The 72,089-nt window shown below is 33.3% G+C and overlaps 4 long non-coding RNA genes across 4 annotated transcripts; 2 read left to right on the top strand and 2 right to left on the bottom strand.

Annotated features, from left to right (window-relative positions):
* The first annotated feature begins 14,439 nt into the window (after positions 1–14,439).
* On the top strand, positions 14,440–15,067 carry LOC150038683 (uncharacterized). The gene is made up of 2 exons (XR_016527404.1): positions 14,440–14,662; positions 14,842–15,067. It is a non-coding gene; the product is annotated as an uncharacterized LOC150038683 (long non-coding RNA).
* Positions 15,068–33,459: 18,392 nt separating this feature from the next.
* On the bottom strand, positions 33,460–38,415 carry LOC150038682 (uncharacterized). Its single transcript, XR_016525180.1, has 3 exons — positions 35,005–38,415; positions 33,778–33,892; positions 33,460–33,692 (listed from the first exon to the last, which is right to left on the bottom strand). It is a non-coding gene; the product is annotated as an uncharacterized LOC150038682 (long non-coding RNA).
* A 20,686-nt stretch (positions 38,416–59,101) lies between these two features.
* Positions 59,102–61,256, bottom strand: LOC150038681 (uncharacterized). Its single transcript, XR_016528438.1, has 3 exons — positions 60,921–61,256; positions 60,142–60,321; positions 59,102–59,705 (listed from the first exon to the last, which is right to left on the bottom strand). It is a non-coding gene; the product is annotated as an uncharacterized LOC150038681 (long non-coding RNA).
* A 261-nt stretch (positions 61,257–61,517) lies between these two features.
* LOC150038680 (uncharacterized) lies at positions 61,518–65,446 on the top strand. Its single transcript, XR_016528437.1, has 3 exons — positions 61,518–63,727; positions 63,964–64,134; positions 64,823–65,446. It is a non-coding gene; the product is annotated as an uncharacterized LOC150038680 (long non-coding RNA).
* Positions 65,447–72,089: the final 6,643 nt, after the last annotated feature.

Here is a 72,089-nt window from a genome sequence, read left to right as displayed (position 1 = left end):
TATGCATAATCTATTCTTGTATGACTCTAAACATATGCGTTCATTCACATTGGGATTTGAACGATCTGCTTTAGCTTAAAGGTCCTCTGTAAAATAGAGTTCATTCAAGAACTACACCCCACTAGCTTTAGAACAAGTAAGAGATTGTTGAGGTTGATGCTTTAAATCTCGTGGGTTTCATAGTTAAATTTTGTACACGAATTATCTATTTAATAAAAGAAGATGTTATTTTTTGACATTTAATTTGTATTAACACAATCCAATAAACTAAGATCAAACGTAATTTTATGTAACTTAAACATGTATGTAGCTGACATACAAGTGGATTATATTTAAGTAATAACCTAAATAGTTGGTATTATATGGATAAGATTGGGTACCCTATCCTGGTGCCAATACGAATACGACCCACTTTGTAATTGGTACAATAGTTGTAAAGTGTTACAAATGATCTTATTCGTTTATGTGGAAATATGTGAGTGGGGCTATCCTATACAAAGAGTTCGTATAAGACCTTACCGCGAAATTATTCTCTCGTGTTATTACTTGAAGAGATTAACATTTCAATAGGATGATCATAGATGACTCGACCTTAATCCTGAGTAAGCTGTGAACACCTGTCTGTGAGGACGATCCTTTGATTTGTATGGGTGAGAGTGGCCAGATACATCGACTCAATAAGCCTACCATTTTGGATATTTGTTTGAGTAGGGAGCTGTGAACGTAGTTACAATAGATGGAATTCACTCATTCTCAACTTTAAGTTAAGTAGATGAATTGCTCCCTTAATAGCTAATTTTGGGTTTTGAACAATAAGGCCTCACCCTCTCACTTGCTTGAGAGTGATTAATATATAGTTTTACTATAAACTGATTGTTCATTAGAGGGATCAATAGTACTTAAGAAGTTAGATGTAACTACAGGAGTAAAATGGTAATTTGTTCTATCTATAGATATGACAGATTTGTGGAAGGTTGACTTACTGTTGATTGTTTATATCCATTGACACAAAAATACATCTACAGTGTGAAGAGTGCAACTATGAGTTTTTAGTGGAGTAACCTGCAGTTAATGAATGTTGATTAATTTAATTCAAAAGTTTAATTAATTAATATCGTATCATTGGAGCTTCTAATTTGTAGGTTCATAAGGTCTCCTTGTGAGCTCATTAAGGGTTAAAAATAAGTATCAATAGTTTTGGATTAATTTGAATTGTTCAAATTAAATAAGGGAATTAGTTGTACAAGATACAACTAATATAATGTACTTTAAATACATTATAATATAAAATTAATTCTTAAATGAGATTCAAAATTATTCTTTATTATAAAATAAATATAAATATTTTAATAAGATTAAAATATTATTTATATGAATATGATTCCTATAAAACTGTAAGTTATAATTAATATGGATGAGATTCATATTAAAATTATAGGTTATGTGAAAGAATGTGGTTTGAATATGATTCAAAGGTATTAAATATGTGATATTTAATAGTTTATTAATTAAATGTTAGTTACATTATTAATTCAATTTATATATATGTTAGTTGGTTTATATGAAAGAGTAGATGATATTCTGTGTGGAAAGGATTTTTTTTTTTTTTTTTTTTTTTTTTTTTTTTTTTTTTTTTTACAGAACATATGAACGAATAGAGAATGGAAACATAAACATTTGATTTAATTAAGCATGCAATTTCAGAAGAATTAAAGAGGAAGAAGAGATCAGAAGATCACTCATTTTTTAGAACTAAAACTCTTCACGTGTCTCTCAAAGTCATGAACTCTTCGAATTCCCTTCGAACTCACGAACAACCAAAAAGAACGTAGCACCAAATTTCCATATTCGGAATACAACCACACAGAAACCTCAATATTCTCGAAGGATAATGAATTGAAGAGAGTTTTTATGGGCTTCAAGACCAATTTGGAAGGGACGATGTTCTTGATTTGAGAGAGCAAAAATTCATTAAGAATTTTCTGTTTTTGTGTCCTTTTGAATGCAAGAGGATGGTTCATCTACCATCTCCCTTGCCCTTCCAATTCCACATTGTGAGCATAATGGGAGGAGTTATCCAAATAAGTCCCTCTTAATAATTATATTATTTAATTAATACTAATTTTTAAATTTATTTCATATATATATATATATATATATATATATATTAAAAAGCATATGTTATATGTAATATAACAAATAACCTATAATTTATATTATTTCACATATAATATAACCTATCGTTTAATATTCTTTGATTTAACCTATAGTATTTAACATTAATCAAATTCTTATTAATTTTAACCTATAGTTTTTATATTAATCACATTCATATTAATATTTGAACCATATTCAAATATTTATTTTCTCTTAAATAAAACTTTACATTATAATGTATCATCTACATTATTATATCTCATATAAATAATTTTATATTAATTATATCTTATATAATTAATTCTCTTTATTAATATGAAAAATTCAAATTAATTCAAATTAATTTTATTCTCATTAATCCCAATTGAGTTAATGAGGGGACCTTATGGACATATAGAGTGAAGCTCCAATGGTACTTGATTAACTAATTAAACTCTTTAACTAAATTAATTAACTTCCATGAACTACCAATCTCATCGCTAAAGACCGACAACTACACTATTCGCACTATAGATATATTTTTGTGTCCATTAAATATAACCAATCAACAGTGCATTAACCATTCACAAATTGGTTGTAAGTACAACTAGACCACAATTACAATTTTGCTCCTATAGTTATATCTAACTCCTTAAGTATCACTGATCCCTTTAATGAACAATAAGTTATAGTCCATCTATAATTAAACCCATCTCGGGCCAGGAGAGTGTGTGGTGCCACATTGTTCAAGCCCCAGAATCAGCCCTTAAGGGATTAACTCATCTACTTATCCTAAATATAAGGCAGTAGTGAATTCCTTCTTGTGTAGCTGCATTCCCAGCTCCCCAATCAAACGAATCCCCAAAATGATAGGCATATTGAGTGTGTCATCCTAGAGCAACCATCCATCTGGAGGGCTTGATCATAGGGGTCGGAATAATGCAAACTCCAGCAATGGATAAAATTTCTTAGGTTAACCTTCAACAGTTGTCTTTCCCTTCGATAGCCTATTGAAGCATATCTCTGGGATCCAAAAATGAGAGCGTCAGAATTACCAGATGAATTAAGTTAGTTAATGAATCATTGACTAAAATAACGGTAGCTAAAATCTATAGGAATAAGAGTTATTCTGGTGTTAGTGATTGGTTGAGATTGTCTCAATTCAAGGGAGGAGTAGTTTATCACCCTTCGGTCGTCGTTGCTTTAAACCTTTGAAGTATCGTTGCGAAAAACGAAAATCAATAGTTTAGTCAGGGTTCTATGATTACGTATGTTTTTGCTAAATTGTTTGGATTATTAAATAATGGGTTATGACAAATATAATTAATATGGTCAATTGATTGTTGTATGTTTCAACATGTCTTCCACAATCATATCTTTGCTTAAAAATGAGAAATTAACCGGTGAAAACTATGTAACGTGGAAATCTAACAAAAATATGGTGTTGGGGTTGATGTTCTAAAAGTCTCATATCCTGTAGTTTATAAACAGTATATACGAACACCTGTGATCTTTAATATATGATAATTACTTCACATCTTGTTGTTTTGCTCATTTACTTGTTTTAGTTGCTTTACCACAAACCAATAAACATAAAATCCCTGGTTATCTGTATGTGACTCAAGCATGTATGTGGTGTCATACAAGTGGATCAGTCTTGAGTGATAACCAAAATGGTCTATAATAGATGGATAAAGGAGGGAAACCTTATCCTGGTAATGCTACGAACGCGGCCATCTTTGTGGAATGGTCATAAGTGTTGTAACTTACCACAGATGATCTAATCCTGATCATTTGTGTTGGGGACATGCAAGCGGGGGCGTCCTATACAAAGAGTTTGTATAAGACTTGACAACGAAGTGTTAATGTCTCGTTATATAACACCGTTTATGACAGAAACTTCACTTCACCAGGATGACCATAGGTAACATGACCTCAATCCTGAGTGAGTTGGGAACTCCTACCATTGAGAGCGGTCCTTTGATTTGTTTGGGTGCCAGTGGCCAATTCGCCGATTCAAACCTACCATTTTGGGGATATGTTTGATTTGGGAGCTAGAAAATCAACTACACAAGATGAAATCCACTCATTCCCCGAGGCAGGGGTAAGTAGATAGATGGCTCCCTTAAGGGCTGGTTTTGAGACTTGAACGATGTGGCGCCACACACCTTCTCTTGGCCCGAGAGGTGTTCACACATAGTTGGACTATGTTGTATTGTTCATTAGAGGAATCAGTGGTACTTAAGGAGTGAGATGTAACTACAGGGCCAAAACGGTAAATTGGCCTAGCTGTACTTACGAGCATTTGTGAAGGGTCATCGTACTTATGATTGGTTATATCCAATGGACACAGAAATATATCTGTGGTAAGAAGAGTTCAGCTGTTGGTCTTTAGTGGAATCATTGACAGTTAACGGATGGTGAGTCTCGTGGCTAAAGAGTTTAGTCAGCTATTCACGTACCGTTGAAGCTTCGAGCCACAGGTCCATTAGGTCACCTGCGTAGCTTGGATAAAGCCGAGAACCAATGTTTAGGTTAATTTGAATTCAAATTGACAAGATGATGTAAAATTATATATGATATAATTGGACTGGTTAATTATATATGATATAATTGGCTAAATGTATGAGATACATTATTTTGGAGGAAATTAGATATAAATATGATTTATATCAAATATAGGAGAAATACTATAGTAGATATATGATATCAAACTATAGGATATAAATATAATATGATTATATTTATTAAATAAATTAATTGATTAATTATTTAATAATTAACCAATTTCACGTTTGAACGTGGGAATGTGGACAAGAGGGTTAAGGTAACCGGCGGGTTAAAAGTTGAAAATCGTTTTCAATTTAGATACACAATTCATTCGTGCAATTGAAATCCCGCGCCCAAAAGAAACCGTGAACAATTGATCGCCGAGAGCCTATACGATAGATTCTCAGTCGTCTAAACGATCGTCTAGTTCACGCGTTCCCAAAATGTTCGTGTACCAGTTTCCTAAACGATCGTCTAGTTTTTCCTAAACGATCGTGTAGTTTTACTATACGATAAGCGTCCCCGCTATACGATAGCAAAGTTCCTTCCGTGCGCGCTTGTCGTCTACATGATTTCCTCTCCTCCGTCTTCTACCAAACTCACCAGAGCCCACTCTCTGGGCTTTTGACGACGAGGATACCTGGGTCTCCTTGGTGGTGATGTTATCCCCGAATCCTTGTTTGTGTACGTTCGATTCGTGTAGTAACAGACGAGAGACTCGCCGGTGCTGGTAGATCGGTGGAGTTTTTCCGCTGCTGTGGGTTCACTCAATCGAAGAATGTCTTTCTCTGGTAATGAACCCCTTCTCTATGCTTTATCATATTCTGAGCATGTTGTTGTTGATTTTATTATGTATAACTATTGGTATAGAATGTATATCGTTCATATTCCGGTCATTGTTAAATCAGAGCGATCTAAACCCGCTCATGGAACTCTGATTTTGAGATCCTTCAATTGGTATCAGAGAGAAGTTTCTGATACTCCGATTTCATTTGTTGAAACAAAATAACATTTACATTCTTGGTGGGTGCATTTCTACGCTGTTTTAAATGTTAATACTATTGTGGATGTGCCGGATTAATGGATGTTTTCGGGATGTTTTGCCTTGGTCTATTAAATACCTTTTACATTTCCAGTTGTATGTAAAGGCCCCTGTGTTTTTGGGCATATATAATTGAAATCGAGTGTGTATTTAAATGTTTGAGTCTTGAGTCGTTCGTTGAAGTTCTGGGCAAAGGTTGCGGCTCTTCGAGGAAGAAGATGATCTAGGGTTGATCGCATCGTGCAGACAAGTTTCTATGCGATTGCTGTCCATCGCATCGTGAAGACGAAGGACTGAGCGATCGTGGTTGAACGTATCGGTTGAACGATGGCGTATACGATCAAGCGTTGGTCGTATCGGGAAGACGATCGGGCACGCGATCACTGAGTATTGTTTAAAGCACGTGCGAGCTAGACAATCATTTAAGTCAGCAAGCTTCATCGCTTAGTAACTGACTAAATGACCGCTTAGCATCAAGGTAAATCGTTTACCAAGATGCATGCTAGGTTAAACGATCAGACGCTCGCATATCGTTCAAAGCATTGTAGACGATCGTTTAAGTCAGCAAGCTTCATCACTTAGTAACTGACTAAACGATCACTTAGTAACTCAAGGTAAATCATTTACCCATCGTCGCGCTACACGATCGCATGGACGATCAGGCTTCACAAGCTCATTGTTGTCTACGCGATTGTTTGCTAAAGTTCCTATCGTCTAGTGTGCGCCGAACGATCGTCTACCTGCTAAAGATTGCTACACGATGGAGACCTTCTGGCAGTTCAAGACCCGATTCACCTGTGAACCGGTTTGCTCGATGACAAATGTAATAGATAGAGTTTTTCATTCCGAATCTTTTCGGTTTAAAGGCTCATCCTAGTCCATTAATTTGTTTGTTTAATACATGCGATGTATGTCTTATATGTCATATGGTATGCACATATAGTAAATCCCACCTTAGGTTATGCATGGATCATGCATTATCTCTTTATTGTAATTGTTATAATTTAGAGAAGCATGATTTTATTAAGTACTAGCATGCTCATACATCATATAATATAAGAGTTATATTTATGCATGCATAAAAAAGCATTAACATGCATCATCTTCATGTTTTAAAATGTTTAAAACTTGAATCACATAAACCTAAGATCATGGTTCTAATATGATTAGCAACCCTAAGGCTTTAATCTTTTGATCAGTTTAATAGGATTAAATTGGCTAATAAAAGGTTAAAGTGTAGCAAATCTATCTATAAGGAACCTTTTGTCTAAGGCGGGTTCTGTCTAGGCTGGGGTATTTAAGTTGACAGAAACGTAACACCCCTACCTGGGAACTTACCTGGAAAGGTGAATTAGATAGATTTGATGCATGCATGCAAGTTAAGGATAGTCCATTAAAGTGTTTAAATGCGACTACTTGAACTTGTTTATATTTCATAAACAAACGTTGTTTATGAGCAAACTTTAAAAAGACCACTTAGACTAAAATCAATAGCCGGATTGTCTACCGTGAGAAGAATGTTCATAGTAAGTGGGAAGTACTAGGGGCATAATTGGTTAGGTCAATATCAAGGTGGATGGAAAGAATGTTCATAATAAGTGGGAGCGGCAAGTGCGATAGCATATCCCTTAGTCTCCCTCGTTAGGTTGAATAAAGTTACTACGCATCACCTTGAGGCACCCTGGGAGTGTCCCCCTAAAGGGTGGCAGTTTTTGCACGTTTCTTTATTTGATCTCTTGTAAGAGGATAAGGTAACTTAGTTTCTTGTCCTAATCTGTCTTTTCCCTACAGTAAGTGCATTAGGGCGGGACTCTAGCACTGAAAACGAGGGGTTCCACTTACATGGAATAGTTAAATGTTAACGATTCTGGACCGAAAAATGGTGGCTGTTAGGTTCAGTTCCAAGAGTTGGTTCTACCTAATGGTTTAGAATGTCTCATCCTAATGAAGGAGCAATTGATCACCCCACCAGTGGCAGTTGTCCTGACTCACTAGGGTATCATTGCAAAATAGAAGTCTATAACTTAGGGTACTAGAAACTGTTTTGCAAAACTAATTGGTTTTAAAAGTGGTTTAGCAAAACTAATCAAGACTTGTTCGTATTTTCAGAAACTTTTTCAAACGACTACAGCCACATTATCTTCGTTAAGCGCCGAAAAATAAACTGGCGACAATTTTTCAACATGGAAACATATGATCATGACGATCCTAATCATCGAGGATCTCATGTTCGCTCTCACGGAGGCTTGTCCTTTCATTCCAGCTCCAACTACCGCTCAACATATTCGGGAGGCATACGAGCGATGGATAAGGGTGAATGAGAAGGCCCGAACCTATATCTTGGCAAGTCTTTCTGACGTCTTGGCCAAAAAGCAAGAGCCTGTAGTCTCAGCTCGTGAGATCATGGAGTCCCTGCGTGCAATGTTTGGACAACCGTCTAAACAACTTATGCATGAGGCTCTAAAACATATATTCAACTCCAAGATGCAAAATTCAACAGACAAGAGAATCGTCGGGTTCTGGTAGATCGGTGGAGTTTTTCCGCTGCTGTGGGTTCACTCAATCTAAGAACGACTTCCTCTGGTAATGAACCCCTTCTCTATGCTTTATCGTATTCTGAGCATGTTGTTGTTGATTTTATTATGCATAACTGTTAGTATATAATGTATATCGTTTATATTCCGGTCACTATGAAATCGGAGCGATCTAAACCCGCTCATGGAACTCTGATTTTGAGGTCTTTCATACGATTCTAGTTATTCATGATCTGCAGTTTGTCTTGACGGAGGAATGCCCTCCAGTCCCTGCTCAAAATGCATCCCAAGTGTTGAAGGATGCTTATGACCGTTGAATGAAGGCCAATGATAAAGCCCAAGTCTACATCTTGCCAAGTTTGTCTAACGTTCTTATCAAGAAGTATGAGACCATGATGTTTGCACGTCAGATCATGGAGTCCCTTCAGAAGATGTTGGATAACCATCCATTCAGATTCGACACGAGGTCCTTAAATACATTTACATTGTGCATATGAAAAAAAGCCAGTCAGTTAGAGAACATGTTCATGCCTAATGGTCCAGTTCAATTTCACCGACACAAATTATGCGATCATCAACATTTTATTCCAGCATCTCTTTCAAAGAGTTTTCTTCAATCTCGCAGCAATGCAGTTATAAACAAAATACAATACAATCTGACTACCCGTATAAACATGTTATAGACTTTTGAGTCTGGAAGATGAACATAACTCATCATAGACCGAACCATGTCTAACAAGGTTCTTTTTCTCCTTTCTGGTACACCATCCTGCAAAGGTGTACTAGGGGTCGAGAGTTCAGACGCAATCCCATGTTCTATAATATAGTTCTAGAATTGGAGGTCCATATACTCTCCACCACGATCAGATCATAATGTTCTTTTATCTTCTTACCTAATAAGTTTTCAATTTCGGCTTTATAGTTCTTGAACTTATCAAGGGCTTCAGACTTACATTGCATTAGGTAGAGATACCCGTATCTTGAATAATCATTTATGCAATAGATGAAATATTCATACCCACCCTGAGTTCTAACATTTATCGGACCACAGAGGTCTGAATGTACAAGCTCCAAGGCTTCCTTGGCTTTGTAAACTTTTACAGTAAAAGGTTGTTTGATCATCTTACCTTCAACGCATGATTCACACACTGGCAAGGAGTTTTCTTCTAAAATCTTCAGAAGTCCACTTTTCACCAACTTCTCAATCCTATTGAGATTGATGTGACCTAACCTTAGATGCCAAAGATGAGCGTTTTCCTTAGGAGAAACCTTTGGTCCTTTAACTGTTATTGTCATACAGAACATTTGAGTGTTAAACAAGGCTTTTATGACTAAGTACCTTAGTACATATAAGTTACTTTCCATTGAACCATAACCAATCTCCGTTCCATTCTTGAAAATAAACACTTTATTCTCAGAAGAAAAAAAAGGACGGTATACCCTTGTTCAATGAGATAAGAAACCGAGATTAAACTCCTCTTAATATGAGGAACTACGAAAACATTATCTAGTAACAAATAACATTTTTTGTGAACAAATAACTTCAGCCTACCTACTGCAACAGTTGAAACAACCTCACCAGTACCGACTCGTAGAGTCATCTCTCCCTGAGGCAACGTTTGCCAGGACTGAATCCTTGGTAAGAGGAACTGATATGATTGGTAGCACCTGAACCAAGGATCCAGGTAGAATCATCATTCCCTACCAAACATGTTTTCAAGACCAATAAATTAGATTTACTGTCTTTCCTCCTCTATTGAAGAGTAGTGGGATCAGTGTCAGAACAACTGACACTACTGGTTTCGTCATCCATCTCTTTATGCTCGACAAGTAAAAGCTAACGTTCAAACATATCTTGCAACGAGTCCATGATCTCGCGCGCAATGACCATGTGTTTAACCCTTTTAGCCAAAACATCAGGTATGTTAGCCAAAATTTGACGTGGGGCCAATGAATTAGCCTTCATCCACACCTCATATGCATTCCAAACACTTCACGGTGCATCAAGGGTCGGGACTTGTGGACATTCCTCAACCATGACAAATTCGAGGTCGTTTGCTACGAAATATATTTCACACAATTCTTTCCACTGTATATAATTGGTCATATTAAAAGCACTAAATGGAAATACAAACGAGTTGCTGAAAAGAAAAACACATTGACCTACATTAGGTTTTAAACAAATACCCATTGTAAAAAAAAACATCCAATAAGGTTTTACCAAATCTAATATGAACCCCGTGTGACATCTAGTTTTGTAATGACGCATCAAAGGTTTAGGACAAAAGCCGCCAAAGGGAGGTCAATTATCCCTCTTCTGAGTAACTTTTACCTTGGATAGTTAAATAACTTTTGAGGTATTTCGTTTCCGTCAGCTTAAGAACCCCAACCTAGATAGAACCTATCTTAGACAAAAGGTCCCTTATAGATAGATTTAAAACAAGTTTAATCTTTTATGCCAATCAATTTAATCCTATTAAACTGATTTTAAAAGATTAATCTAGGTTACTAAACTCTTTAGAACCATTTGAACTTAGGTCTATCTCAATCTAATTTTAAAACCCTTTTAAAAAACCTGAGTTCACCCTAAGTCTGCATGCATCTCTTTCTTATTGATTTTAGTTCTAATTTCCTTTATAACACTTATAAACGCAAACAACCAAAACCACAATACAAAGTTAAGACATGCAAGACATTCATAATGATTATAAACAACCTAAGTGTCATGTTCAATGAATTGCTCATTCATTGCTACTTCTTTTATATAACACTTATACAAAATCAGCAATGAAACAAGCATAATATGAGTCCATTTACCCTTAGAATATAACACTTATAATAAAAGGATGATGCATGATAATGCTCATTGCATGCTAAAAATAACTCTTATATTTCATGATGCATGCGCATGCTTTCATGTAATTTCTTCATACTAGATTATAACATTTATAATACATGATGCATGAACAATTGCACAATCTAAGGTGGGTTTTTAAACTATATGTCAAACACTTTGCCATATAAACACCATACATCACATGTATAAAAAAAAATGTTGATGAACCAGGTAAAATTGCCTCAAATCCACAAAAATAAAGTTAAGTATTACAAAAACAAGGAGTCTCTGGTTCAAATAAGCAAACCGGGATTTGAACCGCCCGGGCGAAGCAACGCGTCTCCAACTATCGTGCACCAACCTCTCCGCGATCGTATACGAAAGAACAAACAATTTGCTCTATCGTTTACCAACGCTCCCAGAGAAAAACGATCGTTTAGCAATGATGGTGTACCTTTCACTAAGCGATGAAGGTATGCGATTGTCTAGTGCGCTTCGCACAACGTTAGTCTTACACGATCGTCTAAATAACTACGATGCGGTAAAACACCATCGCCTAAACGATCACTTAGCGAGCGCCTTAGTATTGTATACTGTGCGATCGTGTAGGTAGTAACTAAGCGATGAAGCAAGCTAATTACACAATCGTCTAGCATGCACCTCTTACTAAACGATGAGCCTCAAATGCTCCCGCTACGATTGTCTTATCTCCAACATCTACGCGATCGGGCAACCAACGCTACGCGATAGAATAAACGATTTACCCGATCGTTTAGCATCGTTTAGTAAATACTACACGATTGTATAGAAAAATCTACATGATCGCTTAGATAAATCCCAACAATTGTTTACCTTAGGCTACACGATATGACCAACTCTTGGTCTTCTTCCTCGCTGAGAATCGCATCTCCATGTTTCGAAACTTCATCACGAACCACTCGACTAATTATGCCAAAAAAATACAGATTCCCTTACAAATTAACATTTTGTAATTGAAGAAATCTTTAAACAAAGCAAATTAAACCCGAAAATATCCATCAACGCCAACCACAAAAGCATTTAACAATTAAACATAAATGCAGAAAACCCACCACGATTGTAAAAGAAGTTCAATACAGAATTGAATTTTGGAATATCAGAACAACCTGGCTCTGATACCAGTTGAAGAAAATCGAACACAAGGATTTCCATGAGTAGTAGAAGGATCTTTCGAAATTTCAATCGTATATGAACTTTAAAATTACAATCACAAACGGAAACATGCGGTTATGCATAAAATAGAAATTACAGCATGATTTACTACAGATCAAGGAAAGAATCAACAAATCTTTACAGACTTATCTTCAAGTTCCTTGATCACGAATGCTCGATCACAGTAACACAGCAACACATAAACGTTCGTCCAACACGACCGCTACACTCCATTAAAGACCGACAGTTAAACTCTCCTTACTACAGATATATTATATGTCCATATTAACCAATCAACAGTACGACAACCCTTCATAGATCACTCGTAAGTACAGCTCGGCCAATAACCATGTGCCCCTGTAGTTACATCTAACTCTTTAAGTACCACTGAATCCTCTAATGAACATATGTCATAGTCCTACTATGACTGAGTCCTCTCTTCCAAAGAGAAGTTGTTGCCACTATGTTCAAGTCCTGAAATCAGCCCTTAAGGAAGCAATCTATCTACTTACCCCTTCTCTGGGGAATGAGTCAATTCCATCTTGTGTAAGTGAGTTCCCAGCTCCCAGATTAGACAAGTTCCCAAAAAGGTAGGCATGTTGAGTTGGCAATCTAGCCACTCTCACCCATACTAATCAAAGGATCGCGCTCAAAGGCAGGAGTTCCCAAAACACTCAGGATTGAGATTGTGTCACCTATAGTCATTTAGGTGAGATGTAAGTCTCCAGTATCAACGACGTTATATACTGAGTCTAGTCATCTCGTGGTCCGGTCTTATAAAAAATCTTTGTATAGGACACCCCCGCTCCCATGTCTCCACATGAATGGTCAAGATCTACCATTTGTAGTAGTTTACAACACTTGTAAACCTCTACAAAGCAGGTCGTATCCGTAGTGTCACTAGGATCAGGTATTCCACCTTAATCCTTATACTACAGACTTATCTATGTTATCACTTAAGGCATGATCCACTTGTATATCACATATACATACTTAAGTTTTCATATAATAACCATGGAGCTTTGTTTATTAGATATGAGTAAATGCCAAATAAAATAACTCTTATTTTATTCATTAACAATGTGTATAAATTACAAACTATGAGACTCCGGGAGAATTAGGACATCAATCCCAACATGCTCATAAGCGTCGTTCTTTGATTCGTATAGGGAAGAGTGGCTTAGTTGCCGACTCAATATGCCTACCATTTCTAAGACAATACCGAGTGAGGAGCTGGAAACCTAACTTCACAAGATGAATTCACTCATTCCCGACTTTAAGTTGTTCCCTTAAGTGTTGACTCAGGGACTTGAACACTGAGGCCTCATCCTCTCACTAGCTCGAGAGGGATTTAGTTTATGGTTAGACCATTAACAGATTGTTTATTAGAGGATTAGTGGTACTTAAGAAGCAAGAGGTATTTATAAGGGTAAAATGGTAATTTGACCTAACTATAATTACGAACAACTTGTGAAGGGTTGACTTACGTTAAATGGTTAATTCAATGGAAACATAAATATTCTACAGTTCATAAGAGCGTAGTCATGGATCTTTAACACTAAGTCCCATAGTGAATGAAGGTTAATTAATATAATTAAAGAGTTTAATTAACTAATCTCAAATCATTGGAGCTTATAACTATAGGTCCATAAGGTTTTTCTATTAGATCACAACAGATTAAACAAGAAAATTAAGTATTGAAAGAATTTAAAATGTTCAAATTGATTAAGGGAATTAATTGTATATGATACATTATAATATAAAGTTATTTTATAATTAGATTCAAAATTAAAACTTTATAATATGAGAGTATCAATATTTGAATAAAATTCAAATATCAAATTAATATGAATTGGATTCATATTAAAACTTTAGGTTATATTAGAATATGATTTATATATATATTAAATTAAATATATAATATTTAATAAATTAATTTAAATTAGATTTAATTAATTAATAAATTAAATTAGTAATATTTAATTAATAAATATATTATTAAATTTAATTAATTAATTAATTTATTATTAACTATTTATTAATTAAAAAATAAAATAACTCCCTCAGAGGAAAGTGGTAACTCCCCTCAAATTGCTATTCCTAAATGGAGAAACCTCTTTGTTTTTAAGAAGGTAATTACATTTATTTTTAGAGTTGTCTTTAGAAGAATTTCGACTCACCTTCTCTCTCGAAAAAACAAAATAGAGAAAAGTTCTCTGTATTTTCCCCTACCCTTTGCTTACACAAATGATCCCAATCCCCCTTGCTCCAAAAGAATAGCAGAGAAGACCATATTGGTGGTGTCTAAATCAAATTGGTTCGTGCTGCTGTGTTTTCAAGGTTGGGAAAAGTTTTGTAGAAGAGTTCTCTAAGGTATTTCAATTTGCACTCTTATCTTTTCATGTTAAACTTGCTTAAACCTATGTTATTTTTTGTTTTGTATAAAATTCTTGTAGCAAAATTGGGCAAAAACGATCACACGCTTCCGCAAAAAGAATTCAATTCCTTCCATAAATTTATTCTAATACTTAAACTTTTTACTTGTTACATAGATATACTTTCTGACTTAAGTATCAGAGACTGCGTGGCAAGCACCACACCAGGGATGAAGAGCTTTTCAACTTGCAGTACATGTTCTTTCTCAAATTACAAATTGGTTATTGTTATCATGGAAATGCCAGATACATTTTTTCATGTCCGAATTTTGGCATCAACACATTTCATCAGTATAAACCAACTGTTTCTAAAAAATATAAATAAATTTTAGAATTGATGTAATGTTTATATTAAAAGAATTAGGGGAAAAAAAGAAAAAAAGAAAAATCCAACTGCCCTTTTGTCCCTCACCTTTCATCTTTAAGAAGTGAGAGACAACTGATTATGTATATAAAAAATTAGAGTAATCAGAAATTGAACAAAATGCCAACAACCATATTATCTTCTTTTTTTTCTTTTTTTTTATTAATCAACCAACAATCTATTGTTAAAGGAAGTTGATGGCTTTCTAAGGTAATGAGAGTTGAAATAATTAAAGAAAACGATCTTGTGCCTAATTTGATTAGCCAATTAAGACAAGACTCCTATTGTGACTTTTGATTACTTTGTTTTCTCAAAGTTTTTATTAAAAAAAGTCATAAATATTATTGCTAGTTGACATTATTTAAATTTAATTGGAGATCTATTCTAGAGTAGAATAGTTAAGAATAGTTAGGAGGAACTTTTAAAAAATCAAAATTAAGATGGTGATTTCATAGATTGCTGGATCATTTTGTTTCCTTTTTTATTTTCTATGAAGTGTAATTTTCCTTTTTTTAATTGTTGAGAATCCCACATTGAAAAAACTAAGGAGACTCCCACTCTTTATAGGATAGATGGGTTAGCCAATTGGTGAGATGAAACCCCATACTATCTAACATGGTATCAGAGAATTTTGTATTATCGACTTCAAAATAAAAAATATGATAATACAAAATGGGGAGAACCACTGACTTTTACCTACCTACTTACATATATATAATGTTTAATTTTTTCTCTAAAATGAATTAATTTTTAATAAAATCTAGCATACATTTTATCTTTCTCTTTTCCATTTTTTTTTTAAAGTTGTTTTTTAACTTTTAACTTGTGAACCTATCACACTGTAAAATATATATTTAGCTCCTTTATTAAGAATCATCATTGAAAATGCTTACAAAATTGACCATATAGCTACTTTTGTTTCCCTTTTCCTTTTTTGATAAAGTTATAAGTTGTGAAGAGATGACAATTTAGATATTGAATGGAAAATCTAAAAAATTAATTAGATCTTTGCCTAATTTAGCTAATCATTAACGAGGTGATTGGCGTACAAGGTTGAGTCGATAATAATTATTCGTGGATTTAGATTATCTGTATTTAGGGTGCAGAGTTAGATTGAGTTGAGTTGGAATGTCTGTATTTAGAATGCAGAGTTGCATTGGGTTGAATTTTGGTATCTAGTACAATTTTTCTAAACAAAATTGATTGTCTTGAATTTTTCCCTATTTTATAAATTTCCAACTACACATATTTTCCTAAAATTCTTAACACTATAAATGCTTTATTCTTTTTTTCCCATTCTTAAAACATAATAAATTTCTACAAAGTAAATATATACTAAACACAAATTTTGAATTCAATTTTTAAATATTCGATTACATAACATATACATTTTTTCCATTCCTAAACACCAAACATATTCCAAACAAATGAAAAAAAATTCACAACTACTTAGCCCTCAATCATGAATATGGAGAAGCTTAAAAATTGAACAACTTTTTGTTTTTCTTTCTTGAAAAATGTAACATATTTTTACCGCACAACTTGAATACTCAATTGCATAACAATTTTATCTATATCCCCAATGACATGTCATATTCCAATAAAATGAACATTTTCTCTAATCTCTAACCAATTTTTAACCCTCAATTTATTTTAACTCAACCATAAATGTTCTTTAAAAAAAAATGAAACAAACAAGATAAAACAAATTTTATCTTGTTTCTTGCCCATTTGTGAAATATGAATTTCAATTTTTATGTTTAATGATTTTGTTTTTTTCTTCATGCAAATATTTGATTCTTTACATTTCACACTAATATAAAGAAATGATTTTTTTTTTTTTTGTACAAACTCGTTTTTGGAAATATTTTTTATGGTTACTTTTTATGGTTAAGTCTAATTTACCACTCACAAATGAAATAATAATATCCACAAAAATGTCCATATTCATGTTTAAAAAAAAAGCATAAGAATGAATAACACTCGATACATCACAAATTGTTTCTCAACAATAAAACGAAATTTGGAGTGTAAAAAGTAGACTCCAAGCTTAAAACTAATAAACCTCAAGCTAATTATTTGAGGAATTGTGCTATTAGTTTGGGCCCTACAAGTAAGATAACAAACTATAGTTAGATTAGAATAAAGCTAAACGTAAATAAAATTAAAATCAAACATACTACAACATACCTTCAAAGATTCGGAATGAATTAGATCGAAACACCAAAACTAAATTGGATTTTCATTAAGGGTCTCGTTAGAGGTAGTCTTCATCGGAGTTGGTTGTCTAAGGTGAATGTTAGTATTGGTTGACAAAGGTGGTATTCATCAGAGGATCATCAAAGATGGTTTTTGTCGTAGTCGTTGTCGAAAGTGGTTGTTGGAGCCTGGAATTGGTCGTCGGAGGTGGTTGCCAGAGCCTAGAGTTAGTTATCTGAGTTGTTCTAGTGAAGGTGGTCGTTATAGTATGTCATTGGGTTGCTTGTGTAAAGTGGTCATCGAAGTTTGTCGCTAGAGTTATTGTCGAAGGTGGTTGCCGGAGCTCAAAATTGATCGTCGGAGTTGATCAGCGAAGGTGGTCGTCGAAGTGTGTCACCAAAGTGTGTGGTAGCGATAGTTGCATGACGGTAGCTGATAGGTGAAGTCATTGAAAACATTAGAGGAAATGAGAGAGTTGAGGTGAGTTAAAGTGAGAGTTTGATGAATTAGAGTGTGTTGGTAAAAAAACCAACTAAACTCAAAAGTTGGTAGAACAAATATTGAGTTAGTAATTTTTATCAACACAACTCAATCTATATTAGTGGGCCTGACACCCTAATGAATAAAGAGGGAGACTTTGAAAGTTAAATTTGGGATTATCATTATGGGTGGCGTGGGTGGAGGCGTATGTTTTACGTGGGCGGTTTTTGTGGGCTGTTCGGAGTGAGGTTGGGAGGTCTTGGTGCTTGAGGGCTATCTTGCGAAGTAGAGATAGATTCAAGTATTTGGTTCGTTTGATGGTTGGCGATGGACGGTGTTGTTTTGTTTGGTAGGATCCTTGGCTACTGAGGGATGCGATTTTAGATTCATATGGGTCTACGGTGGTTTATGATGCAGGAGTAGTTTGGAGGCGTGGTTGTCGGAGTTCATGAATGGTGAGGGAGGTTGGAGGTGGCCTACAGTGTCTTGGGAGCTTCTTGAGATCTGGGGTCTTATTCAGACAGTGAGGCTTAGGGTGAGGGGGGAAGATTATTGGGTTTGGGTGTTGGATACTAGTGGTCGATTTTCTATCGCTAGTGCATGGGAGAGTTTGCATCCTCGTCGTCCTAGGGTGTCTTGGGCTGGTATTTTATAGGCGGGGGGTGGTATTCTGCATCACTCCTTCTGTGCGTAGTTAGTTGTGAGGGACAGGTTAGGTACGCGGGATTGGCTGAGGAGTTGGGGTGTGTTGTAGAGGGGGGTGCCTTCTGTGTGGGGGAGGTTTGAAGTCGCGGGATCATTTATTTTTTGAGTGTAGGTTTGGGAGAGAGGTGTGGTCTAGTGTGTTACATCAGTTGGGCTTGTTGCATCGGGTGGCGGGTTGGGATGTGGAGTTGAGTTGGTTATGCCGAGTGGGGTCGGGTAAGGGGGTGCATAGTAAGTTATTCCATGTATTCTGGTGTGCTTCCATATACTACATCTGGCAGGAGCGTAACTGGCGACTGCATGGAAGTAGACCGAGGTCGGTGTCTGCTCTAGTTCACCTTATGGTCTCTACGGTTCGTGCTCGTGCTACTTCCTAGCGAGTTGATCTTCTTGGTCTTATATAGTGTGTTTACGGATGTTTTTCCTTTTTGAACTTTCCGTTGTTCTATATTTTGCTGTTGTCCTTAGTATGTGAGGTTTTGGTTTTTTTTCTCTGGCTTTCTCCCGAGTGGTTTGCGAGTTTTGCGTTTTTTTTTGTGTTGGTTTTGTTCTGGTCTTATCTTGTAGGCTTTGTTTTGGATTTTGTTACCCTGTCCTTGCTTGTGCTTTGATACTTTGATGCCTTGATCCCGGGCTGTAGGATCCACCTTGTTGTTGTATAATAATATCACCTATTCTAAAAAAAAATTGAAATTAATGCTCAGCTTTGTAGAAACAAATATTGGAGTCGCATAGGACACTTTTGATTAATTTTAGATTGCTAAGTCAAAACAACTCGTTTGGTGGATTCCTTACTTTGGCTAATCTCATTTTCATCTATTTTGTTAAAAAAAAACCTACGTTGAAAAGAATATAGTGCATACTTACGTTTGAAGACACTATTGAATTTTGAATTTTATTGTAAATGTATGAAAGAAAGTGATCAAGATTTAAATTTCAAAAATTTTGCCTAACAAGCACAGTTCGACTAATATACAACAGATAATAAGATGTTTGTGGTTCGAATTCCCACTACTATTTGTAAAAAGAAAATAAATAAATAAAATAAATATTTCAAAATAGTTGTTTGAATCACAAAGCTCCAAGAGTTATACATATTTAATATGTGTCTCAATACTCCAATTCAATAGGTGAAGGCATTAGACCAAGTCTATGACCAAATAAGGACAGTCCATCTTTAAGGTTGAGAAAACCATTCTCTCCAAAAAGAACAATATTCTAATTCAAAATGATTTCAAAAGTTTTCTATTACAATTCTAAATTTGCTATTTATATCCGTATAAGATAATAAGATAATTAACTATTTAATTCTAAAATATTAATTTAATAATAATTAAAATTAACTAAATTATAAAAATAATCTAACTTAATCTTTCCTTCAACTGAGTATTAAATAATATCCAATTGATAATGAGAGAAGTAGTTCGTGTATCTTACAAAGATTATGATGAAATTTCTCCTTTTTTTTTTTTATTGTAAGATCCTCAACATGCCCCTCAAAATGATGGTTTTTTAGGTTCATAACTCTTTTATGGATCTTTATTTTCTTTTTTTTTTTTTATCAAAATCTCGTTTGTGTTTTATCAACTCTTTGATATCATATTAAATATACCATGGATTCTATCTCAAAACTAATTAATAATGGTGAAAAGAATAACTTGTGTATCTTATAAACATTTCGAGGTTTTCTCTACTTTTTCAATTTGCGATTCTAACCTTTATTGAAAAACATAAACTCCTTGCTATCTAGCACTAAATTTTTAATAATAGAAGAGAGAGAAAATATAAATTTTTTATTTTGAAAAAAAAAATGGAACAAAAAAAAAATTGAATGATGGTCTTTACCTTTCATGTTAATTATGTTGTACTAGTAAGGCAGATGTTAAGATGTCACCCATAAAAATATATAAAGTTATTGCTTTTCATGTTAGTTATTTAACTATTTCCACAAACTGCAAGATAGTGAAATTTTCTAGTTCCAACAGTGTTTTATTTGCATCATGAGAGTGAAATTTGTCAACTCATTTGGGTTTGTGAAGCATGACTAAAATGAAGGTTTAGAGTATGAAGTTGTGTTGGTTTTAATATAATAATGGATCATGAAATTCTTTGAGTAAATGAGAAGGAAAAAACCATAAAGTCTAAAGATCACTCCAATATAAGTAAATATACAATAATAATGATGATCATAGAGTTATTTAATATGGAAATTAAATGAACCTATCCTATTCCTCACCAATATGACAAAAGGGGAAAGTAATAAAGAAAGTTAGATTAACAAATCTAACACTTAGATTAATATATAGTTCAATCTTGAATTACAAGTTTGGCTGCAAAATTTGTTGGGATGCTAAGATAGTCTCACTTTAATTGAGAAAAGTAGTACTAGGCTTGCTTAGGTAATAAAACAAGTCCAGTTAATTCTAAATCACCGAAGGATATATATTATTTATGGTTCATTCACGTATATCAAGTTTCAATAACAGACATATGTCTATTACATCATTTAAATTAAATGTATCACAGTTATTAATGTCAAAATCTGGACAAAAAAATATACTTGATCTTCACATAACAATTTTAAATAGTAAATTTGTATCTCGGAGAAGAGAGAACTTGCAATTTTTTTTTTTTAAAAAAAAAAAAAAGAACTCTGATGCCTCAAAAATGTAGAACCATGCAAAGTGGAGAAAAAGTCGGAAGTTTAAGTTCAACATTAAGATACTTAAATTATGATTTGATTTGACTGGATCACTTGAATCTATTTGATTCAAGTTTACTTTATCTTGAATTTATCTTTCCTTATCTTTACCTCGATCAAAATTCACACATAAACATCACTCATTTGCTATTACGTTAAATCATTAAAATAAAACCTTTTATTATTAGGTCTATTATTGACGTACCATAAAAATATATAAAATATGAAATAGTATATAAGTGATGTATTTAATTTTTTTTTTTTTTATCAAAATGTGTTTGCATGTACTCACTTTTGCTATTAGGTCTCTATAATTGATATGTTATCGTTATCCATAGATATTAAAAAGAAAAGACAATACACATATTTGATTTTGTTTTCTATAAATAATTATTTGTTTGTCTATCTAAACATTATTATGTCTACTAATGATTTATGTCAATCAGTTTCTATATTCAAATCTTTTAATTAATTTGCACTTACATGTAGTAAATAGCTTAAGAATTAAACTAACTATCAAGGGATTAGAAGAAGATGACTGACCTTGTGAAAACTATCACTATCTTCTATATTGTGCCCTATTTTACTCATAAATCATTACACATTTGCTCTTGATTTGGCCATGATTATTAAAGTGGAAGCTTTTGCATCTTTGCAAGTTCATTAGTCACCCAAACTTTTGAGTGTTAGATATACCAAACTTGTGATTTCTTTCTTTCCTTTAATCAATTATACCTGCCATTATATTAGTCAAAGTTTGCAATAATAATATCACTTCATAATATTTGTGAACAAATGTAATCTTGCGACTTTTTTATTGTTTTTATGTAGCTCCTCTCTTATGTTTCTCGAATATATAATAAAAGTATCATAGAATAATCGACTTTTCTAGTTGTAGGTTAAATTCTAAGTTTAGTCAAATGATACTCTTTGATCTAAAATCACCCGAAATCAAAAAAATGTAAGGAAAAAAAATGTATTTGCAACCATGTTAAATATCATTTCCTAGTATTTCAAATTATCATATTCCTACCCCAACTTTTCAAGATCTTAAAATTTTAAGCTTTCAAACAAAATTAAACTATGTATTTTTATTTCTTGGTTTAAAAATTTTTAGATTAGCATATTTTTCTCAACTAAATTTTATTATTTGGTTGAACTTTTTTTTATTATTATTATACGTTTCCAAACAAATTTAAACTATGTAATGTTATTGTTTTTTTTTTTCTATTTTTAAAAAGATTTAGATCATCCTATTTTTCTCAACTAGATTTCTTTTTGTTGCACTGAGATTTTATATTTTAATTTGTCTTGATTTTGTTTATACGGTTCAATTTTTAAAAATTCCATCATTTCTTATTCAAATTTGTTAGGTGAGGGTATTTTTGTCCAATAAACAATTCAAAAATAAATTTATATTATGTATTTAACTATTTATACGAAAAAATTCATTTTTCCATTCTTCAAAACCATGATTCTAATTTAGCTATTTGTCTACTTATCTCTAGTTATAAAAAATCAAATATCAAATATACTCAAACCTCAAAATTAAGAACTAAATTTGTGATATTAGTAGATAATGATGGAAGATTGTAGAGATTGCACCAAAAAAATCACCATTGATCTCTACAAAATTAGTCCAAAACCTTTAAAAAGACAGAAAATGTTAAAAAAAAAAAAAAACAAAACAAAACACAAATTATCTCTATTACATCCCTTAGGGTCCTTAGTTTTTTTTTTTTTTTTTTTTTTTTTTTTTTTTTTTTTTTTTTTTTTTTTTTTTTTTTTTAAGATGTTGGGATAACTCAACTAGCATATAGATATATTTGTAGTCAAAGAATTCTCTAGTTCAAGTTCATTTCTTTGATTTCTATATTTTTTTTTTAAATTACAATATTTTATTTTTATATATAATTACTGTACAATTCAAATGACATTAACTTTGTACAATTGACCTTAAAGTTAGAGACTCGATTATCCACCCTATATATTGTAAAAAAGAAAAAAAATTTAAGACTTGTTTGTGATCATTAATTTGATAGGTAGTTTATTTTCCTTTTCTTAATGGGTTTTGTTATTTTATAACAATTTTGTTAATATTGAATAATATTTTCTTAATTTATAAAATTTTAATTATTTTAGTTTATAACTTTCTTAATTATTCTTTTACATACTATAATTTTGGTTATCCAATGTGAAAAGAAAAAATTTGAATCACTACGATGATAACCATTTTTAATTTTATACTTTTTAACATTGGTGCAACATAAAATGAGGCGTTAATAAATCACTCAATAAGTTTGAAAATGTAAAGAGTCATGAAAAATGGAAACAAAAATGGGACTAGTTTAGAATTGATAAATGTATATGATAATTGCAACCAATAACGTGGGATTTTGTCTACACTCTCGACACAAATAAATGTATGAATAAAATATTCGAAATTTCTTCCTATAAATTTATCATTATAATTAACTTTAAAACATATGTTTTGTCCCAAAGGCTAATATATATATTGGGGGGAGAGGGTATTGGTTTGTGAATTAATTGTTACTGTTTGCGATTTTAACTAAATTCATTTACTTTATTTATTTTTAAATTACTATTAATATATTTATTTCTTTAACTAATATGATTTATTAAAAAGTCAATATATTTTAGAGAAGAGTATACTCGAAGGCTAACATGGGAACCTATTTTGGAAGGATGGCCTTACACGAGGGAACCCTAATGCATGACTGATGTATTAATAAATGTGTTCATGCAAGAATCTTTTTGCAAGTCCACGTCAGCTTCGAATTCAGGTGCTAAGTCATATGGTCGAGCTGACCTATCTAAAAGTCAAACCAACCTCCCTTGCAAAAGGTGGTAGGCCCGGGAAGTTTACGGATAATCTTTTACGCCACCTCCATTCATTGAATGTCACGTCAACATTCTTTAAAAATAAGGTTGGACCTACTAACATTAATATAAGATTTAGTAGTATTTATAAAGACAAATTTATAATGTGAATATAAAAAGTATGGTACTACAGTAATACTAAAAAAAAAATTCGATTGGCCCCATGACCTAATATAACCGACCCTAGTCAAGTGGATGAGATACTTGCATTTGTGTGGGGCGCTTTCTAATGCCTAAAAAGGCATTTAGACCTCCAACTTGCTTTCGATAGAGTGAGTTATTATAACTTGCTCGATGTTTGGGTATCCTCTACTATAATAGTTGAAGTTTTCAATTATTATAACACACTTTTAGCTACAATAAGATTATTTGAGAATCCTCATTGTCTTTCGTATTTATTATTGTGTAACCATCCTCTCTCACCATTTGTAACCTAGACTAATTTATTATGCACCTCAAACACTGACTATTATAACTTACACGCTATTATGACCTACATATTACAACAAAATACTAACTATAATAACCCATTCATCCCTAAATCGTTAATAAATTGAAGTTGTATCGGTGAGGCTGAGCTAGTGGTAGTATAGTGGACTTAAATTAAAAAGAAATACAACACGTGTGTCAACTCCCTCGACTCAGTGTTAGTACCCAATTCATAGTAGGTCGTGTGTCTTCCTTTAGTTGTTGGTCCGACTGATCGGCCATGTGGATCATCTAGAGAGAATTCTTTCACATTTTGGTCGATAAGTTGGTACGTTGGCTTGTGGAAACTCAAATCATATATAGACTTATAGTTTCTAACTTTTTTTAATAGAAATAATTGCTTTTCATTGGAGAAAAAAAAAAGGAAGAAAATAAGGGCAACAAAAAGGACAAACTCATAAAATCCTTCTAAAGAAAGGGTTTGTAACTAAATAAGATACTACTTAGAGGATAAGTATAAAAAGTCTTTAAAATCAAAGCCCGAAGAGAATCATGGAATCTCACCAAGGACCAAACATCACCATGGTCCTCTCCACACTCCTAAACACTTTTTTATTCCCTCCCCTTAATATCCCACAAAATAGCATACGTCCCAAACAACCATAAAATCCGGCTTTTCTCTTTGAAGGCGGATGGAGAAGAAGCTCCTTGATCGACTCTCGAACATCTCTTTCCGTGAGTTTACTTGAGATCAAACTCTTGAAAGAAATGGTTCCACACAGATTTTACAAACTGATAACTCCTGAAGATGTGATCCGAGTCTTACTACGCCTTCTGACAAAGAATATAAAAAAAAAACCATAAATAGAGATTTCTTTCTCAAAAGCCTATAGTTTTTACTAGGCTATAATTTCTAATGAAATAAATATATAACAAAGCAACCTTGTCATCCATTTCATACCTCTATATCAACATCAATAAAAATTAGAGTCATAAAAAGAAAATGAGAATAAAAAATTTAAAAAAAAAAATACACACCTGTATATACATATACTTTCATCCCCAAACTTTTGACTTGGCTTTGGTTTATTTTGATTCTATACTTTCAAAATATTTATTTTAGTCGATATACTTTCAACTTTGGTTCATTTTGATCTCTATATATACTTTCAAAATATTTACTTTGACCCTTGTACTTCCAACTTCGATTAATTTTGGACCATGAACTTTAAAAAAAAAAATGACCATTTTGATCATTTAAAATAGAGTAAAAAATGAAGGGACCAAACTGATTGCGATTTTTAAAAATACAATGACCAAAATGAATCAAAGTTGAAATAGGAAAAAAATAAACATTCTAAAAATATAGGGATTAAAATAAATCAAAATCAAAAGTAAAAGAACAAAAATAGTATTTAAGTCGACAAATATATACATATATGTATTCAATCAAAATTTGATTTTTATTGTAAATATTATGATAATAGATGTCCACTAGATGTTCATGCTTAGTGTCCATTAACCATGTGTCATGTCCTCATTTCCCAAAGTGTTGTCCATGTGTCTCAATTTTACACATTATTAGTGTCCATATAATTCACCTTTTACTTGCCAAATTGTCTATAAATAGTAGCATTTGGAGGGTTTTGGAATACGCACACATTTGGCAAATTTCATGAAAACTAGAGAAAGTGGAGATTTTAAAGAAATTCCTTATTTTATATTTTGCTAATTTAATTTATTTTATTTGTTTATATATTATGTTTAATTTATTTTAATATTAATTTATTTTATTATTATGTTATATTATATTATATTTATTTTAATATTATATTTTATTAGTATATGTGTTCCTATTGTGCTTCTCAAGTTCACAACATGTTATCAGCGAGAGCTCCTATCGTTTTCCTCACTAAAGGTAGGTCCTAAAGGTATGCTAGTTTTTCTCTCTTCGTTATAATTAATAAATTAAATGTTGTTTTACATATTTGATATATATTAAATTTCTAATATAAATATAATATTTTGTAATAGTGTTACTATGAAAAATATTATAAAATTACAATTTGTAACATTTGATATTAATGGTAATAATTATTTGTCATTAGTGTTTGATGTCAAAATACACTTGGATATCATAAAAATGTGATCATGGGAAAAAAATTCTTCCTAAAGTTCGTCATAAATGGATGCACTTAAGTCTCCAAAATTTTAAATCAAAATGTTAAAGAAGACATGTTTCTATAATTCGGATATACTCTTGCAGTTGCAATATCGAAAGTGGCTTCAAACAGTATTTTGAACTAATTTAATGTCTTCTTATGGCCAAACAAAATAACAAGTTATTATGAAAAATCATTAATCTCGATCAATTGGAACAATATCATTCCCTGAAGTGAATATTGTGAATGTTAATAACCATTGTTGAGGTCGTGATCGTGGTCGTGGTCAAGGTTGTGATTGTGGCAGACGAAGAAATACTTATTATTTTCATGGTGTTCGTTGTAATTATTCAAATTTCAAAAGAACCTTACGAAATGATGATCACAAAGGAAAAACTCCACAAGATAAGAGTTCAAAAAGTGTTAAAAATAAATGCTTCCGTTGCGGAATGACTGGGCATTGGTCACATCCTTTTCCTATGTTAAAAGACTTAGTTGTTCTCTATCAAGTACCCCTGAACAAAAAAGAGAAAAATGTGGAAGCAAATTTTGTATACCAGGATAGTGAGATATTTGACCCATCCAATATAACAGATTTGGATGTGACACACTTTTTCAAATCTCCCGAAGAGAAAATTAGCACAATTAATGACATAACAAGCGTTTCTTTTTATTTTGAGAATATTTAGTATTAATGTTGTCCGCTTTTTTTTCATGTTTTTTCCTTGGTTAATATTGAATTTTGTATATTCCAAGTGTCGTTTTTCTTATTGTAATTATTTTCTTTTAATGAAAAAACATGGATTATTTTCATATGTTGAGTAACTAAAAAATGAGTAAATAAGATCTATGTCTGGTAGATAGTGCCACTACACATATAATATTTACAAGTAAAAAATATTTTTCCCAAACTAACAATGTTATTTAGTATTAATGTTGAAGGATTTGGAAAAGCAAATATTATTTTGCCTAAAGGAACAAAATTTACAATTAATAATACATTGTTCTCTAGTCAATCAAAGAGAAATATACTTAGTTTTAAATATATATATTGCAATGGTTATCATATTGAGACTGATGGAAAGAATAATATGGAGTATCTTTATATCATATCTACTGTCTCATATGAAAACTGTATACTAAAATAGTTGTTTGTTTTATCTTTTGGATTATATTATACTCATATATGAGTAATTGAAACATATGCAACAATGAACCTAAAGTTCATGAATCCAGACATATTTACAATTTGGCATGATAAATTAGGTTATTCAGGGTCTATAATGGTGAGAAGAATTATTGAGGATTCAAATGGACACCCATTGAAGAGCCATAAAATTTTTCAATCAAATTCATTATCATATGATGCTTGCTTTCAAGGAAAATTGATAATTAGACCATCACCAGCTAAAGTGTGATTGAATCACTTGTATTTTTTGAACGAATTCATGGTGATATATGTGAATCTATTAACCCACCAAGTGGACGATTTAGATATTTTATGGTATTAATAAATGCATCCAGCAGATGGTCACATGTGTGCTTATTATGAAGTCAAAATCTTGCATTTGCAAGATTACTTGCTCAAATAAATTAGTTAAAAGTACAATTTCCTGATTATACAATTAAGACCATTCGTCGTGATAATGTTGGTAAATTTACATTCCAAGCTTTTGATAATTATTGTATGTTAATTGGGATAAATGTTGAACATCCAATAGCTCATGTTCATACACAAAATGGTTTAGCATAATCATTTATAAAACGTTTGCAATTAATTGCTAGACCATTGTTTATGAGAGATAAGCTTCCTAAATCTGTATGGGGATATGCTATTTTGCATGTGACATCACTTGTACGGATTAGACAAGTATCTTATTATAAGTACTCGGCATTACAATTAGCTTATGACCATGAGCCAAATATTTTCTATCTGAGAATTTTTTTTTTTTTTTTATGTGCAATACATATTCCAATTACTCCACAACAACATACTAAGAGGTTAGGAATATATATTGGATATGATTCTTCATCAATTATTAAATATCTTGAACCCTTGACGAGTGGTGTATTTACTGCACAATTTGTTGATTGTCATTTTAATGAGACAAATTTTTCGACATTAGGGAGAGAATTAAAAAGTTGGAAAAAGAAATTACATGGAATGCATCGTTATTGTCTCATTTAGATCCCCGTACATATCAATGTGAACCTGAAGTTAAAAAAATAACTCACTTGCAAATATAGAAAATCAATTATCATATGCATTTATAAATGCTAAGAAAGTGACTAAGTCGCATATAGCTACTACAAATGTCACATTAAGTGCAGTAAGTTGTCACTAATTAGTCTGGGACATGCTAGAAGCATGATAGACCATTCGGTTCCAAAGATAAAAAACCTCAAAAGAGATATAATCAATAAATGACTCAGTTAAGAATATGGATGTTCTAGAAGAAATCCTAGATGTGAGTACTCATAAGAAAATTGAAGTAAATGAGGATAATAATGAGATCTTAATAAATTATGGAACCATATAAGTTGAGAACATTTTTGCATACAATGTTACTCACAATATTATTTGTGAAAGTATGTATGAAAAATATCGACATAGAAAGGATTGACTTATGTGGAAAGAAACAATCCAATATAAATAAATTCATTTTTCAAATTGTGAGGACTAGTACTAGTCTAGACATCAGAAAATGTCAAACATGTGGGATATAAGTAGAGTATTTGTAAAACAAATAGAGTGAAGTCACAAGATATAAAGCGAGATAGATCCCACAATAATTCTAGCAATAGACTTGGTATTAATTATGGGAAAACATGTTCTTTAATGGTCGATATACAATACCATGAGATATTCAATTTAACTAATTTTGTATGAAAAGTTTAATATACATCTTATGGATGCAGTCATATCACAATTATATGAATCTCTTAATAATTATATTTATTTATGAAATTCTTGAAGAATTAAAGGTACCTAATCTTATAATTCAAAATTAGAGAATCATTTATATATGATAGAGATTCTTATAAAATATACCTGACGAATGTGATACAATCATCTTATTCAATATTTGTTTGTATGAAGGTACAAAAATAACCCTATTTGTCATATCCTTTTATAAAGAAATTACAACCTGATATGTTGATGATTTGAGCAGAAACTCCAAGATAATAAAATTTCTGAAGAAAGAAATTGAGGTGATAAATTTTGTCTTAGCTTGCCAATAAAGCATAGAGCAAATGGAATTGTATCAATTTATACTTAAAATATCTTTTGTGGATTATGTATATCATTGAATACTCCTATGGTGATTCATTCACTCTATGTGAAAAGGATATATCATCTGATCTGATAAAGATGATGAAAAATATTAGGTCTTGATGAAGCATAAATTTTAAAAAATAAGTGCACTTATATAGCTTGACTAGTTTATACATGTACTTTGTAGTATTTTTCAATAATTTGATTACATATATAAGATATTCCTCCAAAAGGAGGATATTGGAGTAGAGTTAAACATATGGTACGTTTTATTTAAGAATTAGTTTATATTGATTTATTTTATTTTAATAAATCTAATTATGATCTAATTGGTTTTGAAGATGAAGGTTAGTTATCTAACTCATACAAGCTAGATCTTAAACAGGTTACTTAGTACATTGAGAAGAATTTTTATATCATGACGATCAACGAAACAAACCATAACGGCTACTTCCTCAAATCATGCTGAAATTCTTACAATTTACGAGACTAGTCAAGAATGTGTATGGCTAAGATCAATGACTCGGCATATTTGTGGAACACGTGGTTTGTCTTCTAGTAAAAATCTTCCAACGATATTATACGAAGACGACATAACATGCATATCTCAAATCAAATGAGGATATATTAAAGGAAATAGAACAAAGCATATTAGCTTTTCTACATTCATGATCTTGAAGAAAATGGTGACATCACTGTATAACAAAATTGTTTGAAGGATAACCTAATAGACTTATTTACAAAATCATTACCAACCACAACCTTTGAGAAATTGGTGCACAATATTGGAATGCGACAACTCATAGATCTCAAGTGATGTTTCCATGAGGGGAGTAAATATATTGTATTCTTTTTAAGAGTATTAGATTATATGAAATATATACCATTTTTCCTTCACTAGGATTTTTTTCCAGTGAGTTTTTTTCTAGTAAGATTTTAACGAGACATATTTCATATATATAATGAGCATCTGAGGGGAAGTATTATAAATATTATGACAATAGATGTTCATTAGATGCTCATGCTTGATATTCATTGACCATATGTGATGCTCTTATTTTCCAAAGTGTTATCTATATGTCTCAACATTACATATTATTAGTATCCATGTAATTCACCTCTTACTTGTCAAATTATCTATAAATAGTGGCATCTTGTGGGTTTTGGAGCACACACATTGTGCAAATTCTATGAAAATTGGAGAAAGCGAAGATTTTAGATAAATTCCTTATTTCATATTTTATTATTTTATTTTATTTTATTCTTGTATATATTATGTTTAATTTATTTTGATATTTATTTATTTTATTATTATATTTTATGAATATCTGATCACAAGAATTTTAACTTTTTATGTATCTGTTCTAGAATAAGGACATAATAGTTGATAGGCCTGACAAAGGAATTATTCACCAACTTAATTAATTATTATTAAAAAGTTTTGATGGACAAAAACTTCCCATGCATTTCATTCCAAAGTCCTTGTGTGTATGCTTCACAAACAAAAAGGCATCTATCTAACTCATTGATTTTAAATATTAATTTTTTCATTTTCTTTTCAAGTAAACATACATATATAAATAAAAGAAGCTTCTTTTAATTTTCCCTATTTATTTCTTCCCCACATGGTAGTATTAAACCAAATTATGTAACGTGAAGTATATATATAATAATATGATGATGGGACCCACACATGCATATTGTATAAGAACTATATAATCATCAAAACAAATCAAATAAAATATATAGACTGCAAAGAGAAAGATTCTTTTTCCTTACACAAAACAACAGAGTTCATAAAATAATAATAATATTATTAATATTATTAATATTAATATATGGAGACAACATGTTGGGCTGCTAACCCTCCTTAGTCATTACAACGACACTACACAAAACAACACATTCTTTGACTTTTCCGAACCTTTTTCTTTCCTTTTTTTTATGTATTATTATTAATGAGAGATTTTGTTTAGTTATAATTTATAGATAACGACATGTCGATCCGAGAGCCTTGCCCTTTTGTAGGGTCGTTTCTGTTTGTGTTATGTTATGTTCTTCACATCTTCTACTTTATTTTTTGCTATTTTATTGAGTGTCGTGATGTTTCATTTAATTTGTTTTATTTATTAATTTTCTTTGCACTATTATTGATTTATTAAATCTATTTTAGATTTGAAGTTTTTGTTTCTATTTTCTTTTTTCCTTTTTCTAGTTCAATCTAGAGATTGGAGTCTAGATTTGAGTGTCAACTTTAACCATTTTATTTTTTATTACATAAACTTACGTGTTTTTTCCCTTACTTAGGCTACGTTTTACGTTAGTTACGTCGAAAAGTTATTTAAAAAAAAAAAAAAAAAAAAAAAAATCTAGATCTTAACCGTTTTTTTATTTTCTTTTGTTAAAATAGATTTAAATTAAATTTATTAAAATAACTTTTACAAAGGGATTAATTTTATGTTGACTTTAAAACACTATCCTTCTAACTTTTAGATTCTCTAAATCACGTAGAATGTTTAATTAATATTTGTGTTCAATTTTATATTTAAAACCGATATTTATTTTATATTTTATCTATTTTTCAACTAATTAAATTTATTTTATATTTTGTGTGAGTTAAATGCATATTTTTTTAAATAAATATACCATTTTTTTATAATAAAACTATTTTCCTTAATGTTGAAACATTAATCTATAACAAACAACCATACCAAAAAATTATTTAAAATTTTAAATTACAAAAAAGAAATTTAAAAGTTGATTAGTAGTCTATTTTATTTATTATATCTAAAATAAGATCTTTATGTGTTTATTTACCAAATACTCTAACTTACTTGTTCGTACGAGATTTTAAGAGAAATTTATTTTATGGAACTTGAACTTTGTATTTGTATTAATTTTGTGGGGAGTGAATACAATCTCTAATACATAATATTTTGATGCTTTCAAAATAAACTATAGTCTTTAAACTAGTAGATCTTCTTAAATGATCGGCCTTTAGGCTTGTTGATCTTTTTGGATGATCGGCCTCTAAGCTTGTTGATGTTCTTGGATGATCGACCTTTGGGCTTGTTGATCTTCTTGGATGATCGACCTTATTTTCTCGGATGATCGGCCTTAGGGCTTGTTGATCTTCTTGGATGATCGGCATTTAGACTTGATAATCTTCTTGGATGATCGACCTTTGGGCTTATTGATCTTCTTGGATGATCGGCCTTTGGGCTTGATGCACTAGAAGAATTTTGGGACCGACAATAAAGATAGGGTTATTAAAGCCCTTTAATGTCGGTTGATATTAAATCCCTTTAATATCGGTTGCAACCGACATTAAAGCCCTTTAATGAAATTTGCAACCGGCATTAAAGCCCTTTAATGCCGGTTCCAACCGACAATAAAGCCCAAAATCTGCCCTTTTTATCAATTATTGTCTTTTTTTAAAATTTCGTTGCCGAATCCATTTTTTTGGTCAAAAAGTATAACATGACACATCATCATCGAACACTATGGCTATGACATATTATTTATGTATGGATTGCAAATCTATTACATTTAATCCACAAATTCTGCTATAAAATTATAATTTAAAAGGCCGTACAAGAATTCAGCCCTTGAAAACACAAATTACAAGTAATACAAACATTATAAGTGTACTGTCCCTCTCCAATTGGTAAGTATGGATCCCTTCATAATTCTTTTTGAACAGACCCCCCACTTCAGTAGTGTCTGGTTATAGGCATCTTTGTCTGACCACTGTTGTTCAAAGGATCACAAATAAAAAAGGTTTAAGACAAAGGATTGAAAGTGAAAATGTGATCAGAATTCATATTCAACTAACCGTGTTTATTGGGAATGTGTATAAATGGTACATTCAAGGAAAAATTCTTTACTAGAGTTCCCCAAGAAAAAGCATAAAGAGGTTGCGATACCAAATCTTTACTCCTTTGTTGCACCTGCAAAACAAAAAAACTTAATAGTTGAATAAATGAGAGAATCTTCTTTTTAAAATTGTGAGTCATCAACTAAAAGGTATTAAAACTGTGAGTCAAACATTCTTTTAGTGTATTTAATTAGCATAATGCACATGTTCTCAAGCCAATCAATCGTTTAGTTCCTGCATCTATCGTTTAGCTCTAGCGGCCCATCGTGTAGCTCAATCGTTTAGTAAACGATCTTGCGCATAGGCTATCGTTTAGCTACCACGCCCATCATTTACTTCCATCTTTTAGCGCTGACGTCTTATCGTCAAACGCATCCGTCTATCGCTTAACATCATCGCCTATCGCTTAACATTCTGCCTATCGTGTAATGCATCTACTCATCGTTTAGCACAACACGGCTATCATCTAGCACTCATGCCCATCGCATAGTGCCATCGTGTAGTTTATTGTTTAGCGCCCGCGCATCTGCTATACGATCGTCCAGCGCCCACCTACACGATCGTCTAGCGCCTGTGCATCTGCTATACGATCGTCCAGCGCCCTCCTACACGATCATCCAGAGCCCACCTACACGATTGTCCAACACCCGCGCATCTGCTATACGATCGTCCAGCGCCCGCCTACATGATCGATGATCGTCCAGCGCCCATGCATATCTACACGATCGTCTAGCGCATCGCTTAGCTCCGTGCATCTGCTATACGATCGTCTACCTCATTGTTTAGCTCCCCGCATTGCTATACGATCGTTCAGCGCCCGCCTACACGATCGCCTACCTCATCGTGTAGCGCTACCCATTTGCTACACGATCGTCTACCCAGTGCCTTGCGCTAAACATTTCATTTTCTCTGCTCTTGCTCACGCATACCCAACACAGGATCAACTCTTGGCAACGCCTCTTGCCAATACTTCAACAAATGTATCATATACAACAAAACCATTAATTCAAATCGAATTTCAAAGGTCATAGACACATAAAAAGGCCCAAATCTAGAAGCAGAGAGATGTATTGAAGTGAAACAGCAACTGGCTTTCATTGAGACATTTACACAAACAGTTGAAAGGTGTAACATGGGAATAAAAATTGATGTGAGTTTAAGAGAGGAAAGAGAAGAAGAGCATACTGATCTGGACGAATGACGAACAGCAAACTTCAGATTGAACGACGAACGACGGCACACAGATCCGGGCGACTTCAGATCTGGGTGACTAGGTGCAGCCGACGATGGACGAATGAGAGGATCTACAGCACGAACGACTGGGTGCGACTTCAGATCCGAGCCAGGTTCACACCACGAAAGACTCTTCACCCACGATTGACGAACGAATGGCAGACTTTTCACCCAGATCTACACCACGACGAACGATCGATGGACGAGGATCTATACCACGGACTACTGGGTTTGGAAGAGAGAAATGAGAAAGAAAAGGGTCTGAAAAGGGAAGTGTGAGAATGAGAGGAAAAAGAAAATATGGGGAGAGTGAAGAAGGAAAAATTAAGCGGGTCTTTAATGTCGGTTTAAAATCGACATTAAAGGTACCCCTACAATGTCGGTTTAAAACTGACATTAAAAATCTGCTTTTTAAAAAAAAAACAAAACCGACATTATACATCCGATTTCACTTTTTTCTACCAATATTAAAGTCAAAAATTCTTGTAGTGATGATCGTCTTGAGGATTAATGTTCGCACGAGGCTTTCGGAGAAACTTGTTTCGTGGAGTTGAACTTGAGTTGGTGTTGATTTAATGCATCGTGGTTCGATCTCTAGTACTTGATCATCTAATTCTCTCCCGATTGAGTGCACGTTTGATGTATAGAAGCAGAGCGTGTGGATGTTCTTAAGCTTGGAGTCTTGAAAGAATGTTTGTATCTTCAAAGGACTTTAGTCTTCAAGCGGGGTCAAAATGCTTGTATCCTCAAAGGACTTCAGTCTTCAAAATGCTTGTATCTTCAAAGGACTTTAGTCTTCAAGTGTGGTCAGAATGCTTGTATCCTCAAAGGACTTCAGTCTTCAGAATGCTTGTATCTTCAAAGGACTTCAGCCTTCAGAATGCTTGTATCTTCAAAGGACTTCAGTCATCAGGCGTGGTCAAAATGCTTGTATCTTCAAAGGACTTCGGTCTTCAAAATGCTTGTATCTCCAAAGGACTTCAGTCTTCATGCATGGTCAGAATGCTTGTATCTTCAAATGACTTCAGTCTTCAAGCGTGGTCAGCTTCAAGAGTGAAGGAGTCTTCTGATTATAGAGAATTTCCTCTAAGCTCTCTGGAGTATAGAATTGCTGACCCCCACAAATGAGAAAAGTCTCTCTATTTATAGAGTTCTCAGGTAGACTTCATAGGCCTAGGCTTGGTTGGTCCATGGACCTAGCCCCTAAGCCCAACTAATTGAATTTGGGACTTATTTCCCATTTAGTTCAAATTAAGCATTTTTTTTGGGCTCAACTGGACTTTTAATCCAAATAATAATATCAAATTGGGTCAAATTAATCTTATCTAATTCAACGGTCATGATAAAACCATGTGGCATCATCAAAATTTGTCTTCAATTTTAATTTGGGACACATGTCACCTTCTAGTTGGTCCCAAATTTGATGATTTGGAATTTCGTCATTAATTTAGTGAATGACGTCGCAGTTTATGATTGGATCAAAATTTCTCGTTCAACACTACTTTTTCATATTTAAGTTGAAATTTATCAAATACTATTTTACTACTATTTTACATCTTTTTATGTTTTTAAAAGCACAGCTATCAGCAATTATTTTAAAAGCTACAGTAATCCCAAATAGGCCTTAGTCGATTAGGGATTGTTTAATACACTGAATTGAGTTTTGAAGTCTAAAGTTAATATATTTGTGGAATTAGGAAGTTTGTTTTTGGAGATGCATAATTGAGTTATTAAGTTAGTAGTTCTGATGTAGTTTTTTGTAGTCTAAAATAGTTTGATTTTTTAGTGGTTAATTTTTGTTTGTTTAACCCTTCAATTATTCCCACATATTTTCTAAAATTTTTAGTACTTAATTGAGATGTCAACTTCAAACTTTCACATATATTTTATAATTGTTAACATGTAACCACTATACTTGTGGTAGACAAAATAAAATATTAGTTTCATACAAATTAAACAACAAAATACAATATATTTTTACAATAGTGGAATGTATGAGTGTAATATATCAAAAAAAAATAATAATCAAGGGCTGTGAGGTTTTTTATGACATTTTATGTTAAATTGTAGGTTAAAATTTAGGGCTAGTTGCAAGCATGCCAAAATAAAATATAAAATTTATGCCAATGTCCACACAATTTAAATTTTACAAAAACAAAAATTAGTCAGCTCAATCCAATTTAATGAGGCATTAAAACTGAAAATTCAAAAATTTTCCCACTGAATCACTGAATGGTAGAATTTGATTGTTATCTGATTGCTATGAGATTGTTATATGATTTTTATTTGATATAGATTGCTATCTGATTGTTGTTGTTACTATCATATTTCACTTTTGATTACTTGAACTTTCCTCTTCTCTTTTACACATTTTGTCATTTCAACTCTACTTTTCACTTCCCAATTCTTCCATTTTTACAACGACTAATATACAACATCCAAAGAAAATGATTGTGATTAATGTCCTCATTGTTTATGATATTGACATTTGATTGGCATCCGACTACCACTATTTTTTGTCACATAATTAGTAGTTTCTAATATTGTCGTCTAATAGTATTTTGATTGCTATTTGATTTCTATATGAACTTCTACTATACCATTTGATTGCTATTTGATTGACATATGATTGCTATTGAATTGCTACTGAATTGCTATATGGTTACTATTTGATGATGATTATTATTATTATTAATGATACTAATTGTTGTCTAATTGCTATTTGATTTTGATCATTATCTAATTACCTGTAATACCGATTGCTAACTGATTGTTGTCTGATTACTATTTTGCTAAGATTTAAAACAGGCCTCCCATCAAGTTGATGAATTGACCTAAGATTTAAAACAGTTTGGAAGAATGTTGAAATTTGTTGATGAATTAGGATGGTGATTTGGCAGCTCCATTATTGTTGTTTGATTTTCTTCTTACAAATCTGAATTTTGTTCTGTCTTGCTTTAGCAACCATGTTTTTTTAGTAATGTCTGTGACAAATTTCATGAAAAAGTGAGGTTCAAATCAGGAATTCTCGCCCAGTCCCAATGAATTAGTCTCTGCAATCTAATTTTAATATCTTAATTAAAGAAAAAGAATATGAAGAGCGTATTCCATCAATGAATCAAAACTCACCTCCTTCGAAATCGAAGATTGCGAACCAAAAGTCACATAAAAACACCTTTGTGACATTGGTTGTATCAATTTCACTACTGACGGTGGATGAAACGAAGGTGGCAACGACGGGGAGAGAGAGCGAGAAACTTGCAGATGAAGCGGGTTTAGAGAGAGAGCGAGACAGACAGCTGAGACTAAAACTTGAATTTGGAAGTTTCAATTTTTATCATTTTCAACCAAATCTAAAACTTGATGACATCGATGCTAATATATAACTTTAATTTGCTACCTAATGCAATTTTTCTAAACTTTATTATATAAGCATGTAGATCTATATTCGCTACATAAAAGTGGATATATCAAGCTAGATTTCTATAAACATTTGGCTATCACATTCAAATGGAATTATGCTAATATTTCGTTCATATATAACCGGATGAAATGTAAATATTATTAAATCATCGATTGACTCAAAAACCTACCTAAATCGATGAAGGTAAATCTAATCTTACATCGAGATAAATCTTTGTTTTTTAAGAAATTTGGAAGCGGTGGTATTAGCTGATTATAGATTTAGAAATGGAATTGTCCTAATATTTTTGTTTTTTTTTTTTTTTAATAAAAGGTGATAATTTGTTGTATGTTTGCTCTTGCTGTTTCTATTTTTATTTTATGTAAAAAATAAAAATGGGTGTTTTGTACTAGGTTGTGGTTCTAGCAATTAAAAGTAAATTCAACGAAATCCAAATTATAATTATATTGGGAAGTTGCATTGTACAGAAAATATATTTTAAAAAATCAAAACTTCAATTTCTTTTGTAGTTGCATATATGTGACAATTACATAGCAATCATACAAAAATTAAATAGTAATCAAATTTCAAAAGTTTTTTGACATGTTTGTAAAAAAGCAAAAATTTTTTTTTTATTAAAGTTGCAATTGTCTCAATTAAATTTGACTGTTCTTTCTTTCTCTTTCCTTTTTCTTTTTCTTTTTTTTAAAAAAACTGAAATCTGTGTTTGGTGCTAAAAGGAGAAAATAATTACTTTATTTATATAAAGGATACTTAGAAGATGTTAGACTATTTTCTTCTCAAATTTTCTAGATCCCTGAAGTAAACCCCTCACCCCCGACAATCATATGTTAAAAAGTTAATAGAATCCTAACGACATGAACAAAATAAATACTTTTTAAATGTTCATGAGCTAAAATAGATGTATTTAAAAATTTAGGAATCAGAATAGGACAAAATTCAAAATCTAGGGACCAAAATAGGATTTTAACCTATATATTAAACTCAAAGATAATATATAATAAAAATAAAAGATTTGACAGTCATGATGGTTTTTTCTTTTTTTTCTTTTTTTTTTTTTTTGTTTTTCATTTCATTCATGCAAGAGAATATATCTAGAGAATACCTAAAGAAATATTAGTTTATAATAAATATATTTATGTTTCCATATAATATAATGTACCCAAATTTATATTTCCAATTTCTCGAAAATTATTTAATTTCCTTATTAAAAAAAAGTAAGAAGAATGAATTCTCATGAATTTTGGCAGTATCTTGCCCTTAGGTTAAAGTATTTTAAAAGAGTGAATTATTATAAAAATGTTAGAAAAAGAAAACGACAAATTTGAGGCGGCTGTGAAAAAATGTCCCCTCAATTATAGGAACATTACGTGGTCTCATGGGCACACCAATCTCAACATCAACAATCATAATCCATAAGGCTTCAAAAATAATAATAATAAATAAATAAATAAACTTTCCACATTCATATATATATTATAAGATTGAATATCAATCACAATAATAAAAGAATAATTATCCCTACTTTGATTGGTTGTTTTTTCCTTCAATTTTAGGTAGTCTGTCCCACACTAAATCCCTTGCACCTAGACACTCTCCCGCTCCTATTTAAGGTTTTTTTTTTTTTTTTTTTTAATACATTTACTATGGTGCTATTAAATTTCTATCATTATCTTCATATTTTTATGTGTTTGGTATTTATACGGTAAAGAAAACCACAAAACACACCCAAAAAATAAATAAATAAATAATGCTTCTTATAGATTTGGCAAATTAAGTTTTAAAAATTAGGTTTATTGTCCTATTGGCTTGAAATCCTAAATGCAACTGGAAAAAAAATCCATACCATTTTTAGATTTTAATGAAAAATTAACAAAGGAAATAAAATATAGAAATCCTTATTATCGTTGATGATTTCACCAACCTTTTGAATCCATGATCTTTATTCTTCTGCTGCAAATAAGTGAATACCACCAAAATGGTTTCACCACTTGGGCTAGTGAGGAAAAAGAAGGTGAGATCCTTGGAGCAAATTTTGTTATAAAGAAAAAACTCAAAGACCTGAAGCAAGAGAGAATTATGCAATCTTGAGAGAACTCTTTGGAGAGAAAGGAGGGAGTCTTGACAAGAGACTCCCGTATAACTTCCCACCTTGGGAGTTTGTTATAACTTATTTATTTAATTAATAAATTAAATCAAATTTAATTTATTTAATTAAATAATAATAAATTCATTATTTATTTAACCAGTAAATTAAATCAAATTTATTTTATTTAATTAAATAATAATAAATTTATTTAATTTAAAAAATAAATTAAATCCAAATTTATTTTATTAAATAAATCAAATAATTATTAATTAATCAAATTAATTAATAATAATTAAATATCTCATATTTAATTAAACATGCATTAGAATCATATTCTAATACATCCATCTCTCATAACCTATAGTTATAATTCAATTAATTTGATTAAATTAATTAATTAATTAATTAATTCTCTAATTCATTAATCATTAAATTAAATATCACATATTTAATTTAACCTTATAATTGAATTATATTCAGTTATGTTTTCTCTCATATTACCTACTGTTTTAATGTGCATCTAATGTGCATTAATTTTAACCTATAATTTTAAAATGAATTCTATTCATATTAATTTAATATTTGAACTCCTTCAAATATTTAAGTCTCCCATAAATCAAATTTTTGAATCAAATTCAAAATAAATTTATATTATAAAGTTTAATTAAAATATAAACTTTATATTATAATATATCACCATATTATATTCTTTCCCCAGTAAATTTGAACATTTCAAATTACTTTAATTACCTCAATACCCTTTATGAGATAGGATCTAATGAACCTACAGATCAAAAGCTCCAACAATATGAGATTAAATGGCTAAACTCATTAACTAAGTTAATCAATATTCGTTAACTATGGGTACACATAACTATAGATCCACAGTTTCACTTTTCTCACTGCAGATATATTTCTTTGTCCACGGATATTGACCAATGACAGCAAGTTAGTCCTTCATGAGTGTTCGTAACACCAGCTGGATCAAATGACCATTTTACCCCTAGGTTACCTCTGTATATTTAAGTACCACTACTCCCCTAATGAACAACTTTTTTATGGTCCAACCATTAAACAGAAACCTCTCTCGGGCCAGTGAGAGGGTAGGGCCCTTTGTTCAAGTCCCGAAGACACCACTTAAGAGAACATTCATCTACTCTAAAGTCAGGAATGAGTGAATTCCATCTCGTGAAATTATGTTCCCAGCTCCTCACTCGGTTTCGTCCCTAAAATGGTAGGCTTATTGAGTCGAAAATCTGGCCACTCTCACCATACAAATCAAAGGACAATTCTTCATGAACAGGATTCCATAATCCACTCAAGATTGTGACTAAGTTGCCTAGGTCATTTTGGTAAAAAAAAAAAAACCTAACTAGTCAACGGAGTTACATCTAGAGGTTACTATTTCGTGGTTCGGTCTTATACAAACTCATTGCATAGGATACCCTCACTCGTATGTCTCTTACACGAACGCGTTGGATCATTGCATTTGTATCAAATACAAAGTGGATTGTATCTATAGTGTCATTAGGATAAGATATCCAGCCTTATCTATATACTATAGACCCTTTAGGTTGTATCTTAAATACCGATCCTCGTATGTCTCCACATACAGTTCAAGACTCATACAACAGTCTAGGATGTTAGTTTATTGGATTAAGGTTATTTAGCAAGATAAATACAAGATAAACAATAACTATTTGTTGTAATAAACATTAATAGCACTTTATTAATGATCAGTCAAATGTTACACTTACTATCTACGAGGTTTAGGGCATAAAATCCAACAATGGTAAAAAAAATAAGTGCAACCCACATCCAGATACACTTAATACACCTGATACACTTGATATACACTTGATACACTCGAAACATCTGATACACATGATACATTTGATTCCCCTTGATATACTTGATACACTACTGATGTACCCTCGATACACTCACACTTATACCCTTGATTCACTTGATATATTACTGATGTACATTTGATACACTTGATACAAAATGTTGAGATCGACAACTAGACAGTATCGACGACCTGATCTTGATTCAAAGTGGCGTCGTTGAACAAAGGAATCGGAATGACACTACTAGTTAGAAACGACTCCACAATAGAACTCAAATTGCTCGATGTAGGCCTATTAGCCAAAACTCACTCAAACTATCAATGGTGGTTGGGCAATGTTCACCAGTGTCAACAAGGAATGGGCGACAGTTGACTGCCGACTTCTTGTGCGATAGACGGTCATGAGAGAAAGTGAGAGGGAGATCTGTGTGAGAACTAATGACTTCTAGTGACTACTTTGTCCATTGGTGATTGATAGTAGGCTTGTAGCATGGACACAGCAGCGACTACGACACTCGGCAGTGGAGGCGGCATGTTTGGTTAAAGACTGGTGGTTCTAGGCGGCGGCGATGTCTTCAGGCCGCTAGGTCTGGAGTGAGGCAGCATCGGCGAAGTCTACGACTGGCGTCATTCATGCAAGAAAGAAATGCAAAGGAGTTGCTTTACACACACATAAGAAAGAAAAAAACAAATAAAAAGAAAAAAGAAAGAAAAACAAGGAAGAGATTAATAGGAGAAAAAAATCATTCATGATTTTTGCTATAGACGCAAAGTGTAAAAAGTGAAGCTATAAATACTAATATATAATTATGTTTTGCCACTCAATACAATTTTCCCAAACACTAAGGAATAAAATATCACTAATGTGAATATAACATCGTTCATTCATTTTGTTGTGTATTTTTGCTCGTTATTCCCATGTATTGTCGATTCATCTTTTCGTTATCTCCCTCCCATTATATCAATCACTAATTTCTTCCCGTCCTCCCAAGTTTTAGCCGCCTTTGTTGCTCATATTAAATTTTTGTAGTGTAATTTTGTTCTAATTTTGGATATTATGCTTGGAAATCGAAGGAGTTCTTAAATACCTTAGCTATATTGGGTTGTAATAAGTCAAGTCTTAGATTTTAAGCTTCTTTGGAGAATTATGGGTTGTATATGAGGCAACTTAATGACCCTAATTTGTTTTTTCAAATTTGTATAGTTGACAGCTAAAAAACGTCAATGACATCATTATAGTGGACAGCTAATGTCAGTATAAAAACATATAATCATGCTAGTTAATGCATGTAACCAAAAATATAGTACGTTTGATGGTCAAAAAGCATCAACAAAGAGTACATCTGACAATTTTTAGAAATAGTTGACAACTAAAAAACGTCGATATTGTCCTTCATTAATGGCCAAAAGTGTCAACAAATAGGGTAAAATTTATGGTTTTGGAGAACATTTGACAGCTAAAAAATGTCAATATAACCTAAAGTACTTCGGTTAATATGAAACTTAGCCTCATCTAAAAATTGGGATACTCCTTCTCTATACTTGACCGATAACTTATTTCTAAGTTTGATCCATTCTTTATTCATCCTTAAAAATACACCTTTTCTTACCCAACTTATAATCCAAAACAAATTATAACCTATGTTGTGTACATAATGAATGGTGGTTAACTTTTAGAGGCTTATATATACTCGTAAAATGAAATCAAGGTTTCATTGAACATAATAAAAGAATATACAAGGACATAAAAAAAGGACACTAAAAAATGGGACCCTAAACTACAAATCCAATCTAACAAAATCAAACTATGATCATAATCACAAAAAGGACCAATTACTAAAGTGATACTATGTGTTGTTCATTCACATATTAATGCTCCCACTAATATTTTGAAAAATGGAAGAACTATAAATCAATCTTGTACAAATATCAATTCATTCACATGAATGTTAACACATATATTTTCATAAAATCAAGACATTTTAATCATATATTAGGACTCAATAAAATGAAAAATAAAGCAATCAGAAGTCACTACATTCTTCTAAACAATAAAATGAGTAAATATATAATGCATTTTAGGTCCAATTTAAACAAAATGGAGAAAGGCTTACCGAACGACGGATGAACGGATGATAGCTGATAGATAGTGGCGAATAGACAGCTTAACGATGGATGAACGATTGACCTACCGACGAAAGATGGGCATACAAATGAGCAGCAGAAGATGGAAGACAAACGAACAAATCGTGGTGTTGTTCTTTGGTCTGCTAGGGTTACGGATGAAGAAGGCAGATTTGGATCTATCTTATTCGATTTGGAGTTTTAAAACCTATCTCCCGATGGCTATCATGAGTTGTTGGGAGCTTCGTCAGGAGTTCCTATCAAACTCTCGACGAATTACTTAAATCGTCGGGAGTTCGGTCAGTGCTAGCTTCCATCTCCTGAACTCTTGAATGCCTATTGTCTATCCGTCAGGAGTTTGGACCTAGCTCCTGACGACTTATATGTCACATTGGGAGTTATTGCTAACTCCTGATGCTACCCTTACATAGTCGGAAGAGATCCTCTCTTCCGATGATAGTTCTTCTGATGGTTGTTTTAGGCATCGGGAGAGTCTTTTTCTCTTGTAGTGCGTTAACATTCAAGAAATGTCAACAATAGGCTATAGTTGATGGTTTTCTAAAATAATTGACAACCATAAACGTCACATTACCTTTGTTGACGATCAAAAACCGTTAAGAAAGACTTATAGTTGGCTTTTTTTGGTCGTCAGCCTAAAAGTTTATTTTTTTAATAGTTGAAACTCGCACTATTGAAGTTAAAAAATGTAAACTATAATGAGTTATAGCTTTTGAACGTCAGCAAATGCAAAAATTGTAGTGGTGGTGACAACCCGATATGAGGAGATCAACCAATTACAATGATCATAAGGAATCAACTGCATCGAAAGAGGGAGCTAACGACATCAATAGTGGGTTCTAGATCTAGGCCTTGGGAAGTTTTAATGGAAAGGAAATCCAGGGAAAGGGTTCGAGCCACACTAGGAAAGCTTAAGATTTTTTTTTTTTAAAAAAAAAAAGCAACAATTGGAGCTAATTAATTAAGAAAAAAAGAAAAGAAGTTGGAGAGAATTGACTAAAAAATACCTAATGAAAAATGTGGAGGTTGACTTTCGCTATTGTTGAAGGAGAAATTTTAGACCAATCACAAATTGCAACGTCATTCACTAAATTAATGACGAAACTCCAAATAATTGAACTTGGGACCAATTAGTTGACATACGTCCCTAAATTAGGACCATGGACCAACCAAGTCCAAGTCCACGAAGCCAATCAGAGAACTTTATAAATAGAGGAGCTCTCTTCATTTGTGGGGTTAGCAATTCAATATTCTAGAGAGTCCAGAAAGAATTCTCCAACCAATCAGAAGACTTTTAGACTCCTGAAGCTGCACACTCCTTGAAGACATAAATCTCCTAAAGATACAACGACTCTTCCAAGACTTCAACTTCAAGAAAATCACATGCTCTGCTTCTTCAAGTCAAGCGTATGCATCAAACTGAGAGAAAATCAAAGGATCAAGTACTAGAGATCAAACCACATCACATTAAATCAACATCAACATCAACATAAGTTCCACTTCACGAAACAAGTGTCTCCAGAAACTTTTGTGCAAACAAATTGGCACGTCTAGTGGGACATCTCTACCTCTCATGTCTCTCTCAACATCCAAACAAAACAATGTCACCAAAGAAAGTTGCATCCAAAGTAACTCTGACTCCTACATGGGACCTGTCACCCACAGTCGCTCAAAAGATGTTCTACAGGGATAATAGCAGAGTTCCATAATCGTGCATAGCATTCTGAAATAGATGAAAAAGTCTCCTAAAAACAAAATATTCATCAAGGAAAATCCCTTGTTTGAAAACTCTACTTCTGCCTCCAGCAAGTCGAAAAGGGAACCACCCTGGATGTGATGTCGTCATTATGGCAGACGTGACGACCGAGGCAGCCATGGCGACAATGGAAAGAAAGATAAATTTTCTAATAAAAATTGTTAAGGAACAAGACCATGAGATCAATGCCTTAAGAGAGTAGCTGCAGGCTCGTGAAACTGCTGAGTCAAGTCAAACCCCTACTGTCAGGGCAAATGACAAAAGAAGACCATGATGCAAAAAGCTCAACGGCAACAATCAAATTTTATTACCTTCTATCGGTCCAACGGTTGCAAGACATTATCATGACCTCCATAAAGGCTCAGTATGGAGGCCTGTCTCAGACCTCTTTTATGTACTCCAAGTTGTATACCCAGAGACAACTTGAGGATGCCTACAAGATACCAACCCCCAAAGTTCCATCAATTCGATGAAAAGGGTAACCCGAAACAACACATTGCCCATTTTGTTGAAACGTGTAAGAATGTGGGAATCAGAGGAGATCTACTGGTCAAACAGTTTGTCAGAACCCTAAAAGGAAATGTTTTTGGCTGGTATATTAATCTAGAGCCTAAGGTGATCAACAGTTAGGAACAACTGGAAAGAGAGTTCCTAAATCGCTTCTACAGTACTAGATGCACTGTCAATATGATGGAGTTGAAAAAATGCCATACAACATAAAGGAGAGCCATCATCGATTACATCAACCGATAGAGAGCTCTAAGCTTGGACTGAAAAGACCAACTCACCGAACTGTCTGCAATAGAAATATGCACCCAAGGTATGCACTGAGGACTTCTTTATATTTTGTAGGGAATAAAACCCCGTACATTTAAGGAATTGGAAACTCACGCCCATGATATAGAGTTGAGCCAATGGAGGGACGAAGGATTTCCTGATCCTTGAGATGAAGAAGGACAAGAAAGAGATAAAGGGTGCTGAAAAGATTGTGAAAAGCGCCACGAATGAATCAATGATCGTTAATACGACCCCACTGAATTTTTCTTCAAAGAGAAGAAAATTGAGAAGAAATACGATGGAGGCGAAAGACTTCGTCTAACTTTAAAGGAGAGGCAGGAAAAAGTTTATCCATTTCCTGATTCTGATGTTGCAGGTATGCTTGAACAATTGATAGAAAAGCAACTTATTTAGCTATCGAAATGCAAACAATCGGAGCAAGCCAAAAAAGTGGATGATCCTAACTACTGCAAGTATCACAATGTCATTAACCACCAAGTCAAAAAGCGTTTTGTGTTGAACAAGCTGATTCTATGGTTGGCTCGTGATAGAAAAATTAAGTTGGATCTGGACAAAGTTGCTCAAACAAATCATACCGTAATGGTAGTAACTTCGAGTGCTCCAACATCGAATAGGTGTTATGAAGAAAAAGAGAGTTTAGTCCAATTTGGGTCCTTTGAACCGTCGTCGTTCGGTTTCAGCAAGCGATCTGAATGAAAGATTTTCAATATAAAGAAGAACATGTTGATGATGACGATGATGAGGGATGGATTCTCGTAACGCATCAAAAGAAGAGAAAGTCGAGTTCTATCCGAAAATATTCGTGCTCCTATCAAAGTTATAGAAGAAGGAATACGACTTAGAAAAGGAAAGAAAAAAAGAAGGCTTGAAAGCCTAGGCTTATTGAGGAGGAAGATGAAAACTTCCCTCAACCCAGGCGACAATTGACGTTGGCATATTTCCTACTGGAGAATTTCTATGGCCACTGTTCTGGGAAAGGGCCAGAGGTTGTTGCATGTCATGCCATCAGCACGTCAGGAGAAGAGGATAACCTCTAAGTTCATCGGAAGTGATGGAAGAATCAAAAGATTTACTATCGTTCAACAAAGATGACCTATTGTTACTCCCTCAAGCAACTAAGATGGCTCACATCAATGCATTGTTAGAGTCCAAAGCATCTAGTGTGTTGACCTCTACGACGCGCGTTTTTGCCCCTTGTTATATGTCCATAGGTTTCTTAAACAAGGATCTACTGTTGGGATCAAAGCTGTATAATAGGCCTCTATATATGGGGATATGTTCGAGAATAGAAAGTTGGGCGAATTCTCATCGACAATGGATCAACCGTTATATAATGCCTAAGACGGATATAAAGCAATTGGGCATCCCTATGGAAGAATTGTTGAATAGTAAGTTCATAATTTAAGGTTTTAACCAAGACAGTCAAAGGGAGATCAGTATGATACGTTTAGAACTCCTCATTGGCGACCTAAAGGTCGACGTGTTATTTCATGTCATAGACTCGAAGACCATCTATAAACTGCTATTGGCACGTCCTTGGATTCATGAAAATAGGGTGATAACATCAACACTGCATCAATATTTCAAGTTTTATCAAGACGGGATTAAAAAAAGATGAAACAAACTCTAATCCATTTTCAAAAGCTAAGTCTCATTTCGCAAATGCGAAGTTTTATTTGAAGAGTGAGTGTTGTTCAGGTAATGGCTGTGGAGACTCCATTAATAAAGGATGAAGGTGAATCCAAGTCAAAATCATAAGTAGATGTAGGGAAGGAAACAAGCAACAAGGCACAAGCCTCTAGCTCGAAAGAAGGTGAGGCATCCACCAGAATTACAAAGACATCGATTTTAAAAAATGAAAAGGCTCCAAGTCCTTCGATCTTACACTATGTTCCTTTTTCGAGGCGCAAGAAGTGTGAGTCACCTTTTACAGAGTGCTCAAAAGGCTTGAAGGTCAGGGATGTTTAAATCTTAAAAGAAAGTTTCATTACACCATTTATGCCGATAACAAAGCAGGAAATCCATGAACCTAAGGGAGAGTTAACAAAGGTAAATCTGCCTGAAACACAAATGAAAGATGGGTTCGATCCTAAAGCTTACAAATTGTTGGCAAAAGTAGGGTTTGACTTCAAAACTCACACCGAATTTAAGAGTTTTAGCATTTATGAGCAACCCGAGCTTTCTTCGACCCATAAGAAGCTTTTGCAGGAAGGGCATGTTATACCTGCATCGAGGAAGGGGCTTGGATATAAGTCATTAAAGCTAGTTCGCATAACCAAAAGGGTGAAGGAAAAGGTGGTCGATAACAATCATATAACTGCAGAAGAAGTCAATGATATAAAAGAAAAAAAGGGCAAGGATAAAAGAAACTCAACCTTCCACCGCATCAGACCGCCTGTTGCATGCGCTTTGGCCTTTGAGCGATTGGGCATGACGAAAGTAGAGAGAGAAAGTCTACGCATGACTCCTTGATCTACCGAAACTCAGCCTTTCAAAGGTTGACTTTTCCTTACGAAGGAGAAGAGAAAATTGTCTGTCAATCTCCGATAGTGACGCAACCATCAGCCTTCGAAAGATTAGGTACAATTTCGAAGAAAATCATAGGAAAATCTCGTGCGTCCATTTTTTATTGCCTTAAGCACGAAGGTTTGAGGATCACTTCAGTAAGCGTGTCTCCAATGAGATAAAGGGTAAAGGAGAAACTCACAGTGTCGTCCCCAATATAGCCATAAGAAAGAATGAACCAATATCCCGTGCGTCAATCTGGCGATGCCTAAGCCATAGGGATATCGAAAGTCTATCAGGTGAGAAATCATCTTGTGAGGCAAAAAGTGACAAGGAATTTCATAGTATTGTTCTTTCACAAATGAAGAGAAAGACCTCCGTTACTCTCAACACAAGTGAAGGTTCAGTGAAAGTGAAGAGGCATGACGTTGTCTTCACTAAACCCCAAAATGGAAGCTTAGAGCATGAGGAAGGTGAAATTTCATGTCATCACATTATCATCATCAAAGAGTCTGAAGATGAAATAACCTAAGAGGAAATGGAAGGTGCTCTACTAGGTGTGGAGGATGGTGGTCAATCTAGGGTAGATGAACACAAAGAGGTGAATCTTGGCACAGTAGAGGAACCACACCCGACTTTCATCAGCACATCTCTCTCTAGAGAAGAATACGGAAAATTTATGAGTTTGCTCACTGAATACAGGGACGTTTTCCCTTGGTCGTACAAAGAGATGTCGGGTCTTGATCCGAAGGTAGCAGCCCACCATCTCGCAATCAAATAGGATTGTCGGCCAGTTAAGCAAGCTCAATAACGCTTTCGATCAGAACTTATTCCTCAGATTGAAGCTAAAGTCAATAATTTGATTGAAGCAGGGTTTATCTATGAAGTCAAATACCCAACGTGGATAGCCAACATTGTCCCTGTTAGAAAGAAGAACTCACAGCTTTGTGTTCGCATGGACTTTCGTGATTTCAACAATGCATGCTTGAAAGATAATGTTCTATTGTCCATCATGGAGATCATGGTTGATGTGACAACAGGGCATGAGGCCTTATCCGTTATGGATGCATCATCTAAGTATAACCAAATACAAATGCCTTTTGTTGATGAGGAAATGACAGCCTTTCAAATTCCAAAAGGAATATATTGTTACAAGGTAATGCCCTTCGGATTGAAGAATGTTAGCACTAATTACCAACGCGCCATGCAGAAGATGTTTGACAACATGTTGTACAAACATGTAGAATGTTATGTTGATGATCTCGTGTTCAAGTCCAAGAAATGACAAGATCATTTCAAGGATCTGAAAGTTGTGTTTGATCGCCTGCAAAAATACCAGTTGAGGGTGAACCCTCTCGAGTGCACGTTTTTTTTACCTTAGGGAAGTTTCTTGGTTTCGTTGTAAGGTATCGAGGGATCGAGATAGATTAATCCAAGATCGATGTCATTCAGAAGATGCCAAGGCCAAAGAATTTACATGATTTAAGAAGTCTTCAGGGATGTCTAGCTTACATCCGAAATTTTTTTCCAATTTGGCTGGTGAATGTCAACCTTTTCCAAGATAATGAGAAAAGGAGAAAAAATCGAATGGGATGAGAACTTTCAGAATGCTCTTGATAGCATAAAGAAGTACTTGCTTAGACCTTCTATCTTAGGCGCTCCCATAGCAGGCAAGCCGTTGATATTATACATTGCATCCTAAGAAAGATTGCTACAGGCATTTTTGGTGCAAGAAGAGGAGAAGGAAAAAGAGTGTGTTCTCTATTATCTACGTAGAACTTTGATCGGAGCTTAAATCAATTACTCTCCTATTGAGAAAATGTGTCTTGCTCTCTTTTTCGCTATCGATAAGGTAAGACACTATATGCAGGCCTTCACTGTTCATCTAATTACAAAAGCCGACCTCATCAAGTACATCTTATCTAGGCCAATCATCTCTGGGCATTTGGCCAAATTGATTGCTTCAAAAATACGACATTGTCTATGTGCCACAAAAGAACATCAAAGGACAAGCATTGGCCGACGTCTTAGCAGATCACCCAATTTCATCAGATTGGAAGTTGTGGGAAGACTTGCCCAATGATAAAGTTCTCTTCACAAAAATCATGGAACATTGGATCATATTTCTCGATGGTGCAGCATGAAGAAATGGTGTGGGGGTAGGCATCATCCTCATTTCACTAAAGAAACACTTGCTGCCCTGTAGTTGTGCATTTACTGAATTATGCTCAAACAATATCGCTGAATACCAGGCCTTGATAATCAGCCTCTAAATGGCTTTAGAGACTAGGGTATCATGCATGGAGATTTTTGGTGACTCAAAGTTGATAATCAATCAGCTTTTACTCCAGTATGATGTGACGGATGATAACTTGAAGCCTTACTCATTTATGCCAGACAGTTGATCGAGAAATTCGATAGTGTTGGAACATGTCCCGAGGTCAGAAAATAAGAAGGCGGACACCTTGGCAAACTTGGCTACTGTCCTAACAGTTCTAGATGATGTATCCTTAAGTATATCACTTTGTCGAAGGTGGGTTATACCTCCAGTTGAGACTGAATGTGAAGAAATGAATATGATAATAGTTTGCTTAATTTAGGAGGAATATTGGTGGCAACCAATTATAATTTACCTTGAACATGGAAAGCTTCCAGACAACCCCCGCCATAAAACTAATATCCAAAGAAGAGTTGCTCACTTCATTTATTACAAAGGGTTTTATACCACCGCTCCCGTCTTCGATGCCATGGAAAAGAGGAATCAACAAAGGCTTTGAAAGAATCTCATTCAGGCGTCTACGACGCGCATCAATCTCGACCAAAGCTACAATTCCAACTGAAAATGATGGGTTACTACTGGGCAAGAATGATCAAAGATTCGATGGAGTATGCAAAGAAGTGTGAGGCTTGTCAATATCATGAAAACTTCATTCATCAACCGCCAGAGCCTCTACATCTGACTATAGCTTTGTGGCCTTTTGACACATGGGGACTTGATCTTGTTGGCTCTATAACACCTAAGTCATCAGCAGGACATTCTTACATCCTTGCGGCCACTAATTACTTTTCAAGGTGAGCTGAAGCCATCGCCTTGAGAGAATCTAAAAAAGAAAACGTGGTGGACTTTATCTGCACTCATATTATCTATCGGTGGTATCCCCTATTGAATGTGACAGATAATTGAAGGCAGTTCTCCAATGGCTTGATGGATAGGTTGTGTGAGAGGTTCAAGTTTAAGCAGTTCAAGTCATCCATATACAACGCTGCTACAAATGGGTTGGCAGAGGCATTCCACAAAACATTGTGCAACCTACTGAAGAAAATTGTCTCAAAGTCAAAGAAAGATTGGCAAGAAGAGATCGGTGAGCCATTGTGGGCTTATCATACCCCTACAGGAGTCATACTATACTCTCTTATTTATGGAGTAAAAGTTGTTCTCCCTTTGGAAAGAGAAATTTTATCACTGCAAGTGAGATTGACTACAGAAGACAATGTCAAGCTACGTCTTCAAAAGTTAGAAGCATTTGATGAAAGATGACTGAAAGATCAACAAGCATTGGAGTGTTACCAAGCACGAATGTCTAAAGCCTTTGATAAGCACGTGAAGCCTCGATCTTTTCAAATCGATGATCTGGTGCTTGTTGTAAGAAAACCCATTATCACGACGAGACATACAGGAAATAAGTTCACACCTAAAATGGATGGACCATACATCGTCAAAGAGGTCTACATAAATAGAGCATACAAGATCGTTGATCAAGACAAAGTAAGAATTGGCCCAATCAATGACAAGTTTCTTAAGAAATTTTATGCTTGATAAATGTTAAAAAAAAAAAAAAAAAATCTTCGTATCGTAAGAGTGTAAACTGTATGGTGCACTGGCCCACATGAGCTTAAAAGGTGAACAGCCAAAAAAAATCTTTTGAACTATGTTATGACTTGATCACTATTCCTTATAAAGGGTACGTAGGCATCTTGAAGAAAACTTCAAATTCAATCCAGTAAAAAAAAAAACTTTTGAACTACATTATGACTTGATCCCTATTCATTATAAAGGGTACGTAGGCATCTTGAAGAAAACTTCAAGTTCAGTCTAGTAAAAGAAAAAAAAAATCAATTGAACCACGTCATGACTTGATCCCTTTCTTAAAGAGTAAGTAGAGAACTTAAAGAGATTTAAGTTCAGTCTAAGGAAAAAGTCACCAACCACCTAACGTGTGACGCTAGAAAATTGATGGTGTTCATTTGTATTATAGAATGTCACTAAGAATTGAGGCCGACCCTAATAGATGCAATTCAACAAATTGAAGATGTTCATCTTTATTGGGGGCAACCCAAAAAATCAAAGAAATGCAGCACTAGGAGCAAGACACTACAAGTTAGATACTTATAGGGGCATTACTTAACTAAAGATCAGCGCTTCATCTTCTAGTTTATAAGTTCTTTAAAATCAAGTTCAGCGGTTTCATCGATGCTTCCTCAAATTCAAATTCAAAGGTTTCATCAAGGCTTATTTAAATGAAAGCTTGTAGATTTTGCCAAAGCTTTCTTAATAAGCAAGTGTTAACGATTCGTCAATGCTTCTTCAAGTTTAAGTAAGGAGAATTCTCTGATGTTTCATCAAGCTCAAGTTCGGAGGATTCGTCGATGCTCCATCTTCATACTCAAGTTTGAAGGCTTTGTGATGCCATCTATATGCTTAAATCACGAAGTCAAGCTTAACGTGGAAGACAAAAACTCAAGACCGATGTGAATGGTGGAAAATCAAGTCCGATGCAAACTGGCAGAAAAACAAGTTTGGTGTGACTTTATTTCATCAAGTCAGATCTGTCTGGCTCTGTCTCATATGAGAGATCACATCCGGTCTGCTTGGTTCCACCTCATATGCAAGATTAAGTTAAGTTTTTTGGTTCTGCTTCATTTGCAAGATTAAGTCAAGTCTACATGGCTCCGCTTCATTTGCATGATCAAGTTTAGTCTTCTTGGATGCACCTCATATACGATATCAAGTTCGGTCTGTTAGGTTCTACCTCATATGCGAGATCAAGTCTAGTTCGTAATGTTCTGCCTCATCTGTGAGATCAAGTCCAGTTTACCTAGTTGTGCCTCATACATGGGATCAAGTCTGATCTACCTCTCTACCTCATATGCGAGATTAAGTTTGGTCTATCTGACTCTGCTTCATATGCAAGATTAATTCAAGTCTACATGACTGCGCTTCATTTGCAAAATCAAGTCTGGTCTGCTTGGATCCGCCTCATATGCGAGATCAAGTTTGGTTTGCTAGGTTCCACCTCATATATGAGATCAAGTCTGGTTTGTAATATTCTGCCTCATCTGTGAGATCAAGTCCGGTTTGCCTGGTTGTGCCTCAAACGCAAGATCAAGTCCGGTCTGCCTCTCTGCCTCATATGCGAGATTATGTTCGATCTTCCTGACTCCGCCTCATATGCAAGAGTAAGTTTAGTCTACCCAACTCCGCTTCAAAGCTCGATGCCATATCCACTTCATCTTCAAATTCGGATCAAAGAGTGCCATAATAAGGTTCTTTAGACCTTTCGGGGGTCATCCCTATGTGAACCAAACCATGATATAATAGTAGATCAAGAAGTGATGTAATAGGGTTTCTTAGACCTTTTCGGGGTCATCCCTGTGTTGATCAAATAGGGTTGTTAGACCTTTCTAGGGTCATCCCTATGTTGATCAAGAAGTAACGATGTAATAAGGGTGTTTAGATTTATGTTGATCAAATAGAGTTGTTAGACCTTTCTGGGGTCATCCCTATATTGATCAAGAAGTGACAATGTAATATGGTTGTTTAGACCTTTCCGGGGTTATCCCTATGTTGATCGAGAAGTGATGTAATAGGTTTGTTTAAACCTTTATGGGGTCATCCGTATGTTTATTAAGAAGTGGTGTGATAGGGTTGTTTAGACCATTCTGAGGTCATTCCTATGTTGATCAAATAGGGTTGTTAGACCTTTCCGGGGTATCTCTATGTTGATCAAGAAGTGACGATGTAATAGGGTTATTTAGACCTTTTCGAGGTCATCCCCATGTGTGTCAAGGCAATGGTCACATATCAGGGCATTACTGCAAAAAAAATAAAACTCGCCTTTTGCAAAAAGAAATAAGGAGTTGGCGAGATTAAAAAAAAAAAGTTACTCCCTCGAATGCAAGTTACAAGTAGCTTTATTTCCTATAAAAAAAAATGGGGGAAAGTTAGTAAAAAAAAAAATCAAATTCTAAATGATGGAAAACGGAAATTAAAAAAAATTGAAGAAAGAAAAGGAAATTTTTTAAGGAAAAAAAAAGAGAGAAAACAAAAAAGAAAAAAAAAAGAAAAAAGAAAAAACAATTCTCTTCTTTACCTTTGTGTAGGGCTGCTTGAGTCGGGAATGCAGGGTTTGAGGTTCTATCTATAGCGGATTCACCAAGTTTCAAGGCGAATTAGGAAATCAAATCAAATAAGGATTTGGTTTGAATTATTAGATTTTATTAGATTTCTTAATTTTATTTTATCCTAATTTCGAATTAAATTTTTTTAAAAAAATCAAATTAAGAATTCTGCCGTTGTCAAGATTATTTTTTTTATTTAGATTTTATCCTCAAATTTATCTCCAAGCGAAATGTGAACATATTTCAAATTTCATTCCCGAACTCAAATCATCTAAATTTAGCCTCCTATCCCTAAAGTCAAATAAAATTAAGGATAAAATCTCAAATCCATCTCAAATTAAAATTTGTCTATATTCCAAATTTTATCCAAAAATTCAAATTATACACATTGTTATCCTCAAGTCAAATTAAATTAAGGATAAAGTCTCAAATTGATGTAAAATTCAAATTTAAGCATTTTCCAAATTTTATCTCAACTTCATCCAAATTTAAGTTCTTATCCCTATTTCCAAATCAAATTTCAGGTAAAATCTAAAATTTCTTTCAAATTAAAATTTGGCTATATTCCAAATTTTAACTCAAATTTAAATCAACTTTAGCTTTTGCCCTCGATCCAAATCAATTGGAGTAAAAATCTCAAATTAAAAGTTGGTCATATTCCAAATTTTATCCCAAATTCTAGTACTAAATTCATAGTTTGGCTGGCACATCATATGGAGTTTAAATCAAGAGCAAATAATTTTATTTTGACTCCAACTTTATCTTTTTCGAGATTCATCCACTAGCGCATTTGTTGAAGGAAAAATTTTGGATCAATCACAAATTGTCACATTATTCACTAAATGAATAACAAAACTCCCAATAATTGAACTTCAAACCAGTTAGAAGTTGACATGTATCCCCAAATTGAAGTTGAAAACATAAATTGACAAAGTCCAGTCGTGTGTTCTCATCACAAACGGATTGAATGAAATTAATTTGGCCCAATTTAATATTATAATTTGGGCTAAAGTCCAGTTGAACCCAAAAATAGGCTTAATTTGACCCAAATGCCAAAGTAGGTCTAAGTTCAACTAATTCGGACCAAGGGCTAGGCCTATGGATCAACAAGTTTAAGCCCACGAAGCCCACTACAGAATTTTAGAGTGGAAATCAACAATTTTACATTTCAGAGAGTTTAGTGAGAATTCTCCCAACAATCTTCTAGAAAATCACACGATCAAGTACTAGAGATCAAACCACATTGTATTAAATCAACATCAACGAAACGAAGTTTCTCCGAAAACCTTCATGTGAACAACTATTTATAGAGAAAATTTAAATTTCAAAACCTAATTTGGTTTTATTTGAAATCTAAAATTTGATTATTTTTAAATCTAAAATTTGATTTTATTTTCAATCAAATTATATTAACATGATAATAATATGATTTTTTTTTTTAATTTATTATAAATAAATGTAAATGCCAATTTATAATGAGATTGTTTACTGATTTAATGTGAAATGAACAAAAATAATATTTTATAGATAACATGAGCCTTTTTTATATATTAACATATCATGAGAATTTTTCAGGTTGGAGCTGACTACTGAAAAACAATAGGCTACTGAGATCCTGAAACTCATTGCTGAGATTAATGAAAAAGAAGATCAAAATGAGATTTCAGATGTAGATTTTAATCAGCGAATGACTGTTAAAGTTGATTTGCAAAATATACATCTCTTGACATTTTAATTTCATTTCAAAAATACAAGATGATAAGCATTCGTTGACTATTTTAATGACATATTCAGAGGACAAACTGATTGCTCTTGGATGATTGGTAACTTGAACTGGAAATGTCTCTCAACTGAACAGGTTAACAGCCTTGAGCTTCCCTTCCAAGAACCCGAAATATACAATGCGATCAAGCTCCTCAGCAGTAACAAAACCTCTGGATCTGATGACTTTACGATTGAAGCAGCATCTGGTTTGAAGATCAACATCCGGAAATTTTCTTTCTCTAGTGTGAATGTTGATAGTTCTCTCATTCCTGAGACTAAGAATACGTGGGGTTACAAACACATTCCTCTGCCTTTCGCATATTAAAGAATGCCCATTTGCGGAAATCCCAAAACTTCCAACTTTTGGGTACAGATTGTTGAAAAGTTCGGATAAAAAAGTTATTAAATTTTGAAAGGTGGAAGATTAACCTTTATGCATTGCCCTTTCTCTTCCAAAATATGGACCTCGATCGCTGCCTCAAATTATGCGGTGTTGCCTTCCTCTCTGTACTCCCTCACAACTTCTGCAAAGTAGCAAGACAAACATTCTATGGAGTAATATCGTAGGGGTTGTTCTATCAAGCTTGTGGATTGAAAGAAATGGCGGAATATGGGAAAATATCATATCTTTGGTAGTCTTTGGGGTAAAAAATCCCCCTCATGATAGCTTCAACTATAGCAATTAATTGGATGGCTTTTCTCTAGCCTCGTTTGTATCTTATTTTTGTTTGTTGCACTTTTCCATCTGTGTGCATATTGTACTTACTTATTCTTGATTGCATGCATTGCTTTTGGTTCTAGGGTATGATGAGGATGTTAAAGAAGTTAAGATGTCCTGATGCATCTATTGGTCCCTCTCTCACTATTATCTTGTTAAAAAATATCATGAGATTTTTTTAATAAAAAAAATAACCATTAAATGTGAATGGCAATTCACAATGAGATTAGTTAATGATTTAATGTGAAATTAATTAAGATAACAATTTTTTGCATGAGCTTTTTTATATTAACATGAATTATAGATCAAAATGTGATTTAAAAAAGAATAACGTGAAATAGAGATAAGTTGTGATTTCTTATATAATTTTTTCTTGTAACGTGAATTATATACAAAAATGTTTTTTTTTAAGTTTTTTTTTCTTTTAACGTGAATTAGATATAAATTTTGATATTTTTCTGAATTTTTTCCTTTTATGTTGAATGTCAAAATATATGAGGAAATTTTTTTATTTAATGATTTAAATGTAAAATTAACTAATATCCTATGACCATCAACGAAAAGGGACAAAAGAAAAAATTAAAAGTTTTTCTTCTATAGTCTCATTTAGATAGTATATGAAAAAGGATATTCGATCATACAATATAGCGATGTCTCACACAATGTGACTGCATTTTTTAGAACAACCAAGAAAGAAAAGTAATAAACTGAAATAAACAAAACACAAAGTTTGTTAATCCAATTGGGTGAAATACCACCTACATCTAGGGGACAGTGTGCCCGTGAAAAGATACTTTTACTATTTAAAGCTAGTAATTACAATGTTGTATTTATCTGTAAATGAATTAAAAGAACAGTGACACGCGAAGAGCCCAACTCTTTAGAAGAACACTTAGGCTTCCCCTAAGTATAAATATTAGTCCACTATCTCTTAGACTCCTCTTATGAGTGAGAACTCTTCTTGATGATAATCTTTTCACCTTGTTGTGAACACCTCTTCACATAATGATTTAGGCTCCCCCTAAGTTAGAGAATCACTTCTCCAGCCTTGAAGAAATCTTAGGCTCACCCTAAGATCAAAAACAAACGCCTCAACCAAAATCGTTCCAAAAACTTCTTCATAATCAATAGAGCTCGGAAACACTTCATGCACTTTGGTCGTCTCAAAAATTCCTCAATACAAAGATGTTCAATCTACAAGCAGCAACCCTACAAGAAGCAAATTGCCCTTAAAAAGATGCAGTGGAAAAAGGAAAATCAACCTATTCAATATCAACATTGATAAAAAAAGGGAAAAAAACTCAAAACGGAAATAAACTACAGAAGTATAAATAAGGAAAGAAATAATTCTATAGATAAGGCAATGTTCCAAACCTTCACGATATTTCTTGAGACAACAACCAAATCAGAAGCACAAAACACTCGTAAACAAATATAGTCAATCACAAACTCCAACAGTATAGATAGATAGAAATATACCTAATTTTTTTCAACAGAACAAACTATATATAAATAAATATTTGAAAAATTGTAATAGGTGTTTCTTTTAGTATGAATAAATAAGTATATATCATTTTCTACAACTAATTACATATATAGAATATTTCAGAAGATCCAGTTGATACTTTTTTATTCCTAAAGTTACCTTCTCCTACTTGTATCTTTGCCAACTTCTTCATTCTCCCACCCCCGCTATTCTTTTTCCTCATGGCCATGTGCAATTTTCAAGTAGTCTTCTTCATTCTCCCACCCGCATCTCTCTTCTTTTTCCTCAAGCTCATGTGTGATTTTTAGGTACATCTTCTTCATTCTTCCCAACATGATTCTGAGAGGAACACAATTAATCAGTTTTCTACTCACCAATTGTTATTTTTACTCTCAAGACTTGGTATTTACTCAAGACTTGGTATTCCTACTCGTGGTTTGGTATTTTCTCATCCACTCAGATTTTTATCTAAATTTGTTTCATCCTTTGCTCGTGTGATTCTTTCTCCCAAGTCTAGGTCGCAGTACTTCATGAGTTTTTTTATTCAGTTTCATCTGTGTTTTTTAAATTTATTCTAATTTGTACCATTTTAGGTTTCATTGATGTTTAATTGAAGTATGTTGATGTTATTAATCAATTTGATGATTTCTACAAGTTTCATCTATTTTGATTTTTCTTTTGAGGCTTCATGAGTTAATTTCTGTTTTGGTTTATATTTAGGCCTTTTTCTTTCAATCAGTCATGAAATTTTTAATACAAGTCTATCACTAATATTAGTCTACTAATATGTGAAGGGATCGGATCCCACAGTGAAAGTATTTTGTGAGAACGTCTTGCATCCCGCAATTTGATTTTTACATAAACAAATTCATTACATTAAAACAGAATATAAACATGTAAATTAGCATGCTTTGGGAAAAGATTAGAATCATTATTACCTTTGTAGGTTCCCAAGATCCAAAAACGATCCTCTCGAAGCTCCAACAAACAGCTCCTCCTACGATCTTGATCACAAACGATTTCTTAAACAATCTCAAACACAAACACAAGAGTAACCTCGTTATTCTATAGAATTCCAATAGAAGGATATGTGGCTTAGAGAGAGGAGAAAAGGGTTTTGGAGAGTTGAAAGGACTCTCTTTGTGGCTTAGGAAAAATTTTGCACAATAACACTTGTATATTGTGTATTGTTTGCGTGTCCCAAAGAGGCCATAGGGAGGTATTTATATAGAGAAGGGTCACACCCTTTTCCTAATCCTTTTCCTATTTTTCTTTCCTACAATTAATTAATTAATTAACACTTATTTTATTAATTAGTCCAATTAATTAAATAACATGTATTTAATTAATTTAGCACAATTAAATAATATTTATTTAATTTAATTTGTACATTAATTAAATAATTATTTATACATTAAATTGAATTTAATGTATATATATTTAATTATCATAAACATCGTATATATATGTGCAATACCTCTCTATTAATTAATTCTTTGTGAATCTAATTCATTTGAATTAATTAATTGAATCTTATTCAAATATTATTTTTCAATTTAATTTAAATTATAGATCATATTCATAATCAATTATATATTAATCACATTAATATATGATTTCCTCAAATTTATTTGAACAATTCAAATCATCCCTCTTAAATATCCTCTAATGAGCTAACAAGGGGACTTGGTGGACCTATAGATCAGAAGCTCCAACGATATGAGATTAATTGGCTAAACTCGTTAACCAAGTTAATCAATATTCGTTAATTGTGGGTACACTCCATTAAAGACCCATAGTTGCACTCTTCTTACTACAGATATTTTTTTTTGTCCACGGATATAAACCAATAAGATCAAGTTAGTCCTTCATGAGTGTTCGTAACTCCAATTGGATCAAATTACCGTTTTACCCTTAGGTTACCTATGACTTCTTAAATACCAATATTCCTCTATTGAACGACCTATTTATGATCCAACCAATAAATAGAAACCCTTCTCGGGCCAATAAGAGGGTAGGGCTCTTTGTTCAAGTTCGGAGACACAACTTAAGGTAACACTCATCTACTTATCCTTAAGACGGGACGGAGTGAATTCCATCTTGTATTATTATGTTTCCAGTTCCCTACTTGGTCTTGTACCCAAAATAGTAGGCATATTGGGTCGGCGAATTAGTCGCCCTCACCCATATAAATCAAAGGACAATCCCTCGTGAATAGAAGTTCAATATATACTCAAGATTAAGACTAAGTTGCCTAGGACATCCTATTGAAATAGGAACCTAACTAGTTAACGGTGTTACATCTAGTGGTCACTATTTTACGATCCAGTCTTATACAAACTCATTGCATAGGATACCCCCACTCGCATGTCAACTACACGAACATAATGGATCATTGTGTTTGTATCAAATAAAAGATGGGTCGTATCCATAGTGTTACCAAGATAAGGTACCCAGTCTTATCCTTATACCATAGACCCTTTAGGCTGTATCTTGAACATTGATCCCTATATGTCCCCACATACAGTTCAAGACTCATAAGGCAACCTTGGATATTAATTTATTGGATTTATGGTTATTAAGATAAAAATAAACAAACAACACAAACAATAACATTTATTGAATTAACATCTATAACTCTTTATTGATGACGGTCAATTAACATTTACTATCTACGAGTTTTAAGGCATAAAACCCAACAATATGAGTCTACTACTAATAGATACATATCATAGTCTATCAGTATTATTAGTCTTTCACTAATAGATGCTATGTTTTATTTATTATACTAGTCTATCAATGTTATGAGTGTAATTTATGTTTCTTGCAGTGATTTGGAAATATGATTAAGCTTGCAGTAGTGATGTTTCATAGCGAACAATGGGATGATAAACATAACTACTTTAATTACAAGACTAAAGGTGTATTGATCGATGAGATTATGTGTTTTGAGAATTTTCTAAGTCTGATATTAAAAGAAATTTAATTGGATGCATCTATTTCTTCAATACAATTGTCGATCCTATTGTATTTTGGTATCAATGACATTCAAACTATTGTTGAAATTCATGAAAATAACGATGTTGCTTGATTTTTTAATTTAGTTAAAGAATAAAGTACAAGACATTCATTAGTTGTTCATATCACTGATATGCTTTTAGAAGGGGTTTCCAATAGTGGATTTGATAATTTTCTATGTGCTTTGTCTTCTTCTTCTCCAATTAATGATGATTTCAACATTCTAATGGATGTTCATATTAGTAGCTTGTCTTCTACATTTGATTTGAAAGAGAATGATCTGTTTGCTAGTAAGGAAATGGTATCAAAGTCTATTTAATATATAGCTATAAAGAACAACTTTAAGTTCATGATTATGAGATCAAATTCTATATCAATTGTGTTGAAGTGCTCATAAGATGATTGTCAATGATACGTTCGTGCATCTCGTTATAAGAATGAGGAACTATGGAAATTTAGGAAGTTCATTGCTAACCACAGTTGTTCTATAAATTCTATTCAAACTTCTCATAGACAAAGATCTTCATCATTGATTGGTGATTGTATGATAAAAGATTTTAGCCCTTGTAACCATTTGACTTCGGATGATATGAAGATTCACATGCGTATTAAATTTGGGATAAATGTTAGCTGCTAAAAAGCTTGGAGAGCGAAAGAATATATTATGAAGTCACTAAATGGTGATGCAAAGGAATCTTATGCCTTGATCCCATAATTTTTTACGAAGGTGAAAGAAATGAATCCATATTTGTTTTCTTCTCCTATCCTTTATATATCATCAATCAAGCTTTCAATGAGTATGTAATCAATATTTGATAGACTTGTTTAACTGATATGGTCTATTACTGATATTGGTATATCAGTAATAGGTCTTATAGTAAATGAGCATATCATTGGTCTATCAGTGATAAATCTATTATAAAACAACATATAATTAATCTTTGATTTTTTTTTTTATTACAGGTTCCTTCATTGCATATGAAGCTGATTTTGAATGACATTTTGAGTATTGTTTTATGGAAATTGGATCGTGTATTAAGAGGTGGAAATATTGTAGGCCAAACATATCAGTTGACAGCACCTTTTTTAAATGTAAATATGGTGGAACTCTTTTGACAGCGTCAACAATTGATGGTAACAATCAGATTTTTCTCTTTCCTTTAGTATTATAGACTTCGAGAATGATGCATCATAGAGATTTTTAGAATATAAAGAGAAGTTTAAGGGATCGAGAAGGTTTAGTTATTATATCTGATCGACATTTAAGTATTCCAAAAGGTGTTCAAAATATTTTTCCAACTTCTAAATATTGTGTTTGTTTGCAATACCTTTTAAGAAGTTTGAAGCTGACATATGTACTCTTCTATTGATAATATGTTTTATAGATGTGGAAAAGCATATATTGTTGCTAATTTTAAGTTGAATATGAGATAGATGGAGGCTATATATCCTAGCATATGAGACTATCTTAGTGAGGTTGGTTTCGAGAAGTGGCTCGTACATATTATAGAAGAAGAAGATATCAGATGATGACTACAAATATTTTAGAATGCTTAAATGTAGTTATAAAAGAGCTTAGATATTTACCTGTGGCATCACTACTCATGGGTTAGTAAAGTTTCATATTGTATGAAAATTGTTTTGACTAGCTGGGCTGAGGGAAAATTACGAACACAACATTAGATATCAAGAAGCTTCACAGTAAAAGTTATTTGTTTTCGTGGGTAATATCGCAAAATCTATCGGTGATTGACTTCTATCACTGATAAACTCATATAGTTGGATCTTAACTAATTTGCTGTGTATGTGTCATTTTTCTCAGATTAATGCAATTAAAGATGTTGAATTTCAAGTGATTGATGGAAGCAATCAATTTATGATACATTTGGATTCCAAATCATGTACCTGTCGTGTTTGGGATCTTGATAAAATTTCATGTGCCCATGCACTTGCTATTCTCGTGGGCGTAATATGAGTACTTACTCTTTTGTACCTACGTATTTTTTGTCAAGTACCTTGATTTCGTGTTATGCTGATACTGCTCGTCCAATTGGGAACTATGCTAATTGGAAACTTTCAAGGATTGACATGAATATATTACCTCCAGTTGTTATGCATCCAGTAGGTGGACCTCGAAAACAGGATATTATCAGTTGATGAGCAAAAATTCACACAAAGTGTAGTCGTTGTCGTCGTGCTGGTCACAACTATAGAATGTGTACATTTCCACCATTTATACAATGATGTAATATATACAGTAGAACAATTTTATTTTTATAGATGGGAACATGTATGTGGCCACCATTTTTACAATGTTGTAGGGCTTACCATTTTTACCATTAGTGTGATTGTTATATTGTTCATAAGAACATAACATTCTGCTTGAGAAATATAGAACCTTTCTTTCCATTTTTTTTTCAATAGTATATATATCCAATTTGCTTCTTATTCAATGTGAAGTAATATCACTGAGTTCTATCACTAATAGACTTTAAGACATATTAAAGAATACCACTTTTTTAAGTCCTTAGAACTTTTTTCTCAATAATACAAAGTAGAGTTCTCCAACATATTTTTGTAGAATAAAAACACAAAATCAAGTACATATGAAAGAAAGTAACATCAATTTCAAATAATGTCACTGTTGATTTCTATCATTGACATTGATCTAGCACAGATAAACTTCAACACCCATTACATAATAACAAGGGTTTTAGTCCTTAGAACTTTAATACAGAAAGCACAAAGGGACATAATTTGCACTAATTCAATTAACGATCCAATATTTTTCTATATTTATATGATAAAATCAACTATATATGAAGTTAATGTCACTGTAAAGACTATAATGGATCCTTTCTATCACTTGTATCGACAAAAACTAAGGTCTAATAGCCAAAATATTAAAGTACTAAAATATCCACAAAAACTAAGGTATAATAGCCACAATACTAAACTAAGCTACAACTACATTATTACATCTAGGAGATTTTTAAGTCAAAACTAGGGGTACAGTCTTTAATTCTAGGAGAATGTCTTGTTTGCTTTGGAGAAGCTTGTTGGATGGTACCAGCACGAGTGGAAGCAACGAGGATCAATAAGCACTCTAATTCATTAATTTTGGGAGAAACGAAAGCATGTTATAGTAGAATTTAATGGGTTTCAAGATATACCTTTAAAGAACCTTTGAAATCTTGATTTCCAGCTACAAATTCCTCCAAATATTTGTGCAAACCACCACAAGATCTTCTCTACTATTCTCTTGGTACTCTAGATTGAGTTGTTGGACTCAAAATAAGCTGGAATTAAGGGGAACTTGGAGAATGCTCACAGCAGCAGCCCAATGAAGAATACCTTCTTCAACTCGAATTTTTCAGCTAAAATTCTATCGGTTGCATTACCTCAAAATCACTCCAATCTCTTCAATATATTGCAGACCAACATGCAAAGAAGATAGCTGCATAAGATGCAGCTTCTGCTTGGAGTAAATGAAACTTGAAGATGGTTGGTTGTTAGTAAGCTACTTGAAGATGAAGTTGGAAAATCTAATTTCTCATTTTGTGTATATTCTATTTCCAAAATCCATATTTTGATTTTTAAAATCATATTTGATTCAAAAATAAAAATTTATTAATTTTTCAATAAAATTAATAAAAAAATTTAAATAATTCTAATTAATTTGATATCCAATATTAAATTAATTTTACACAAACCCATCTTCATATATTTCAATCATATTTAAATATATATTCTCCAATTCCATTTGATTCTAATTTAAACATTTTAAATTAACTTATCACGCTACTATATAGCTAATCCATTTTCGAGCTAGTAGGGGGACCTCGTGGACCTACAGATCATGGGATCCAACAATCCGAAATCAATCGGCTAAACTCATTAGATCGATCTAACCCACATTCGTTAACTAATGGGTCACTCCACTAAAACCCATAGTTGAACTCCCCTCACTGTAAATATATTATGTCCACTCGATATAACCATGATTAGTAAGTCAACCCTTCACAAGTTGTTCGTAATAACGGTTGGGTCGATTCTCTGTTTTACCACCGAAATTACCCCTTGTTCCTTAAGTCCCCACTGATCCCCTAATGAACAATTGTTTTGTATTCCAATCAACAAAACTGAGTCCCTCTCGGTGTTAGTGAGAGGGTGCAGCCCCTTGTTCAAGATCTAGAATCAGCACTTAAGGGAACAACCTCTCTACTATCCCTAAAAGCGGGTAGGAGTGAATTCCATCTTGTACCCTATGTCCCCAACTATCTATTCGGTCTTACCCCTGAAATGAGAGGTTATTGAGTTGGTGCTATTGAGCCAACCCTCACCTATGCAAATCTAAAGATAATCCCAAATAAACAGGAGTTCATAGTTAGCTCAGGATTCAGATCAAGTTACCTAGGTCATTGCTTTGAAATAGTCAGTCTTAAACAATAAACAGCGTTATAAAGTAAGAGTGACTAATTTTGTGATCTGATCTTGTACAAACCCTTTTGTACAATAACACCCTCACTTCTCATGTCCCAACATGAACGAATTAGGATCACTTTGTTTGTAGCACTTTAATACTCTTTGTAACACCTACAAAGCAGGCCGCATCCAATAGTGTTACAAGAATAAGGTACCCAACCTTATTCACATACTACAGATCATTTTTGTTGGGATTGGTGACCTAATTCTCCCGGAGTCTCTTTTTTGTAATGATACACATTGTTTTATGAATAAAATAATTGTTATTTCATTCTGACATTTACTCATATCCAGTAAACAAAGCTCCATGCTTATCTTATGTAAACTTAAGTATGTATATGTGACATATAAGTGGATCATGACTTAAGTGATAACCTAAATATGTCTGTAGTATAAGGATTAAGGTGAGATACTTAATCTTGGTGACACTACGGATACGGCTCACTTTGTAGAGGTTTGCAAGTTTATATAAGACCAGACCACGAGATGACGAGACTCTGTATATAATGTTGTTGACACTAGAGACTTACATCTCATCTAAACGACCATAAGTGACACGACCTCAATCCTGAGAGTTTTGGGAACTCCTGCCTTTGAAGGCGATTCTTTTATTAGTATGGGTGAGAGTGGCAAGATTGCCAACTCAACATGCCTACCTTTTTGGGGACTTGTCTGATTTAGGAGCTGGTAACTCAATACACAAGATGGAATTCACTCCTTCCCCAAAGCAGGGGTAAGTAGAGAGATTGCTCTCTTAAGGGCTGATTTCGGAGCTTGAACATAGTGGCCACAGCTTCTCTTTGGAAGAGAGGACTCGGTCATAGTAGAACTATGACTTATGTTCATTAGAGGGATCAGTGGTACTTAAGGAGTTAGATGTAACTATACAGGCATAACGATTATTAGTCGAGCTGTACTTACAAGCGATCTGTGAAGGGTTGTCGTACTGTTGATTGGTTAAGATAGACACATAATTCAGCCTGCCATTGGTGGGGACGAAGGCGGGGATTTCCCTACTAATTCCCTGTGGGGAATCCCCTATTAGATCTTCGTGGGGATTCCCCATTTTTTTCTTTTAATTTTTTTAAGTTTGGACTTGACTTTTGGGCTTAAATTTAGAACTTAGATATTCAATATTGGGCTCACAACACTATAAGTCTATAATATACATTATAAACATACATATAAATAAGTTATTTTATATATTATAAATATATATTTATAAAATATTAAAAATATAACTATATAAAATCGGGGTCGGGATTAATCGGGGTCGGGGTTGGGGCGGGGATACCATTCCCGTCCCCGCCCTGTCCCCAGACAGGGCCCCGAAAAAAAATTTCGGTTTGACCCCATCCCCGGTCAAACCGGGGATTTCTTGCCCCGATCAGGGCGGGAACCCGACCCCACGGGGAATTTTGCCAACCCTAGAACTGAGGTTTCTTTTGGGATTTCTAATTTAAGTAGAATATGAATTTATAAATTAATTGGATTATTGAATTTCTAATTTTAATTAGAATATGGATTCTTGAATTAATTAGATTATGTCATATTCAAAAAGTAAATATAATCTATTTACTACTTTATTTATGGATTTTCTAATTAATTAAAATTTAGATTTCCTAGTTAGAAAAAATATCTTATTTAAAAAGTAAATCTGATCTATCTACTACTTTAATTAAAGATTTTCTAATTATTTAAAATGTGGAGTTCCTAATTAGAAAAAAAATGTCTTATTTAAAAAAGATCTAATTTATCTACTACTTTAATTATTGATTTTCTATTTAATTAAAAAAAATGTCTTATTCAAAAGGAAATCTACCCTATCTACTACTTTAATTATTAATTTTCTAATTTAATTAAAAAAAAATAGATTTCCTAATTAGATAAAATGTCATATTTAAAAAGAAAATCTAATTTATCTATTACTTTAGTTATAGAATCCCAAATAATTTAGGATTAGGATTACTTCTCCTCTATAAATACAATCATCCATTTCATTCCAAAGGGAGGTCAATTAATGAGAAAAGTCATTTGTTACTTCCACATTTTTTTCAGTCATCTCGTTCTCCTTTATGCAATTAAGAAGTTCATCTTAGAAACTTCTAAAGACATTTAGTTGTTTGAGAAAGACAACTATTTTCTTTTTCCAACAAACATTCCTAGAAGTTGATAGGGGAGATTAATTGCTTATAGAGTTTTATCTGGACTCAAGTTCAAGGTAAGTAGTTTTACTACTAGAATCGTCTTTGTGCCAGGCAAGATTGTTTTAAAATACTATTTTTTATTTTTGCCAAATAGTTTCAGAAAACATATGTTTCCATTGTTGAAGAGATTTTAGTTATCTGTGATATGAGTTTATGAGATGTTATGATATGAATGCATGAATGCAGAAGATATTATGCTATGATTTCATGTTATGAGACACTTCATTGCATGTTTCATGATAGACCAACTTAGTGACAAACGCCATCTCACAATAGCTATGTACACCTCAAATTTAGTTTATGTGCGACTTCGGATCCACCAGTTTATGTACGCCTTCGAGTCCATCAATTTATGTACGTCTTCGGGTCCACTAGTTCATGTGCACTTTCAGGTCCATCAATTTATATGTGCCACCTTCGTATCCACCAGATTATGTGCACCTTCGAGTCCACTAGTTTATGTGCACCTTCGGGTCCACCAGTTTTGAGTTCCTTCGAGTTCACCAATTAATATGAGTACATCTCACCTACGGTAGGGCAGGTTAAATTCTTCACTCAGATAACAATTCATGTACAACTTTAGTACTTCATATTAGTCCCACCAGCTCAGGATATTCAGTTCATGTTGCATTTGTTGGACATAAATGCTTAGCCTAACCCCGGTAGTGGAGTTACTTACTGAGTATTTTATACTCATTCTTTCTCATGTTTCTTTTTCAAGAAAAGGCAAGAGTACACCAGAGAATGACAGGCAAAATTCGTGACTGAACTACTAGGACCAATCATATGCTTCCGCTCATGTTTTTAGGATTTTATGTTTTAAAATTTCTAGTCTTGATGTTTGAATTTGAAGTTTTGGTATTTGTGCTTTTAAACTTTTTATGAGAATTTTCTAGCTTTATTTTTGAAGGAAATCAAAAGCGAGATTTCCATGAGCATCGGAACAAGACTATTCCAAATTATAATCATGAATCAACAAATCATTTACAGTTGACTTCAAACAAATGGTTATGTGATTCATACAGAAATTACAGTATGAATAAATACAAATGTGCAGAAGAAAACAAACTCTACACACATATGCAGAAGCGTCTCCACGCTCCGTTGCGCGACTTTGATCGAACAACAGCAACCACGAGCACTTGATCTACACGACCGCAACACCGCACAAACACTTCGCGCTTGTCCTCAACGATCTCCTCGATCACGATCTCCTCCGCAACATGAACTCCTCCACAACACCACGAACGGCCTCTAGAAAATCTCGACGGTGTCAAGTTAAGTCTGACACCACCAACAAGGCGACCTTGATATTCTCGGTGTGAGAATCTAGAGAGTGGGCTCTGTTCGGGCTTGGTATGAGGCAGACGAACGGAGGAAACAACGATCGCATACACGACTGGGCAAGTGGGAGAAGACGGAGACCTATCGTATAGGTCGATGCCCAATCGTTTAGATAAAGCTATGCGATCGTCTAGCAAAAGCTATGTGATCGTTTACCTCTATCGTTTAACTCGGTCTGTCACCTACAAACTATATACGATCGTTTACCTTGGGTCAGCGATCATCTAGCAAAGCTATGCGATCGTTTAGTAAACACTGCACGATCGTTTAGCTCGCACATGCACGATCGTTTAGCTCGCCCAGCCATCGTTTAGTAAATCTGTATTTACTTGACTACTTCTGTGAGTTTCTATATGCGAGAGAAAACTCAAAACTTTTTCAAACTTTTGTAAAAATTTCTTTTCAAAATAGGAAACCACTTTCCTTTTAAACTCACGGTTACCATGATCTAATAACCACCCACTACTTTGATTATTTAAAAGAAAAAGTATTAATTATCTAATAATTAATATTATTATAAATATAAATGATAACCAACTTATTATACTATATTTATAAACTATAATTTTAACATTTCATCTCATGAAACATATAAACCATAGTTCTTTTTCTATTCCATGGTACTTAATGTAAATCTCGTTTACATCAATCCTCCACTAGATGTATCTTATACATCATACCGATTATATCATATATAATCAAAATACCTCTTGTCAATTTGAATATTTCAAATCAACACCAAGAACTGATCCTCAATAGAATCCAAGCTACCAAGGGGACCTCATGGACCTATAAATCCGAAGTTCCAACGGTACGTGAATAACTAACTAAACTCTTTAGTCACGGGATCCACCATCCATTAACTTCCAGGCACTCCACTAAAGACCAACAGCTGAACTCTCTTCACTACAGATATATTATGTGTCCATCTTAACCAATCAGTAGTGCAACAATCCTTCACAGATCTCTCGTAAGTACAACTGGGCCAATAATCATTATGCTTCTATAGTTACATTTGTCTCCTTAAGTACCACTGATCCCTCTAATGAACAT

This window comes from Benincasa hispida, chromosome 1 (assembly GCF_027475165.1).
Source record: "Benincasa hispida cultivar pf3 chromosome 1, pf3_genome.v1.1, whole genome shotgun sequence".
Taxonomy (NCBI): domain Eukaryota; kingdom Viridiplantae; phylum Streptophyta; class Magnoliopsida; order Cucurbitales; family Cucurbitaceae; genus Benincasa; species Benincasa hispida.
This window is presented reverse-complemented; position numbering and strand designations above follow the sequence as displayed.